The 72,089-nt window shown below is 34.6% G+C and overlaps 2 protein-coding genes across 4 annotated transcripts; both read left to right on the top strand.

Moving 5' to 3' along the window:
• The first annotated feature begins 51,076 nt into the window (after positions 1-51,076).
• On the top strand, positions 51,077-53,814 carry LOC141667042 (uncharacterized). 3 transcript variants are annotated; one of them, XM_074473358.1, is made up of 7 exons: positions 51,077-51,233; positions 51,825-52,245; positions 52,344-52,510; positions 52,629-52,709; positions 52,973-53,048; positions 53,136-53,254; positions 53,383-53,528. In XM_074473358.1, exons 2-7 carry the CDS (start codon positions 51,843-51,845, stop codon positions 53,392-53,394), a joined length of 858 nt encoding a protein of 285 aa, XP_074329459.1. In that variant the 5' UTR covers positions 51,077-51,233; positions 51,825-51,842; the 3' UTR covers positions 53,395-53,528. The 3 variants fall into 3 exon arrangements, with proteins under 3 accessions (XP_074329459.1, XP_074329458.1, XP_074329457.1); XM_074473357.1 differs by having other exon boundaries at positions 53,348-53,392; XM_074473356.1 differs by having other exon boundaries at positions 51,078-51,233; positions 53,136-53,222; positions 53,383-53,814.
• Positions 53,815-59,085: 5,271 nt separating this feature from the next.
• LOC141668863 (uncharacterized) lies at positions 59,086-62,671 on the top strand. Its single transcript, XM_074475895.1, has 8 exons — positions 59,086-59,502; positions 60,637-60,696; positions 60,819-60,901; positions 61,428-61,492; positions 61,572-61,605; positions 62,059-62,129; positions 62,303-62,438; positions 62,533-62,671. Exons 1-7 carry the CDS (start codon positions 59,202-59,204, stop codon positions 62,391-62,393), a joined length of 705 nt encoding a protein of 234 aa, XP_074331996.1. The 5' UTR covers positions 59,086-59,201; the 3' UTR covers positions 62,394-62,438; positions 62,533-62,671.
• The last annotated feature ends 9,418 nt before the right edge of the window (positions 62,672-72,089 follow it).

Below are 72,089 nucleotides of genomic sequence, written 5' to 3'. Positions count from 1 at the left end.
TCAAGTAGCTTTATAAATGATATAAGTGTAGTGAAGTATTTGGTAACTTCATCCCTTGTTTTTACTTATATCTAGTAAGTAATTATCTTACACATGATAAAAAATTCTAGTAAGTATCCATTTAGATACTTATATTATTGTTATCACTATATATTATCTTGCGAGCTGTAAGGCTCACTCTTGCTTTATTTCTTCATCACACAACAAGAGTTAGGAAAGATGGCCAGACTCCAGCAGACCCAGCGCAAGCGCGTGGGAAGCGTCCCGCGTCTTCCCGATGATGTTGTGGCTGCTATAGCTGCAGAGGTAGATCTATTGGTAGATCAGGCATTCTATTTTTTTTGAGAATCAAATTATGTATAATTATAACTTGTGACAGATAATGGCAATTAACTGTAAATTTATCAAGTAATCATTTTGGGTTGTAATAACTTTTAAATTGTGGATTCAAAGACTTGTACTTATTTCAAATTCATCTCTGAGACTATAACGGGTTGTGGTGTGTGTTAGTGTGGGGTCACAGCATAAGGTTATTTATTATTAATTAAGTGAAGTGATATTGTGGAAAGAAAGACCGTGACGACCCGGATCCCCGACCCCGGATCTGGGGGTGTTACAACAGGTGCCGTGATTAGCCTCTTCTTCAATTCTTGAAAACTTTCTTCACACTTCTCATTCCATATAAACTTCTCATTTTTCCTAGTAAGCTTCGTCAAAGGCGTCGCAATCTTCGAGAAATCTTGAACAAATCGTCGATAATACCCCGCCAGTCCTAAGAAACTTCTCACCTTTGTTGGTATTTTTGGCCTTTCCCAATTCCTAATAGCTTCGATCTTTGTTGGGTCCACTTTGATCCCTTCATGACTTATCACGTGTCCTAAGAATTGAACTTCTTGTAACCAAAATTCACATTTCGAAAACTTTGCATATAACTTCTTCCTTCTCAAAATTTCCAAAGCTATCCTTAGATGCTCCGCGTGATCTTCCGTTGACTTTGAGTAAATCAAAATATCATCAATAAACATGATGACAAACTTGTCCAGATATTCATTGAAAATTCTGTTCATCAAGTCCATAAATGCTGCGGGGGCATTGGTCAATCCGAAAGACATCACTAAGAATTCATAATGACCGTACCTTGTTCTAAAAGCTATCTTCGGTATATCTTCAGGTTTGATCTTTAATTGGTGATATCCGGATCTCAAATCAATCTTAGAGAAGTACTTAGCTCCTTTCAGCTGATCAAACAAATCATCAATTCGAGATAATGGATACTTTTTCTTGATCGTAAGCTTATTAAGTTCCCGATAATCGATGCATAATCTCATGCTTCCATCTTTCTTCTTAACAAATAGTATCGGTGCTCCCCATGGGATATACTGGGTCTAATCACTCCTTTCTCCAATAATTCTTGTAATTATTTTGCCAATTCCTTCATTTCCACTGGCGCCATTCTGTATGGGGCTTTGGATACTGGTTCCGTTCCAGGTGCCAAGTCGATTGCAAATTCGGTTTCTCTATCTGGAGGAAGTCCTGGTAATTTATCTGGAAATACGTCTGGAAATTCATTTACCACTGGAATGTCTTCTAGATTTGCTGGCTCCTGACTTTTATCTATCACATACGCAATGAAGTGCTCGTATCTTTGTCGTAGTAACTTCTTAGCTTGAATTATCGTCAAGAACTTCTTTGCTTGTCTCTAGCCTCTAAACGTTACCACTTTCTCGTCTAGCGTCTTCAGTATTACTTTCTTATTACGACAGTCTATCTGAGCATCGTGCTTAGATAGCCAATCCATTCCTAAAATAACATCAAACTCTCCTAACTTAAAGGGAATCAAGTCAATATCAAACTTATGGCCAGTAATTTCAATCTCACAGCTCCTACACACTTGGTTAACATATACACGCTCCTGATTTGCTAACTCTACCGTCATAATCTCACTTAACAATTCAACTGGACAATTCAACTTATCAATAAAACCTTGAGAAATAAATGATCGAGTTGCTCCCTGTTGTGAATATGTTGAGCACTTGATGATTACCTAAACAAAACATCTAAGTAGATTTTACTTAGTGAAATAATGTAGCACTCGACAGGTAAGAATTATAGTCCCGACGGATAACTCATTATAGTCCCGACGGATGATTAACTTATTATCCATCGAGTGAGTAGCTTATGTAATAATAAGTTTGTAGCACAGTGTTGTATGCACCTTTGTATAGAATCTGGAGTAGCATATAGGTCATGTTGACTTTAACTAGATATGCAGAATAGGTTGATTAACTGTACATAAGCCATGTCTTGTAATTCTGTATAAGTGAAATGAAGTCAAGTGCCAAAATAGCTACCAACGGATGATTAACAAAGCTTCGACGGATGACCAAAATAACTACCAACAGATGCTTAACAAAGCTTCGGCGGATGATCAAATGACTATCAACGGATGTTTAACATAGCAGTCGACGGATGATCAATTAAGTCATCGACGGATGATCTGAAAGTCGACAGATGACCATATCAAGATTCAAACATCAGTTGAACAGTGAAAGCTGACACACAGCCTTTGAGTTGGATACAAGTACACTGTGGAAGCCCATTAACTGGGTAATAGAGGACGAAAAGCAGCAAAGATCAAGACTGTTAGATTTTATATTTGTTCAGTTCTTTTGACTTTGTAATCTTGGTAATATATGAACCAAGAGAGTAGCAAATAGAAAAATAACTGAGATAGCTAAGAAACAACAACAGAGAAATCTTTGTAAGTACTATCTTTAGCATTTCCTGTGTTCTTAGCAGTTCTATTTGTGTAAGCAGCTGTGAGCATTTCTGCACACAGAGTCCTCTCGATATATTAAATATATCTCTGGTGGAATTGTTTAAATCCACCAGAAAGTTTTTAAAGACTCTTGTTTTTAATTACTTATGTTTTGATTCATTCAAGTTTATATTCCGCATTGTGCTAATCAAAACAAATATATCCATAATCGAGTTGAACATTTTTATTTCAAGAAGAAGGTTCAAGAATTCCATTCAACCCCCCTTCTGTAATTCTTGCTATATTGTTAAGGGAATAACAATTGGTATCAGAGCAAGCTCTTAATCTACAAAGAGTTTAAAGATCAAAATAATTCAGCAAGATGAACAAGAAAGATGTTGGAGTCAAGATTCCTTTTCTTGATAAAGATAATTACCATCATTGGAAGGTAAAGATGCATCTTCATATACTTTCTCAAGATGAGGCCTATGTGGACTGCATAGAAAGAGGCCCTCATGTTCCAATGAGAGCTGCAACAGGAAATGAACCATCTGTTCCAAAGCCAAGGCATGAATGGTCTGATCCTGATATTAAACAAGTCAGGAAAGATAAAAAGGCCGTGAACATTCTGTTCAATGGTGTTGATGCAGACATGTTTGATAACATCATCAACTGCAAGACTGCCAAGGAAGTTTGGGACACAATACAGATAATCTGTGATGGTACTGAGCAAGTAAGAGAAAATAAAATGCAGCTCCTGATCCAGCAATATGAGCATTTTCACAATGAAGAAAGTGAGTCACTCACTGACATTTTTAGTAGATTCCAAAAGCTACTAAATGCTCTTAAATTGCATGGAAGAGTCTATCAGACTAAAGACTCCAATCTGAAATTTCTCAGATCTCTTCCAAAGGAATGGAAACCAATGACAGTCTCATTGAGAAACTCACAAGATTATAAGGAGTTTACTTTGGAGAGACTGTATGGCATTCTGAAGACCTATGAGCTTGAGATAGAGCAGGATGAAAGAATGGAGAGAGGAAAGAAGAAAGGAGGATCCATTGCACTAGTGGCTGAACTGGAAAAGGAGAAGGAAGTGAAGATGGAAGCTGTGGAATCAACTTCAAAGGCCTGTGAAAGCAAGGGTAAAGGGCTAGCTGCAGAAAGTGAAGATTCATTGAGTCAAGATGACATGGAGGACATTGATGAGCACCTAGCATTCCTTTCAAGAAGATTTGCCAAGCTCAAGTTCAAGAAGAACTTTGGAGCTGCCAAGCCAAATAGAAACATGGTGGATAAATCAAAATTCAAGTGTTTCAAATGTGGCTTGGCAGGGCATTTTGCAAATGAGTGTAGAAAGTCAGATTCCAGTAAGAAAAGATTTTAGTCTGTGGATTATAAGCAAAAATACTTTGATCTACTCAAACAGATGGAAAGGGCTTTTATTACACAAGAGAATGACTGGGCAGCTGATGGTTTGGATGAAGATGAGGATGTCAGCTATGTCAATCTAGCCCTTATGGCCAAGTCTGATAAAACAGAGACAAGTTCCTCAAGCAATCAGGTAATCACTACAAATCTTGCACATTTATCTAAAGCTGAGTGTAATGATGCAATAAATGACATGTCTACAGAATTGTATCATTTGCGTATTACACTTAAGTCCCTCACTAAAGAAAATGCTAAAATCAAAGAAAACAACTTGTTTTTGAGTGAGAGGAATAATGTGCTTGAGTCTCAGTTTGTTGAGTTTGAGAAACTAAAAATTGAGTGTAGAATTGCCAAGGAGGAATTAACTGAGTCCTTGAAAAAGGAAGAAATTTTAAAGAAGCAGCTCGATCATGAACAGGAGGTGATTAAAGCATGGAAAACATCCAGAGATGTTCATGCTCAAATCACCAAGGTTCAAGGAATTGAGTCTTTCTGTGATGAAGCCTGGAAAAAGAATAAGGAGAAACTAGAACCTACTTTGGTAGATGGATTGCTGAAAGATGTAGACTCGACGGATGATGAGGACTATCCGTCGGATAACAAAAAGTGCTATCCGTCGAATGATAAAAATCCTCATCCATCGGCTGTGAGCAAACCCATTAGCAAATCCAAATTAACCAAGCTAAATGAAAAGTATGGGTCTGTTTCCAAGAACTTTGTTTCAGGAGAGTCAAGTCAAGCCAAGAAAGGGAAGAAGGCTAATGTTGGTCACATGACTGTCAAACTGTTAAGTGATAAACTTGAGAAGATAGAGGTAAAAACAGAGACTAAAAGGAAAAACAATAGGAATGGTACAGTAGGGATTACCAAACATAATAACTACACACCTGACAAATATGCTCCTAGAAAAATCTGTGTCAAGTGTGGTAGTGTAAATCATTTGTCTGTTAATTGCAAATCTGCCATGCCTACTCCCATGTCTGTTCAGCCTCAATTCTCTAACATGAATGCCATGCCTCCCATGCCTGTTAATGCTATTCCTACACAGAACATGAATGCACAGTTTGCTAACATGCCATTTGCACCTAATCCATATTATGCTGCATACAATATGCCTCAAATGTCATTTAGCATGCCTTACTGGAATAACATGTTTGCACCAAGCATGCCATTTCCTGTTAGCCATAACATGCATGATAATTCTGGTGCATCTAGTGGTTTCAAAGGCCCAACCCAAATGACTAAGAAAGAATCTAAAATTCCTAAGTCAAATGAGTTGAGACCCAAGAAACAGAAGAAGAAAGCTAACAAGGCAGGACCCAAGGAAACTTGGGTACCAAAATCAACTTGATTTGATTTTGATGTGTGCAGGGAAACAGAAGGAATCATTGGTACTTGGATAGTGGTTGTTCAAGACACATGACTGGTGATTCTACCCTGCTCACAGAGTTTGAAGAGAGAGCTGGACCAAGTATCACTTTTGGAGATGACAACAAAGGTTATACTGTGGGATATGGCTTGATTTCAAAGGACAATGTCATCATTGAAGAGGTTTCCTTAGTGGATGGTCTCAAACACAATCTGTTGAGTATCAGCCAGCTTTGTGATAAAGGCAACTCAGTAACCTTCAACAAAGAAACCTGTGTTGTGATTATTAATCAAAACAACAAAGTGGTTCTCACTGGTATGAGAAGAGGAAATGTGTATCTAGCTGACTTCAACTCAACTAAAGCAGAATCTGTAACTTGTCTTCTCAGTAAAGCAAGTCAAGATGAAAGTTGGCTATGGCACAAGAAACTATCTCATTTGAACTTCAAGACCATGAATGAGCTGGTAAAGAAAGAGCTAGTTAGAGGCATTCCTATGGTGGAGTTTACAAAGGATGGACTGTGTGATGCCTGCCAAAAAGGGAAGCAGATTAAAGCATCATTCAGGAAGAAACTTGATTCAACAATTGAAGAGCCTCTACAACTACTTCACATGGATTTATTTGGACCAGTCAATATATTGTCAATCTCAAAGAAAAGATTTTGCCTAGTAATTGTAGATGATTTCTCAAAGTTCTCTTGGACCTATTTCCTAAAGTCCAAAGATGAGGCTAGTGAAATCATCATCAATCACATAAGGCAAGTTAACAATCATCCTGATTTCAAAGTTAGAAGAATCAGGAGTGATAATGGAACTGAGTTCAAGAACTATGTCATGAGAGCATTTTGTGAGGAAAATGGAATCTTGCATGAGTTTTCAGCAGCAAGGACTCCACAACAGAATGAAGTAGTGGAAAGAAAGAAAAATGCTTGAAGAATCAAAACTACCAACATACTTCTGGGATGAAGCTGGAAACACTGCATGCTACACTCAGAACATCTCTCTGATTAATGAAGCAAGATGCATGACACCTTATCAATTGTTCAAGAACAAGAAGCCAACTCTGAACTTTCTTCATGTCTTTGGCTGTAAATGCTATATTCTGAGAAATCAAACTGATCAAAATGGGAAGTTTGATGCTAAAGCAGATGAAGGAATTTTTGTTGGATATGCTGTTGGTAAAGCATATAGAGTCTACAATCTAAGAACCAACATTGTTGTTGAATCTATACATGTTGTGTTTGATGATAAAAAGATTGAAGGACTAAAAGATGGAGATTACCATGAGAGCCTCAAATTCGACAATGTTGAGATGGTCAGTGATGAAAGTGATGATGAGAGTGATCAAGAAACAGTGTCTAAGGATAATGCAGACAAATCTACTACAAATGAAGCACAAAACTCAACATCCGTCGAGTTACATAACGCTTCATCCGTCGGAAGGCAATCTGTATTATCCGTCGGAAGGCAACCTGCCTCATCCGTCGATACTCAAAATTCACCATCCGTCGGGTTATCAAAAGGAGCAGGAAGTCAAGGCAGATCACCCATAGAAAGCACCCCAATCTCAAATCAAAGATCCACAAACTCAGGGGGAGTTTCTAGCAATCAAAACTCAATCACACATCAAGACAACATTGAGGTCTTTTCATCTAGGGCTAATCTACCTCAACCAAGAAAATGGACAAAAGATCACCCCTTTGAACTGATTATTGGTGATGTGTCTTCCAGAGTTTTGATCTCTTTCTACGTAAAAATGTACTAGAGCTCCTATGGTTTGTGAATCTCACACTTCTCTCCATACAAGTAGTGCCTCAAATCTTTAGGGCAAAACTATTGCCATGAGCCCAAGCTCATGGGTGGGGATATCGAATTTTAAATTCCCTTATTTGTCTTGACGCGTACGCGATTACCTTGTTGTGCTGTATAAGAAGCACCCTAGTTCCTTATGCGAAGCGTCAATACAAATCACAAAATCTCCTTTTTCCATCCGACAATGCCAACATAGGGGTCGTCACCAACCTTTGCTTTAGTTGTTAAAAACTTTTCTCGTATTTCTCTGTCCATTCAAACTTCTCAGTATTACGAGTAAGCCGCGTTAAAGGGGCTACTATCTTTACAAACTTGAACGAACCTTCGGTAGTGACCGGCCAATCCTACCTCTGGTAGTTTCCCTAACCATGGTCATCAATTACTCAATGGTCCTTTATTTATTCTTGTTAGGATCTTCCACGAGATCCTCCTCAGCAACAATCCCATCTAGGACAACATCCTCAACCATTACATCCTCAATATGAACATCATCCGGTCCTGCGTTAGGACGCTCTATCGGATCCACAATCCGATCTCCAATTAGTGATAAAACATCATCGCGCTGTCACTTCTCAACCTCAGGGTTCGGAGTCTCGCTACCATATACGATAACGAACTACGCTACTATCACGATATTTATAAGGGTTCCCATAAGGGTTTTAACTGTCAGTACTACGTTAGGTAGTCCGACTATGAACTTGGCAAGAGTTCTTATTATCTTAGTGAACTTATTATCTTAACATCACATCATCTCTGAGGTTTATAACGCTTAGCTCTGATACCATTTCTGTAACACCCCCAGATCCGGGGTCGGGGATCCGGGTCGTCACGGTCTTTCTTTCCACAATATCACTTCACTTAATTAATAATAAATAACCTTATGTTGTGACCCCACACTAACACACACCACAACCCGTTATAGTCTCAGAGATGAATTTGAAATAAGTACAAGTCTTTGAATCCACAATTTAAAAGTTATTACAACCCAAAATGATTACTTGATAAATTTACAGTTAATTGCCATTATCTGTCACAAGTTATAATTATACATAATTTGATTCTCAAAAAAAATAGAATGCCTGATCTACCAATAGATCTACCTCTGCAGCTATAGCAGCCACAACATCATCGGGAAGACGCGGGACGCTTCCCACGCGCTTGCGCTGGGTCTGCTGGAGTCTGGCCATCTTTCCTAACTGTTGTTGTATGATGAAGAAATAAAGCAAGAGTGAGCCTTACAGCTCGCAAGATAATATATAGTGATAACAATAATATAAGTATCTAAATGGATACTTACTAGAATCTTTTATCATGTGTAAGATAATTACTTACTAGATATAAGTAAAAACAAGGGATGAAGTTACCAAATACTTCACTACACTTATATCATTTATAAAGCTACTTGAACTACCATTGTTCAAAGTATAATGAGCTTTCAACAGTTCATCACATAGATGAGACTACAAGACAAGATTTGAATAGATTAAATCTTTGAAATATTACTAAAGGAAATGAAGTTATGATATACTTCATTAAGTTCTGATATATGTATATATATATCCACATATACATCTTCTTTATACATTTCCTGAAAACCTCTGTCATGTAAAGTATGAACAGAGTTTGGAACATCCAATGAATTTTGGAAAGGAAAAGAATTTCGGCATAAACCAGATATCTCGCTGATCAGGCAAAGATACCAATAAGTAACCTTTTCTACTAGTAGATGGACGAATTCCCCAATGGTCATCACCCTGGTCGCAATAGGACCTTATGCTGGACTGCCACTCAGCCACTTATGCATTTGATGGACTCCCACTGAGCCACTTACACTATCATGGACGCCCACTGAGCCCATGTTGCTTATGCCGACTCAATAGATGGACTTACTTCCCGAACGTTGGGTAAGTAATCAATTCATTTACCAAAACTGCAACCTTGTTGCGAATATAAAATACACCATAGAGCCGGATCCCCTAGATTTTTGAGCGAGTATTCAAGTCCCCTTAAAATGGAAGATCTTGAATTTGAAAACAAGTTTTGGGATCCGCTCTACCCTTTTTAAATTCATTTTGATGACTCGAAAACATTTTTAAGAATGTTTGGAGTAATACTGATTTATTAAAATAAATCAGTCCCGATATGAAAGAAATATCTGAATATTATTATTTAAATAATATTCCCATAAAGAATAATTGAGGTAGAAGTTGGAAAACTTATACTTGAAATGAATAGCAAATAATCAAAGATATACTTATACGAAAGTAATATCTTTATTTGAATATCAAATGTAAGTTTGATTATCGAACATTATTCTTAAATAAAATAAAAAATATTATTAAATAATAAGCAGAGTCATAATACCTCGAATGAATATTATAAATAATATTCATTAAATAAAATAAAGGAGTGAATACATCCTCAAATGACTATCCAATTAATAATCATTAAATAATATAAACTGAGTCATAAGCCCTCGAATGAATATTCGAAATAATATTCAATAATAAAATAAAGGAGTCATAAGTCCTCGGATGAATATTCGAAATAATATTCAATAATAAAATAAAGGAGTCATAAGTCCTCGGATGAATATTCGAAATAATATTCAATAATAAAATAAAGGAGTCATAAGTCCTCGGATGAATATTCGAAATAATATTCAATGAATAATATAAAGTTATCGAATAACCCTTATTCGATTAATAGTTTTGAAAACTATAACCATATATATATATAATTATATATATATATACATATATACAAAATCTACTCGGGATCCTCGACTCCCGGTTTTAGAAAATGTTTTCACCTTTTTGGGTCCTTATAATAAGGGTATATGCAAAATACTGCTATCCTCTAGCATATGTATTATCAACTGAACCAACAGATATATATGGCAAGAATACGAAACAGGCATGCATATGTACCATATAACATGCTACAATATATCGCAACATTTGCTAATTAACCAACATGCATCTACCGCAAGATAATGCATATACATATATACATCACAACAACAGTATAACGGGTAGAAAACTTGTCTGAGCGACTTGGGGTGATAAAAGGCTCGGGACGAGTCTGGTAACCTATAAACAACAAGTAAGTTGGAATTAAACCAAAGTCACTTGTAAATCTATACTTTAACTAACTTAGACTCTAACGCTTGTTTTGCGCTTATTGATTCTCTTAAGTCACTCGAGTACCCTCGGCTCCACCATTTTTAATAATTTAATCTTTACGAGTTTTAAGGCGATTCCTTCGCGAGTGTCTTACCAACTGCCTAACACACTTACCATAAATGTTTCTTACCCCAATTAGTCATTTAAGGTCCTTAACCAAGGTTTCAAAGTAAGGCGAGGGGAAATGTTTCGTTCGCGAAATGCCGTTACTTGAAACGGTCGTTTCTCCTAAACCGTGCATCAGAATCGAACGAACTACATATCAAAACGAAGCTCGTAACACGAACTATCTAGACATGGCAATGGTCATAATCTAGAAGGGGGTTCTCGGGTCCTAATGTTATGCACAAAAACAGTCTAAAGAAAATCGGACGTTACGACGGCTATGTTTACGCGATTTCCCAAATTTAAACCAATTCTAACAACCACAATTTCAACTCCAATTCACAACCCAATCAACCTCCATCTAAACTACATTACAACGGCCCTAAATCAACTCAATTTTAACATTCATACTTATGCCTAAGCTTGAATTTAACTATACTACATTCTTTTAACCAAAACAACAAGATTTACCATTCCATTTCAATACCACTTAAACCCAAACTCTAAACCACAAACATTAAGCTACAATATCACCATAATAATCAAAATCATCTTATTAAACATAGGAATCTAGGGTTTGGGGATGATATACCTTCCTTGAAGTGGTGGGAGTAGCTAGGAAGCCTTAAGAAGCTTTGAGAAGTCTTAGGAATGCTTGGATCTTAAAGGAAAACAAGAAAAATTCAAGTTAAAAACCTTGAAAACACTATTCATTATCTTCTTCATTGATTTAATGAAGAAGATTGAGAAAGAATTGATGGCTTAAACTCATGATATAGCCCTAACTATGCATAAGGATGATTAGGGAATTAACTCACCAATTTAGGAAGCTTGGATCTTTGATTTTGAAAAATTTTCCCTTTGGAATAGTAAAAAGCCGAGAGCAATGAAGAATAATGCCTTGGTTTCTTTTTGTTTTTGATGAAGAATGAATTATTTGGCTTGGTTGATTTGGTTTTGTTTTGTTTTTGGTTAATTACCAATTTAACCTTGATTTTGTGTGGTTAATAATCCACCACATCTCCTTCCTTCCCATGTCATGCCTATGTCATGTTGTGATGTCATCTTTCCCTCCTTGTCCTCTTCTCATTGGTTGGGTGACATCACTCTCTCTAATCCCTTTGATTAACTTCCTAATTGTTTGCCTAATGACCGCTGATCTGTTATACGGTTCGCTTAACTTTCATTTTCATTTATCGTTTGAAGGATCATACCCGGGATCTTATTACTTAGGTTCCCTTAACCTTTCTCAATACATTATATTCCTTTTTATGATCCTCTATTATAATCCTTTTTATCCTGTTACCTTATACTCAATTCTCTCCGTATCTAGTGTATTTCCGGGAAAAATCAAAGTGTTTAGAATTGGATTCTGACGATCTTTACATACACTTATATACCATATAGAGTACTAATAAAATCTCAGAATATCCATAACAGAACCCCTACATAGTGTGGCATGAAAAGTTTTCTCATTCAGCAAAAATACTATTCATAAGGGTTTCAAAATTTTCCAAAAATTGGGGATATTACACCTGTTTTGTCACTTCCAGATGATCAAGGGAATTTTGTAATTTATAATGATGCTTCTCATAAGGGATTAGGTTGTGTTTTGATGCAGCATGATAAAGTCATTGTGTATACGTCGAGACAACTAAAACCTCATGAGCAGAAGTATCCTACTCATGACTTGGAACTAGCAGCGATAGTATTCGCCTTAAAGATTTTGAGACACTATTTATATGGAGAAAGATGCGAGATTTATACGGATCATAAGAGCTTGAAGTATATATTCACGCAAAAGGAGCTTTACATGAGACAGAGGATATGGTTGGAGTTGATCAAAGATTATGATTGCACGATTAACTACCATCCAGGAAAAGCGAACGTGGTGGCAGATGCATTAAGCAGAAAAGAAAGACTGAACATGTTGACGATACCTGAGGAATTATATAAGGAATTTCAGAAGTTCGACTTGGAAGTCAGAATTTGCAAACCTGATGAAGCAAAGATGTACAGTATGACTTTTCAACCAGAATTGTTAGAGAAGATAAGAAAGTGCCAAGAGGAAATAATGGATCAGGATATCAATCGGTTGGTTGGAGAAGAGTTATGCACCCAGAAGGACGATCAGGATATTCTCAGATTTTCATCCAGAATTTGGATACCACCAGTGGCAGAATTAAAGAATGAAATTCTATAAGAAGCTCACAACTCAAGGTATTCCATTCATCCGGGAAGTACCAAGATGTACAGAGATTTAAAAGAAAATTATTGGTGGCCAGACATGAAGAGAGAAATTGCGGAATGGGTTAACAAATGTTACACGTGTCAGAGAGTTAAGGCGGAGCACCAGAGACCGAGTGGATTATTACAGCCACTAGAAATCCCAGAGTGGAAGTGGGAGTACATCGCTATGGATTTTATAGTTGGCTTACCGTGGACGAAAGCGAACCACAATGCTATTTGGGTTATAGTGGACAGGCTAACCAAATCAGCGCATTTCTTGCCTATCAATGAAAGATTTTCACTAGATAAGTTGGTTCACATGTATTTGAAGGAAATAGTAATGCGTCATGGAGTCCCAGTGTCTATCGTGTCTGATCGTGATCCACGATTCAATTCAAGATTTTGGAAAAGTTTTCAAGAATGTTTAGGAACTAAATTAAATATGAGCACGGCTTATCATCCGCAGACGGACGGCCAAAGCGAGAGAACAATCCAAACAATCGAGGATATGTTACGTGTATGTGCCATTGATTTCAAAGAAAATTGGGATGAACATTTGCCCTTAGTGGAGTTTGCTTACAACAACTATTATCATGCTAGTATTGGAATGCCTCCATATGAAGCTCTTTACGGACGCAAATGTCGATCACCAGTATATTAGAACGAAGTTGGAGAACATAAGATACTTGGACCCGAGTTGGTACAGCAGACCAAGGAAGTTGTTGAGGTTATTCAGAGAAGGCTAATTGCAGCACAACATCGTCAAAGGAAATATGCAGACCAATCCAGAAAGGATATGGAATTCGAAGAAGGAAATTTAGTGTTACTCAAAGTGTCACCGTAGAAAGGATTATCGAGATTCGGAAAGAAAGGGAAGTTGAGTCCTAGATACGTTGGACCTTTTGAAGTTTTGAAACGAGTCGGCAAGGTAGCATACGAATTGGCGTTACCCCCGCACATGGAGCATATTCATAATATTTTTCACGTATCGATGCTTAAGAAGTATAATCCAGACTCTAGGCATGTAATTGAGTATGAGCCGATAGAACTTTAGACAGATTTATCGTATATAGAGAATCCAATAGAGATTCTAGAAAAGAGAGAGAATGTATTGAGATATAAAGTTGTGAATTTAGTAAGAGTATTGTGGAGACACCCAAAGGTTGAAGAATCAAACTGGGAGTTAGAAAGTGATATGCGAGAAAAATACCCTCACTTGTTTACTTAGGAGATTCTGAGGACAGAATCCTTTTAAGGGGGGGAGGAAGTAATATCCGGGACATGACGTGTAATTATTTTTATTAATAAATAATTTTTATGTGATTATTATGTGATTTTTGATGAATTATTTGATGATTGATGTTGTTATATGAATGTTCATATGTGGTAAAGTCTAGGTATGTTGATTTTATTATGTCCAGAATAAAATATAGATAATTACGGTATTTTTTTGGTAATTTTTGGAGTATTATATGTTTTTATATGGATTTATGAATTTATTAACTATTTTCTGAATATTTATAAAATTATTTTATAAAGCCGGGAATCGTCCCACCTCAACCTTTTTTAAGTTTTTACAACCCGAAACTCTTCCGAAAACTCCTTCCTAATCTAATCTGGTAATTCCGGACATTTTTCATGTTTTGACTTTTTCGATCCGGATTACGGTTTGACCCGTGCGCGGTCCAGCGCGATATTTTCGATACGCTAACCCTTTTCGATAACATTATCTTTGCATAAATCATTTTATAAAAGCCCGGTTCTGATAATTATCCAAAATAGGATAATGTTTATCCAAAACAGGATAGTGCTTATCCAGAACAGGATAATGTTTATCCAAAACCGGATAATGTTTATCCAAAACTATCGTATTTATAGTTACTTAGCGGCAAAGAAACATATTTATCGATCCAACACAATCCAGAACGTACTAATATTTTGTAAATATAAATAGCCCTTTCTTATTTCATTTTCACGCTTAAAATCATAATCAAACAGTGAAAACCCCTGAAAACCAGAGAAAACCCTATTACAATACCGTATTCTTGAAAATCAATCGCACAAACGAAGGCGTTATCGAACTCCGATTCGGGCGTGCAATATATCAAAATGAAGCTCTCAAAATCTTCTTTTTGATTCAATCAGTTGTTTTTGCCCAGAAATTAAGGTATTTTTTTGATGTAATTATTTAAATTCGAATTAATTATGGACTAAAATATGAATTTTTGTTCTTGATGTTTTTGATATGATTTGATGGCATAATCGTGTAGATCTTTTCTTCCTAGTCAATTTGGTATATTATATGTCAAAAACTGAGTTCAATAACATATAGAAAATTGAGTTTGATTCTCGAATTGAAGAACTAGGGTTTATTGGCTTTGAATATTTTCAATTCGATTTGGGAATTTCTTGTTTAGGGGTTATCTGTTAATTTCATTGATATGGTTGTGATCCTTGTTGAAATTGCAATCGAATGGTATGCAGTAGAGTAACTGACGATTCCTGGAAATCGATTAATTGAACTCACCGGATTCTCACCGGTTTTGTTCGAGTTTTTTTCCAGAATCGTGCTGAACTGATTTTTGTGGTTAAATCCTGTTGATTTCTGTTTCTGGGACAAAACAGGATCGATTAGCATCAAAACCCCTGAAGAACAATGGCCATTGAGGCCGAAATTGAACTGGTCAGAGTTTGAACCGGTGGCCGGATTCTGGGATTCATCCCGACCCCGTTTATCATGATTCTGGCTTATCATGTTATTACTATGGAATTGGATTATTTTTAAATATGGACCAGATTCGTGGTCGTATTAGGCCAATGTGTGCCTTGGATCCAGTATATAGAGCAAAGCTGGGAGCCTTGCTCGGGGTTAGTGCTTGACTGGTCAGCAGCCTAACCTTGGTTTTTAAAATAAAAGTGAATATCCAATTCTAATCATTGTTTATCAGGAAACTTGATTCCCTATATCATTTCAATTGATCATTATTAAATCTCAGTATTGTCATTGTGACTTGATGAGCTAGTTAGCTCACTCTTGCGAATATGTTTATGTTCTTTTCCAGTTAAAAAGGAATTTGGTGATGGCGAGGATCCCCAGTCGAGTGTGCCCGCTAGGTTTACAGGTTGAAGTGGAATGAGCTAGCGGAAGTTCTGTGGTTTAATGTGAGCTAAAAGTTTGTAATAAAGTTTGACTTCAAATGTAAGATAAATAAATTTGGGATTTGGTACGTTTGTAATAAATAAGTTTGTGGCTTGTGGACATACTTTAAACTGTTGCGATCCTTGATTATGGTAAGTAGGGTCATTGCATATAGTATTATACTCATAAACAAGTTTAAATATGGTGTGTGTGTGTTTGTATGTGTGGTGGGCCCCAAAATTCTGACCCGAGTTTGGAGGGCGTCACACTTTTCACTCTCACACATCCAAGTTACCAACTCTTTACATAAATCCTTATAATCATACCCAATCTTTGTCACTAGATATATGCCATATATAACCCTCAAAATTTGAGATCTATATCTTGTTGAATAATGTTATGATTTTTTTCAATACTTTCTTCCCTGGTTGTCAAACCTTTGCTGTCCATCTTTGGAAACACTGCTAGTGAGAAGTCAAAACATTCTGATAAGAGTTTCATAACGAATCCTTGATTGATGATTTAAACCCCTTTGTTTAGATCTTTGTAAAGTTTTCCTTGGCATCAGTTTTATAAACATTATTTCTCTTTAAATAAAGGAATGTTTTCTTGAGATTGATGAATTGGACTAAGATGCAAGTCCCTTTCACACTTATTATATTAGTCTTAAAAGATGCCTAGGGATGCCATTAAATTGTTTAGAACCCTGCGATGTTCGGGATTACTTCGTGGCTGATCACCGGCTGTAATCCGTAGCATCATAAAATGATTTTGAGCAATGATTTGGTTACAAATGTTTTGACTTGAATAATGATGCCATACATCTCAATTTCCAGTTATAAATTGCTATGATGTTAAATTTTGTCTTATGATATACCTTGCTGAGCGTTTGGCTCACTTCTTACTTTTCATTCATAATATTTCAGCTAGCAAGTATGGTTAGATTCAAGCAGACTGCTCGTAAGTTTACCGATGGAGATGCTGAGGCTTATGTGAGAGCTCAGGTAGTATAGTTGGCGTTGGTGTGAGGACCGGTAGCTTTATATAAGTTGTAATAGTTATAGTGTTGGACTGTTCAAACACTGAACCTTTGCGATCTTGGATTATATTGTTAACAGCCATTTGTAATAACTTTATATTTGTTAGTTATATTCTGTTAGTTTATTTTGGGGCTGTGACAGATGTTGGTATCAGAGCTAAGGTTTAGAGTCCCTAAACAGTCCATATAGGTTATAGGGTATATATATATATAGGAAATACGAGAGTGTAAATAGATATTATTCGAATAAGTCGCTAATATTTTCCTTCGTATATATTGTTTCTCAGCAAAGGATGCATTCTTCTTCGTCCTCGGCGCCATCTGACACTATAACATTCTCCGTGTACGCTGACTTGAGGCTCCAATTTGATAGGCTCCAAGGGAAGTACGACCGACTTATGGAGCGATTGGATGTAGCTTTTTAGGATGATACTCGGCTTATGGAGGAACCTAAGGCACAGTTGATTGCAAGACTCGAGTCCTTGACGTAGTTCGTTAACAATAAGCGCGGGGAGATGCCAGCGCACCGTGACCGCAGCAGCCAGTACACCATCCAGATGGTAGCGGATGAACTTCAGGGCATTGTGAAGGTGCTTCAGGGAGAGCAGTAGGAAGAGATCCCGATAGCTCGAGATGTTAACGAGGAGACCTACGTAGATGACTGTTAGGCCAAATTAGGAGCCAGACTTCCTATTCCCTTTCCAGTTGGCTATCCTTTATATTGATTGTATTTCTCAAACTATGTATTTTCTTTATTTCCTTTAAGAACTATGATATCGTAGACCTTTAAAATTTGAACCTTACTCTGGTTGCGTTGTAAGATAACTTTGTATTAATGATTAATGCACTATCGTTTCGTTTCACTATCATTTCATTTCAATTACCATTTCATTTCAGTTTAACCTTCCTTTTTAGAATTGTTTATCACCTTTATTGCTAATAACTGGAATCTGAATGCATGTGACCCCCTTAATTTTATAACACCTTGGATTTGAAAGGATTGTTATACTCCTAATTATTTTGTTAAACCTGTTATTTCATAATCATGCCTATGATTATCGCAATTGATCCAAGCTTACTTATGCACTTTCATTGTCCTAATTTTACCTATCTTTTTCTATTTTCCTTCTTATAATCATGTATAACTTTGTTAAAATCTAAAATCATGTGATCAAATTAACCTTGTGATAACCTAGCTTTGAAATATATGTCATAATCATACCTGCTTGTTACCAATTTTCTTTTCAGAAATATGTCTCCTAAAAAGACAAAGCAAACCAGTACTGCTTTTGTAACCGACCCCAATATCCTTCGAATATTGGAAACTCTGCAACAACAGACTAATGCAATTGCTCAACAACAACAAACTCTTCAACAACAATTCCAACAAAAATAATTTTGAAACCAAGAAAATCATGATCAACACCAACATCAACCAGATCCACCAGAGCCACCTCAACAAATTGTGACTTTCAAAAGTTCCCAGAATGTGAACCCTCCAGCTTTTCATGATACCATTGATCCAGTAGTAGCCAACACTTGGATAAGAGAAATGGAGAGATCTTTCAAATTAGTTCGACTAGGGGAAGAATAGAAGACCGTATATGCCACGTATTTCTTAAAAGGGGAAGCGATTTATTGGTGGGATTCAGTCAAAGCTTTGGAAGAAGTTCAGCCAGTTACTTGGACTAGGTTTAAGGAGTTATTTTTGGAAAAATATTATCCCCGATATATGCATGTTAGATATATTTGTGATGTCAAGTGTAATATGATTTGTGTTTAGTTTTCAGATCTTACTTAACAGGACAAATCAGTACTTAACTGGAAATCAGCACTTATACTGAAGACAGAACTTAAGATATCAGAACTTAAGTTATCAGAAGATATTTATCAGGAGAAAATAGCAGGACTTAAGATGACTTTCAGATAAGGTAGGCGGCTGATTGAAAGGAAAGAAGATCGAGACTAAGACAGAAAGAAATATGCATGAAGAAAGAATTATATGAAAAATAGAATACTTGGAAGAAAAGATAACTAGTTGATATATTTTAGGAAGTAGAATTATATTCCATATCAATTAGAAGATTATCTTATAACTGTGTAGTATATAAACACAGGCATAGGGTTTACACTATAAGTGTTATCATTATCGAAGTTATTATTCATTATAACCCTAGCAGCTCTCGTGAAAATTTGTTCATCACTCGAGAGGACAGTTCCATATTATAATAGAGTTTATTGTGTTGAATAAAATATGTTTTCTGTTACTTGAGTTCTTATATTTGATTTGATTGTAGTAAACACTGTATTTAACCCCCTTTTACAATGTGTGTGACCTAACAAGTGGTATCAGAGCAGATCTGTTAACACACATACAGTTTAAGATCTAAAAACAATCATGTCTGAAACAGAAACTCCAACAAAGCCCACCAAAACTGAAGAACCTCCAAAAACCATAGCCCATAGTCAATATGAGACGATAAGAGTTCCCATGTTGAAACCTTCTGAGTATTCCATATGGAAAGTGAAGATGGCTATATTTCTGGAAGCTACAGATCCAGAATATCTCGACAGGATTAATGAAGGACCACATATGCCAACCAAACTCTCTGTGGAAGTTGCAGGTCAGCCAGCAAAGTCTGTACCAAAGGTGAAAAGTGATTACACTGCTGAAGATATCTCATCGATTACAAAGGATGCAAAGGTAAGACACTTGCTGCATAGTGCCATTGATAATGTCATGTCAAACAGGGTAATTCAATGCAAGAATGCAAAAGAGATATGGGATGCTTTAGAAACAAGGTGTCAGGGAACCGATTCAATCAAGAAGAACAGGAAGACTATACTCACTCAAGAGTACGAGCACTTTGACTCAAAGCCTGATGTGTCATTAACTGATTTATATGACAGATTTGTCAAACTCTTGAATGATTTGTCACTAGTTGACAAAGAGTATGATATTGAAGATTCAAATCTTAAATTCCTGTTAGCTCTTCCTGAAAGATGGGATTTGAAGGCCACAATAATAAGAGACAACTATAATATTGATGAAACAACTCTTGATGAAATTTATGGGATGCTCAAGACTCATAAACTTGAGATAGAACAAAGAAGCAAGAGGAATGGAAGAAAGTCAAGGATATTTGCCTTTGTGGTTGAGGAGGAAAGTCCCAAAGTTGCTGCCTCAAAGAAAGGCAAGGGAAAGGCTCTCATCACAAAGTCTGATACTGAGTCATCAAGTTCTGATAGTGATGATGACTCGGAAATGGAAAGTATACCTGAGATGGACCCTGATGAAGAGATGATGAAGTTGTGTGCTCTTATTGTGAAAGGAATCACAAAGATTGCATACAGGAAATTCAGGAGAGGAAAGATGTCTTCTAGGAAAGGTGCAAGTTCTGATAAGAAAGGTTTCAGAAAATCTGAAGGCAAAGGAGGAAAGTCTGACAGAGGAGATTACTCAAATGTTAAATGCTACAACTGTGGTGAGAAAGGCCACATACCTCATGATTGCAGAAAAGGGAAAAGTGAAAAAGGCAAGGCTCTTGTCACACAGAAGAAAAGCTGGTCAGATGCTTCAGATTCTGAGGATGAGGGAAACTATGCCTTGATGGTAAATACTGATAGCAGTTCTGATACTGCTGACATAAAGGTACCTCAAACTACTTATGCCTTTCATACTGATGATATTACTGAGTTGAGAAGATATCTTAAAACCATGTTCATTAGTTATAAAGATCAAAATTTAACATATTAAAGATTAACTTCTGAAAATCTTTCTTATAAAAAGAGGAATGATTATTTAGAAAAAGAGTTAGTCATGTTCCATCAAACTCGGAAAGATATAAATGATGCCTTTAATGTTAGGGATGAAGTGCTAAAATGAATGAATCTCTAAAAACTGAGTTAGAAAAGGAAAGAGAGATCATCAGGACTTGGACTAACTCTGGTAGAGCAACTCAGGATATTCTTAGTAGTGGAAACTGGAAAGAGGGCTTAGGTTATGGAGATGATAAGAACAGAAAGGGAACTGTAGAAACTGAGCCTATAGTTGTTAAACAAAAACCAAAGGTAAATCCTGTTAAGTTTGTAACTACAAAGTCTGATATTGAGAAATCAGAACTTAAGGAGAAATTAACTTCTGACAAACCTAAACAGGATAAGCCAACTGAAGTTAACATAGGCTTAATGACAAAGAAGCAGCTTAAGCATAAGCTGAAAGAAGTTAAAAATGTAAACAAGGTAAAGCTGCCTAGGAAAAATAGGAATGGAAAGGAAGGTGTGAACAAAAGTAACAATTATAAGCCTGTTCCTAATGCTCCTAGAAAAACATGTCATAAATGTGGAAATTCTAATCATCTGGCTTCTTTTTGCAGGAAGAATAAGAACATAAACTCCTTACCCTCAAAGTCAGGAGTTAAGAGTCAGTCTGTTAGATGTAAGCCACAAAATACTTGTTTTCATTGTGGTAGTTTATGGCATTCCATTTATACTTGTAAGGAATATCATAGTTTGTACTATGATTATTATCAAATAAAACCTTCTTTAAAGAAAGTTAGCATTATTCCTTCTAGTGTAAGTTCTGATGCAAAGTCTGATATTGCAAATTCTGATAAGAAAACTGTTAACATAAACTCTGATGCTAAATCCGCTGCAAATATTAACAAACTTAATAAGGCCAAAGGATCCAAGCAAGTCTGGGTCCTTAAAACTAATCATTAGTGGTCTTTGTTATTGCAGGGCAACAGGAAAAACATCCTAGTTCTGGACAATGGATGTCCAGGACATATGACTGGAAATAAAGCCCTGCTATCAGACTTTGTGGAGAAAGCTGGCCCATGTGTTTCTTATTGAGATGGCAATATGGGAAAAAACTCTGGGATATGGCAATATCAATCTTGGGAATGTCATCATTGAAAAAGTAGCTCTGGTCTCAGGACTTAAACACAATCTACTGAGCGTTAGTCAAATCTGTGATAGAGGTTATCATGTGGATTTCTTTGAAGAACACTGAGAAGTTGTAAGCAAATCTACAGGAAAAGTTGTTCTGAAAGGATACAGGCATGGTAACATTTATGAAGCCAAGCTTTCAACAAGTACTGATGGTTCTGCAATCTATCTGTTAAGTAGAACATCAATTGAAGAAAGCTGGGATTGGCACAAGAAAGTCTCTCATTTAAATTTTAACAATATAAATGAACTAGTCAAGAAAGATCTTGTGAGAGGTCTGCCAAAATCAGTATTTGCTCCTGATGGCCTTTGTGATTCTTGTCAGAAGGCAAAACAAAGAAAATCTTCATTCAAGAGCAAGACTGAATCATCAATTCTTGAGCCTTATCACCTACTACATGTTGATCTATTTGGTCCAGTGATGTCATGTCTATTGCAAAGAAGAAATATGTTATGGTCATAGTGGATGAGTTCACCAGATACACATGGGTGTATTTCTTGTAAACAAAAAGTGAAACTGCATCTATCTTGATTGATCATGTCAAACAACTGGATAAATTGGTCAAAGAATCTATGAAAATCATAAGGAGTGATAATGGCACTGAGTTCAAGAATTTGATTATGAAAGAGTTCTACAAAAACCATAATAAAGCAGGAATTTTCTGCTCCTGGAACTCCACAGCAAAATGGAGTTATTGAAAGAAAGAATAGAACTCTTATTGAAGCTGCACGAACTATGCTTGATGAAGCAAAGTTATCAACCTATTTTTGGGCTGAAGCTGTGCAGACTGCTTGTTTTACTCAGAATGCAACACTTATCAACAAGCATGGAAAAACACCATATGAGATGGTGAATAAAAAGAAGCCAAATCTGAAGTATTTTCATGTATTTGGATGCAAGTTTTTTGTTCTTAAGACTCATCCCGAACAGCTATCTAAATGTGATCTAAAAGCTGATGAAGGAATTTTTGTTGGATATCCACTTTCCACAAAAGCCTTCAGAGTCTACAATTTAAGAACAAGGGTTGTCATGGAATCTATCAATGTCTCTTTTGATGATAAGAAAATTACTTGACTTGAATATTTCAATGATCATGATCAGCTGAGATTCGAAAATGAAGTTTTAAATTCTGATTCTGTAAATCCTGACAGTCTAAATCCTGACAGTCTAAATCCTGATACTGCAAACTCTGATGGATTAAACTCTGATGTTATTGAAACTATGGTGACTACGCCTAAGGAAAATGCACCTGTGCAGGGGGGGCATACTGAAGATTCAACCACATCTCAAGAAGCATCAGAACCTACAACAGGCTCTTCAAGTTCTGATGGGCCAAGTTCTGATAATTCTGGAAACTCAGATTCTGATATTTCTGGAAACTCAAATTCTGAAGATCCAACTCAGAGAGCATAATTTCAGGGGGAGCATCAAAAAATATTGATGGAGACAGCATGGATCATGGGGGAGCATCCAGTTCTAGAGATAACCTTCCATCTGCAAGGAAGTGGACTAAAGCACAAGTGGAAGCTGCCAATTTCTTGGAGGCAGATTGGTTTCTTGGTTTAGCAAGAAACAGAAGTCAATTTCCACATCAACTGCAAAAGCAGAATACATTGTTGCAGGAAGCTGTTGTGCACAGATTCTTTGGATAAGAATCAGTTACTGGATTATGGGTTAGAATTTTCTAAAATCCCTATTTACTGTGATAATCAAAGTGCTATTGCTATGACAGATAATCCAGTTCAACACTCAATGACAAAGCACATCAGCATTAGGTACCACTTCATAAGGGAACATGTTGATGAAGGTACAGTGGAATTACATTTTATTCCAACAGATCAACAACTAGAATATATCTTCACAAAACCATTGTGTGAAGCTACTTTTACAAGATTGGTAAATGAACTTGGAATGGTTTCAGGTTCTTTCTCTAAATCTGCTTAGTTTATGTTCCAATACATCAGACATTATGATCAGTATTTACAGATATTACTATCTTTGTGTATTATGTGCTTAAATTGAAATTTGCTTAAGTACTGATTGTTGTCTTATGTGATTTTCTAAACTCTGATAGTGATATGAATATTTCTGTGACTATTCAATCCAATGAGGATAACTGTGCTAGATGCTGACCTAGTAGTCTTTAATATACTAAAGATCCCATGTATGAAGTAATTGTTTATGTGGAAATCTTTTAACACAAGCAAATTCTGATATTGAGCTTAGTTAAAGTTTACTTTGTGTATCTTATTACTAAGTCAAAAACTAGAATAGTGCTTCTTATCTGTTAAGTTTTGATGTTAGTAAATCTGATGGATGTACTAAGTGCTGATAAGCCTCACTTATCAAAAGAAAAAGAAAAAGAATAGAAAAGAAATAAATATCAGGTACTCCTTTGAGATCTAGAGTAAAAATGTGGAAGGGAAGATCCAAGTGCATTGCTGGTATTAAATAATATGCATTAGAAAAGCAAAATAAAATTTTCTTGGTGACTTTTCACACTCTATGATTACTGGAGAAATACTCTGATAGCAGCATAAATTCTGATAAGCAGTCGTGACTCACTTACACTGAGAAGCCACTATAAAAAGGAATTTCAAAAGATGCATAAAATGAGCACAAAACAGTTGAGGTGGACTCATGCATGAACTCATTCAATAGTAGGTTTCAGAATAATGACAGATTTTGAACAAAGTTCTTAGTTATGCCTTATTTCTAAGATGTACTGAAGTGAATCAGACTTTACTCTTTGTCTGATATTTAGCTTAATGCACACACTCACACTCCATATGAATGATGAAAATTACTGTGGTGATAAATGTTGTTTTAGATGAACAGTTTATGTGTCAGATTGCATAAATTATGAGGACAAGTTTTGATGGAAGTTCTGATGATTAACTTCTGATGAAACCATATCAGTATTTGTGTGAAGAATTACAGGAATAAACATTCACTTTTTGAGTTAAGGAGCCATATTCTAATGACTTTTAAATTCTGATAATAATCAAGTTCTGATGCTGACGTGGCAGTATTATTTACTTGGTTTATTTTTGGTCATTACTTGAACGATAATATTTTTACAGAATATAGGTTTATGTGAGAGAAATTTTCTTTAATTGCAAGATTTGTTCTTTGTTTCTCAAATTATGTGACTGTGCATGTTTAATTGCAATTTATTAATCTTTACTTCATCGATTTTTAATTTTATTTTGTGATGAATGTTTTGATTGAATTCTGTTGATTTGAGGAAACAACTGAGGAACAGGTTCCAATATCAGAACATGTTGTTGTAGAAGCTGAGAAGGTTTCTTCTCAGAAAGATACTATAACTGGGAGATTTAGGCCCCTCAAAAGGCTTAGAAAGTTAAATTCTGATGATAAAGCTCATACAGTGTCTCCACCTTTGAAGAAATTAAAAAAACAGAGAGCTCACAGGGACATAGTTGAGTCAGATTCAGAGGATGTAGTGGAAGCAGCTAAGGAAAGGGATCAGGAATCTCTGATCTCAATAGAACCAATTATTATTGAATCACTTCCTTCTGCACAACCAGAAACTGCTCAAGACAGAATCCCTACACCTCCTATGTCACCTATAGTTGATCCAGTACATACTGAAAAACCAGGTACAAGTGCTGAAATTGATATTCATAACTTGATTGTGCCTAAGGTTTTGTACTTGGAAGCTCCACCAATTCAACTCACTCCACCAACAACATCAATTTTGGATGTTGATCAGAACCTGGCTGCAGATCAGAAATTAGAGGATGATGTTGAAGCCTCTATAGCCTCACATACTGCTATTTTATCAGAGGATGATGATACTGCAGGATCTGCAAGTTCTGATGCTGCCAATGAGGAAACTACTGGTGAAGTCGCTACCAATCTAAATGCTGATGTAGCTGGTCCATCAGAACATGCACCTCAACAAACAGTTACTAAAGCTGATCTAATCAAGAAGTTTGTTAAGGAAGCACCAGTACCTTGGAGTGAAACTCCTAGAGGAAAGGAGGGGACTAAGGAATGGAACACAGTTAGTTTTGTTCCTTCTGAAAAGATTCTTGCTGAGCATCTGGCAAAAGCTGATGAAATGCTGATAAATGATGATTTTAAGGCACAGCTGAGAGTTACTGCATTGAGTACTAGGCACCTTCAAGGTCAACACTCAACAACTCATGCCAAGGTGAATAAAATTCAAGAAACCTTGATCCAGCAAGATATGAATGTGAAACTTGAAAAGAACAGATTTTTCAAGCCAGCCTTTGACAGAATTGCCTACATTGAGAAAACTCAGGAGAAGCAACAAACTCAGATTGATGAAATTCTAAATAATCAAGCTTCTCAGCAAACTAAACTCAATGAGATCCAATCCTCAGTGGAATTGCTTGTCTCTCTTCTTTTACTTGTTGATGCCAAAAAGGGGGAGAAAGTGATTAAGTCCAAATGCAAATCTATTCAGACACTGAAGGGAAAGGATGATGGAAATGATGACCAGGGAAACTCTGATAAGGGTAAAGGTCAAAGTCAAGGCAAAGGATTTTCATCAAGTAAAGCTAGAATTACAAGTCAAGGAACAAGTTCTGATACTGGGGGAAGAATAAGTTCTGATACTGGTAAAAGGATAAGTTCTGGTGAACATCTGGAACTTGATGAAGAAATTTCAATGGAGTTATTTCTTAAAGAAAATCCAGGAATGGACTTTGAGAGTCTAAAGGAAGAAGAATCTAGACTCAAAGCAGAAGGTATCAAGACAAAATCTAAAGCTTCTGTTGTTGAAAAGAAATTTCCAAAGCCTAAGGGTATTGTGATAAAGGAAAGAATAAATTCTGAGGCAACCAAAGCCAAATCACAAGTGGAAATTGATCCAAGGTCCAAGGGAAAAGAAAAAGTTGATGAACCTGTAAAGGTTTATATGCCAGTCATGGATGAAGAAATAACTGATGATGAAGAAGATGCTAGTCTTACTCTGATGCAAAAGAAGATTTTTTAAACAACCTCTGACATGGTTCATCTTGTTCAGAGTCAAGATGTAGTAAGTTCTGATATGACAGTGAAGCAAGCAACCTCTGACATAGCTCAAGTTGGCTTGATATCAGAAGATAAGGAAAAGGAAATCTCTGACATTGCTCATGTTAAACCTTCAAAGATACTCCTACCAGGATTCACCAAAGCTAAACAGACTCAACCTTTGAAGACTGCAATAAGTGGTTTTGAAGCAAGAGTTGTTATAGGAAAGGAAGCAAGAGATAAATCTGGATTGGGTAGTTCTGATGAAAGAAGAGTACATAACACTACCAACGATCCAACTTCCTTAAGTGAACCAGGTGTTGGAGCAACTCCTGAAAGATTGAATCGACTTGAATCTGTACAAATGGTTTACCATACCTTTTTGAAAGAACATATCTTATTATATTTTATGATAGATGGAAGGGTATACCATATCAGGCAGAATGCTATACCACTGAAGTATTTTGAAAAACTGGAACATGTTTTATTCCTACTTCAAGTGAAAGACAAATTAACAGATAGTGCTGCAGGTTATTTAAAGTCACAAATTCAAAGATAGAAGAAGCTTTATTCTGTAAAGTCTGACAGCACACACTGTCCCAAGTACAGAGATCACAAAGGTGATATTGTCGAAATGAAGCCTAACACTGCTAAGATCATAACTACTTTTCTGGGTTATAAGGCTGTGGAATTCAATCTAGAGTCTGACAAGACATATCTGATCAGACTAGATCAGGAGATAAAAAAAGCTAAGATAAATGATCTTAGAGTAGCTATTTTTCAAACTGGTAAAGATACAGCTGAATTGATAAATGCTAAAAGGAGGATGGTCAATGAACTTGAATATGCTGAGAGATGTTTATTGAAGAACTATCTCAGAACAACTTTTGATATCAAAGAGATCAGAAATTGAAGCCAATTAGAAGATCTACAACTGCTTAAATTCTGAAGTGTATACAAACTGAAGCGGTTATCAGACCTTAAGATGGTAAAGCTAAAAGACTGTAAGTTGTAGTTATCTAGTCAAATTCTCATGCATTTGTACTTAATGTTTTTGACATCATCAAATATATGTTGAACTTGTATATTATGCTAATTTACAAATTGGGGGAGATTGTTAGATATATTTGTGATGTCATGTGTAATATGATTTGTGTTTAGTTTTCAGATCTTACTTAATAGGACAAATCAGTACTTAACTGGAAATCAGCACTTGTACTGAAGACAGAACTTAAGATATCAGAACTTAAGTTATCAGAACTTAAGTTATCAGAAGATATTTATCAGGAGATAATATCAGGACTTAAGATGACTTTTAGATAAGGCAGGCGGCTGATTGAAAGGAAAGAAGATCGAGACTAAGACAGAAAGAAATATGCATGAAGAAAGAATTCTATGAAGAATAGAATACTTGGAAGAAAAGATAACTAGTTAATATATTTTAGGAAGCAGAATTATATTCCATATCAATTAGAAGATTATCTTATAACTGTGTAGTATATAAACACATGCATAGGGTTTACACTATAAGTGTTATCATTATCAAAGTTATTATTCATTATAACCCTAGCAGCTCTCGTGATAATTTGTTCATCACTGAGAGAGGACAGTTCCATATTGTAACAAAGTTTATTGTGTTGAATAAAATTTGTTTTCTGTTACTTGAGTTCTTATATTCGATTTGATTGTAGTAAACACTGTATTCAACCCCCTTCTACAGTGTGTATGACTTAACAATGCAGAAACAGATGGGGATGAAATTCCTGGAATTAAAACAAGGAAGTATGACAGTCTTGGAATATGAGAAGAAGTTTATAGAATTTTCAAGATTTGTGACCAAGTATATGGATCTTGATGAGGAGAAGGCTCAGAGATTTCAACAAGGGCTCGAATATTAGATTCGAGATAGAGTGTCGATGTTTGAGATTGGCACCTACGTCGGGGTAGATTAGAATGCGGCATTGATTGAAAGTAATGGAGCACAATCCAGAAAGGAAATAGATAATAAGAAGATGAAAATGTTTTATCAGAAGGAGAGGTCAGAATCAGGGTACCAGCAAGATAGAAATGTGAACAGAATTGGATTCCAGAAAGGATGGAATGCACAGAAGAAAGGGGACATGAGCAAGAGACAAGATAATTAAGGAAACCATCAGCATAATCAGGGTCAAGCGAATGATGATAAACAGCCCAGGGTCGAATGTAGGCATTGTGGGAAGAAGCATTCGAGAATTTGCAACAAGCTCAACATGACATGTTATCAATGTAATCAGAAGGGACATTTTTCCAATGAGTGTAAGGTACAGAAACCAGGAGTAACGTGCTACAAGTGTGGAAAAGTTGGACATATCGTCAAGGAGTACAGGTCAACCAGATTAATCAAAAGCATGATGAATATAGCAAGCACTAGCACCACATCACCACCGGAAATGTTGGTGTTACCTCCACCACCTACAGTGACTCCACAAGCATTAGCAAGGACTTTTAACTTGAAAATAAAGGATGTTGTTCAGAATTCCGAGGTGATAGCAGGTAAGCTTTCGATAAACAATGTTGAAGGTGAAGTATTGATTGATTCAAGAGCTACAAGGTCTTTTATATCAGAAACTTTTGCTAATAGATTAAACTATGATAAGAAGAATATTAGTGAAGCGATGAACATAGTAATTGCCAATGAAGAAAAGATACATGTGAGTCAATTTTGCCCCAATATGAGATTGACATCTCCGGGCATAAGTTTTCAGTCGACTTGATACTTTTCAAGTTAAGGAAGTTCGATATAATATTAGGAATGGAATGGTTATGAAAGAATAATGCTCATATAGATTTTAGATCTAAGAAGGTCTATCTTCGAGCAAAGAATGGGAGTAAGGTGATATTTAAGGGCCAGAAGCAAGTGTAATTATTTCTCCCTGCTATTCAAGCCAGCAAGCTACTTAGGAAAGGATGTGAAGCATATTTAGCCTATATAGTAGATTTAGAGAAAGAAGTTCCTAGCATAGAGGAGATTTCAGTAGTGAAAGAGTTCCCAGATGTGTTTCCAGAGGAATTACCAGGATTACCGTTAGATCGACAGATTGAGTTTGAGATTAGACTTGCCCCAGGCACTGAACCCGTTTTGAAGGCACCTTATAGAATAGCTCCTGCAGAGATGAAAGAATTAGCGATTCAGATACAAGAACTTTTTGATAAAGGAGACATGGCCAAGTACGTCGCCATGGGGAGTGCCAGTTCTTTTCGTAAAGAAGAAAGACGAAAGTATGAGACTCTATATCGATTACCAGGAGTTGAACAAAATGATGATTAAGAATCGGTATCCGTTGGCGAGAATAGACGATTTATTTGATCAACTGAAAGGAGCAAAGTGTTTTTCGAAGATTGACTTGAAGTCGGGATACCACAATTAAAGATTAAACCAGAAGACATCCCAAAGACGACACTTAGGATGAGATACAGACATTATGAGTTTTTAGTAATGCCTTTCGGATTAACAAATACTCCTGCAGCTTTTATGGACTTCATGAATCGAGTTTTCAAGAATTACTTGGACCAGTTTGTTGTGGTATTCATTGATGATATTCTAATATATTCGAAGACGAAAGAAGAACACAAGCAACACTTGTGGATAGTTTTGGAAATTCTTAGATAAGAGAGGTTGTTTGTAAAGTTCTCAAAGTGTGAGCTTTGGTTAAAAGAAGTTCAATTTTCAGGGCATATATTTGGAAGAGAAGGAATTATGGTGGACCCCACAAAGATCAAAGTGATTATAAATATGGAGAGACCAAAGACTCCTACGGAAGTAATAAGCTTTCAAGGATTGGCTGGATACTACAAAAGGTTCGTAAAGGATTTCTTAAAGATCGCTACGCCGCTGACCAAGTTGCAAGGAAGAATCACAAGTTTGAATGGAATGCGAAATGTGAAGAATGCTTTCAAGAGTTAAAACAGAAATTGGTTATCGCGCCAGTATTGGTTCTACCCAACGACAAAGGAGATTTTGTGATATACAGTGACGCTTCGCATAAATGACTGGGTTGTGTGCTAATGGAATACAATAAGGTGATTGCATATGCATCACGATAGTTTAAACCTCATGAATTAAAATACCCAAACCACAATCTGGAATTGGTAGCCATAGTTTTCACACTCAAGATATGGAGATATTACCTGTGCGGGGAAAAGTGTAAAATCTACACGGATCATAAAAGCCCGGTCAAGCCCGGCCCGGTCAAAGCCCGGCCCGGTCAAAGCCCGGCCCGGGCTTAGGGCCTCGACGGGCCCTATATTTTTAGGCAAAGCCCGGCCCGGCCCGGCCCGGCCCGGCCCGGCCCGGCCGGGTTAAAAGCCCGGGCTTCGGCCCGGCCCGACCCAATTAAAAGCCCGAAAAAGCCCGGTTAAAATCTGATTATTCTAATATATTTTCTTATATATTTATGAATTCATATTTACTATAAATATAAATAATACTTCAAACACATATATGTTTATATCTTTGTGATTAATAATATTATTTATATACTTCATTGCATAAATAATGAAAGAAGATATAGTAAATGCACTATATATATTTGGATAACATTGATAAAACATATTATTCTATAAACATGTTTATTTTTTGCCGAACTTAAATGTTTTCAACGAAGAAATGTTTTCATAAAATAATCCATGTAAACTAATACATTTTTACGATGATCTAGTTGCTAACATATGTAGTCTTTGGAATCTCTAATAGAACTTGATCCGATTTAAATTAGAAAAAAGCCCGGCCTGATCCGATCCGGCCTGAAAAAAAGCTCGGTTAGGCCCGCCTCGAGGGCCCAAACGGGTTTTGACATTTTCAGAAAGTCCGGCCGGGCCCAGCCCGGTCAAAGTCAAATCCCGAAAAGCCCGACCCGGTCAAAGCCCGGGCTTTTTAAGGCCCGGTCAAAACCCGGCCCGGTGGGCCTTTTATGCATCTCTAGATCAAACCGAAGACAAATATCAGTCTCACAATATGAGGGTTTTATGGCTAAATCAAAGGAAGGCATTACTGAAGTGATTAGGAAATTTAACAAGCTGATAAATGACTTGCAGTTATATGGAAAATTATATGAGACTAATAAGATAAACTTGAAGTTTTTACTCACTCTTCTTGATCACTTAGAACATAAAATTTCTCCAATAAGGAAAGGAAGGGATTTAGGCAGAATGACATTAGAGGTTTTGTATGGGTTCTAAAAACCTATGAACTTGAGATGTTGCAGAGAAAGTCATTCAAGCTAAACCAAGGACACGTAGTTGACATGTCTAGTGCCTTGATAACAGATGACCAAAAGATGATTGAAGATGAAATTGAATCTCAAGTTCAAGTTGTACAGCCTATTGAGCAAAAATGCAGGGAACCTCAAAAATAAGTTATCCTGGAAATAGGAGATGAAGAGTTTTATACTCCCGATAAGTTGGATGAGATGGATCAATCCATGGTCTACCTGGCAAGAAAATTTTCTAACATAAAGTTAATCCAAACCATCTAATCTGAGATAAATTGTATTGATAATGACCTCTTAACCAATTTTTCCATTGATTCATTTCAGAACTAACCAGGTACTTAAAAAGTAAAGGTTAATCCTTCTACAACAATAATTGGAAAAGAAAATCTCAAATGAATACCTCAAACACAACTGACAAAAGTGATTATAAATCAGGATATGTGGACAGGGCTAAAATTAGATGCTATAATTGTGATGAACCTGTCCATTTTGCCAAAGAATGCGGGAAGCGAAAGAAGGTGAAGAAAGACAAGATATACTTGGATCTTGAAGCTAAGTATGAGGATCTTCTAAAAAAGCAACAGGAAAAGGCTTATATTGTAAAGGGAAAAAGCTGGGATGACCAAATGATGAATATGAAGATGGAGAATATGTAAATTATGCTCTTATGTCCAAAGAAGAAGGAGAGTTAAATGCATCGAAATGTGAGGTACCCATCTTAACCACTATTGATTTGAATGCCTCTCAATAAAAAAACTGTTGAAAAGATGAGCATGAAAATGTTTTACATTTACACAAGTATGGTGGCTGCCACTGAAGAAATGAATAGATTATCTAAATTGAATGGGGAACTGGAAAAGGAGAAATTAGAGCTAGAACTACAGCTTGTGAACCTAGATTCTGTTAGGCAAGAAAATGAATATCTAAAACAAAAGCTGAAATGTGTAGAGGAGATAGAGGTTGTTCTATGAAAAAGATTGAGAAAAATGAAATTTAAAATCATGGTATTTAAGAATGCATCTAAATTAGATGGCCTCTATCATAAAAAGAACAAACATTGTGCCAATGTGGCAATTGGGCTAGACTATGAGGCTAATATACCTGTAAATAGAAGTCAAACTGATAAAGGCAAAGAAAGATTGAACAATGGAGTTTCTAATGTGCTACAAAAAGTGGATGCACCCTTATTCAAACTCTCTGAGGTGGACTTTAGTGAAGAAGAGCTCATCATTAAGCAAGAAATTGCAGATGAACATGTAAGCAAAGAATGTGTAAATTCAACTACAAACACTAAAAGTGAAAAGAAGCCTGTGACTAGTCCTGTCTCCAAGATTCCTAAAAATGAAGTAAAACATGAAAGCACAAGGAAGAAAAAGAAAAATAAGAATGGAAAGATTGGAGTAAACAAAAGCAACAATTATGCTTATGTTGTAAATGCCCCTAGAAAACAATGTCAAAAATGTGGCTCAACAAATCATCTAATTCATATTTATAAACAGATTGTTAGTGAGCCTAATCATATGACTTGTTGTTAGGAATATGTTGTGTACTTGATGATAAGTTGGATTAAAACACCTTAGTAGATTTAATTTAGTGTATTTGTAGATTTCAATGGATGATCAGTTTTAACATCCGTTGAAAGAGTAGCTTATGTATTAATAAGTTTAGTAGCACATTTCTGCAATTATAATGCCTTAGAGATTTAGATATTGTAGGATATTCTAAGTCAGGTTGACTACTAGATTGATATTTAAGATAATTTGGTTAATTTTAAATATTAGATGCCTTATAATCTTGTATAAGTAAAATAGAGTTAACTGCTATGAAGATACCCTCAACGGATGTTCCACAAGGTTTCAACGGATGATCAACCAGACTCTCAACGGATGATCCAACAAAGTCTTAACGGATGTTCCACAGAGTTTCAATGGATGATCAAATTTAAAAGCAGTTTATAGTGACTTGACAGTCACATGCGTTGATTGTATGAAAATGGAATGTGGCAGCCTGTAACACCCCCAAATCTGGGGTCGGGGATCCGGGTTGTCACGAGTTCCATTTCACTTAATAATACTTAATCTTAATAATAAACCAACTACTGCGTACTGTGATCCCACAATATATACACACCACAAGTTATAGTCTCAGAGATGAATATCCAAAAATAACACAAGTCATTTTATTCCACAATTATAAACCATTACACCTTAAAAGGGTTTCCGAATAATTTACATATTCCTTGCCATTATTACAATTCATATAGATACATAAGTCTGGTACATCAAAAGTTGGAAGCCTAGCCTATTGGTAACTCCTACCTCAGCTACAGCGGCATCAACGCTTCCAGAAAACTGCGGAACATTTACTAACCGCTTGCGAATTGGAAGCTTGGTCTTGTTCATCTTTTCTATCTGTTGTTGTGTGATGAAAGAAGAAAGCAAGGGTGAGCAACAAGCCCACCAAAATAATATATATTATAATTAACAATATATGAGCATCCTCATAGTACTCATGAAAGTTTTGGTCAAGAAGAAATGAACCAAGTTTGATCTCTTAATGCGACCAAGTCGCAAAATATTTAGTATATATGTATATATACTTTTCAAAATCCTAGAATCCTTTTTCATGCATAATATACATAGAGTTCCAGTTTATAACTGTATAAAAATATCGTTGCAAGGAGATCTCATATATCTAACCTTGTCTCAACGTTTTTCTGAAAATCTTTGTCATGCATAAGATAATCATTAACCAGATATAAGTTGAAAAGGTGAAGTTACAAGATACTCCAATATACTTATATCTTTTCTAAATACTACTTGAACTACCACCGTTCAAGGTATAATCAGTTTTAAAAGTTCATAACATAGATGACACTACAAGATAAGATTTGAATAGATTCAATTTTTGAAATATCATTCAGAAGAAATGAAGTTACGAGATACTTCATTAAGTCCCGATATATATACACACCTATATATATCTCATACTTTCCTTGGAAACCTCTATTATGAAAAGTATAAACAGAGTTATAATATCCAATGAATTTGGAAAGAAGAAAACCTTGGCATAAACCTGATATCTTGCTGATCAGGCAAAGATACCAATAAGTAACCTTTTCTACTAGTAGATGGACGAATTCCCCACTGGTCATCACCCTGGCCACATGAGGACCTATGCTGGACTGCCACTAAACCACTTATGCATTGATGGACTCTCATTGAGCCACTTACAATTTCATGGACGCCCACTGAGCCCATGTTGCTTATGCCGACTCAAATAGATGGACTTACTTCCCGAACGTTGGGCAAGTAATCAAAATGTTTTCTCAAAACAGTAACCTCGTTGTGAATATAAAATACACCACAGAGCCGGATCCCTCAGGTTTTGAGCGAGTATTCAAATCTCCTTCGAAAGGAAGATCTTAAATCTAAAAATGAGTTTTGGGATCCGCTCTAACTTTTAAAAATCATTTTCAAGACTCGAAAACATTTTAAAGAATGTTTAGAGTAACGCTGATTTAATAAAATAAATCAGTCCCGATATGTTAGAGAAAATATCTGAATATTATTACTTAAATAATATTACCATAAAGGATAATCTTTATAAAAATAATTGAAATAGGAGTTTTACAACTCATACTTGAAATGAATAATAAATAACCAAAGATATACTTATACGAAAGCACGATCTTTATTTGAATAATCGAAAATAAGTTTGATTATCGAAACATTATTCTTTAATAAAAAAAGAATATTATTTAATAAAATAAGCGGAGTCATAAGTCCTCGAATGAATATTCAAAATAATATTCATTAAATAAAGTAAGCGGTGTCATAAGTCCTCGAATGAATATTCAAAATAATATTCATTAAATAAAATAAAGTTATCGAATAAACCTTATTCGATTAATAGTTTTGAAAACTATATCAATATATATATATATATATATAAATATATATATATATTATACTCGGGAATATCGACTCGCGGTTTAGAAAATGTTCACCTTTGGGTTCTCTATACTAAGGGTATACGCAACTACTGCTTATCTCTAGCATAGGTATTATGCAACTTATAAGCATTTGAATCAACAATTAGATATCAAGATTACGAAACAGACATGCATCTATACCATATCAGCATGCCCCAATATATCGCAAAATTTGCTAATAACAATCATGCACTTATCACAAGATAATGCAAATACATATATTTACATCACAACAACAGTATAACGGGTAGAAAACTTGCCTGAGTGTTCCCGGATAGACTTAAGCTTAGAGTGGGTCCAATAACCTATGAACAACAATATAAGTCGGAATTAAACCCCGGTCGCTTAAGAAACTAGACTTTAATCAATTGAACCCTAACGTTCGCTTATGGTAACTTCTACGCTTAACGAATCACATAAGTCGTTCGAGTACCCTCGACTCCACCATTTATAATAAATTAACCATTAAGAATTTTAAGGCGATTCTTTCGCGAGTACCCTACAACCAAGGTTTCAAAGTAAGGAGAGGGGTAATGGTTCATTCGCGAAACGCCGTTACTTAAAACGGTCGTTTCTCCTAAACAGTAAATCGGATTCAAGCGAACCACATATCAAAACGAAGCTCGTAACATGAACTATCTAAACATGGTAATGGTCAGAATCTTACAGTGAGTTCACGGGTCCTGAAGTTAAGAACTAAAATAGTCTAAGGTAAATCGGGCATTACGATGGCTATGTTTACGCGATTACCAAAGTATTAAACCATTCCAAACAACCAAAATCCAACTCACAATCAACAATACAACCAACCCTCATCCAAACCTTACCACATCAGTCCCAACATCTCAATATTTTCCAATTCATTCCACCCTATACATGAACTACTAACTATACTTAAGTTTCATTAACTATAAACAAGATTCAATCATCCAAATCACTACAAACCCAACCAAACTTGAAACACACAAGCATCATGCTTCTCATATACTATAACAATCAAAACCACTCCTAAACATTCAAAGTAAAGCTTAGGGTTTAAAGTTTTTTTATACCTTCTTGAAGCTTTTAATCAATGAAAGATCCTTGGAATGTCCATGGAAGCCTTAATCTATGCTTAAGCTACCTTGACCTTACAAATAAAATCAAGAATCAAAAGTTTGTTCTTGAAAGTTACTATTTACCCTAAACTAAAATGATTTATTTGAGCTAGCAAACCTTGGATTCAAGCACTCAAACTACTTGCTCTTTTTAGTTATAAAATATAGGAGCTATAGAGACTAACCTCTTGATTTATGATGGAGTGAAGCTTGAGTTTTGAAATTTTCCTTCTTGTTTAAAGAAGAAAAGCCGAGGCAATGAAGGAGAAGAAGAAGAAATAGCTTCTTGATTTGTGTTTTGATGATTTGTGTGGTGTTTAGCTTGGTTACATGAAATTTACCATGGTGAAAAATGTGTGGCTCAGAATCAACCAACCAATCCTTCCCACTTGTCATGCTTATGTCATCAAGCTTAAGTCATCTTGTTACACTTGTCTTCTTCTTGTTGGTATGATGACATCATCATCCACTAACCTCTTTGATTAACCCTTAATTACTTGGCTAATGACCGCTTATCAGTTATACGGTTCGCTTAACTTTCGTTCGCGTTTATCGTTCGAGGGATCATATCCGGGATCTTATTACTTGGGTTCCCCTAAACCTTTCTCAATATTTTATATTCCTTTTATGATCCTCTCTTATAATCCTTGAATTTAAATCCTTTTAATCATTTGACCTTATACTCAATTCTTTCGGTATCTGGTGGATTTTCGGGAAAAATCAAAGTGTTCGAATTTGGATTCTGACGATCTTTACATACACTTATTTAATTTATGGAATACTAATACGATCTTAGAATTTCCAGAACAGTACTCCTATATAGTGTGGTCTGATAATTTTTCTTAATCAGCATCATCAGCAAAAGTTACTATTCATCAGGGTTTCAAAAATTCCAAAAATTGGGGTTATTACAGTCTCCCCTCCTTAAAAGGATTTCGTCCCGGAATCAGATAGAAAATGAATAGGGATACTCTCTTAGCATTGCACTTTCTAACTCTCAAGTAAATTTTCCCACATTGTGGTTCTACCATCAAACTCTGACTAGTTTGATAACCCTTCTCCTAAGCACTTGTTCCTTTTCGATCTATAATCCTTTATGGTTGCTCCATATAGGTTACGTCTGGTTGCATGTCTATGTGCTCATATGCCCCTATATGTCTGGCATCCGAATTACACTTCCTTAACATTGATACGTGGAACACGTTATGAACTTGCTACAGGTTCGGGGGTAGGGCTAGCTCATATGCTAACTTCCCAATATGTCTTAATATATCCAAGGGTCCAACAATTTGTGGGCTTAGCTTTCCTTTCTTTCCAAACCTCATACATCATTTCCAAGGGAATACCTATAACAGCACTAGGTCCCCTACTTCCTATTCTTTGTCCTTTCGTGTCAAATCAACATACTTTTTATGTCCATCTTGGGCTACTACCAGTCGTCCTCTGATTAGATCTATTATATCCTTGGTCCTTTGGACTACTGCGGGTTTGAGCATCTTGCGCTCTACAACTTCATCCTAACATAAGGGAGATCGACATTGTCTTCCCTCAAGGATCTCATAAGGCGATACCTCGATATTGACATACGATCTATTATTGTAAGAAAACTCAATCCGCGTTAAGTGATCATTCCAAATTATTTCAAGTCTATTGCACAGACTCTCCTCATAGCTTCTAGCATTATAGCTTTTGCTTCGCAATACCCATTCTTTTCCAGTTCGTAATCGTTACTATCTTCCGTACAGAATATTATTCTAGATATACCTTTACTCGCTAGAGTTTTATAACCTTTTAATAATCGCTTCAACCTTAGTATCATGAATGCGTTTCCATTTCGAATACCACCATACTTGGTACCACTTCATCTCTAGCTGCCTCCATCTTCGAAAGCTTGGTCCTTCGTGTAGAAGTAAAAGAATTTATTAAAAGATCACTATGATCATGAACACTTGTTATATTGCATAGTTAGTACAGAAGGTGGCCAGCCTTTAGTACTTGACAAGCAATTAAACAACATGTGGTATCCTACTAGGCTTCTATCACACAGATAGATAGTCATTCGGCAATACCTCCCCTTCTGGAAGGGTTGTTCTTCTCAGCTTACATGAAATGAAAAGAAGAGAAAAGAACGAATTGAAGAGAATTGTATATATGAAAAAAATATATTGCCACAAAATATCTGGCTTGGAATCTACCTCTGAACTATAGAGGTTTGTCATAGGAGAACAAAACATATATGTATATATATCAATATCAAGTATTATAGCATCGTATTTCACGTGCTTAAAGATTTTTTTGCTATTCTGTCCATCATTCTACGGACCCATGCTCTTGCTCGAGCTCATAAACACTCACCTTTGAAACTCCCTCAACATCGAAACTCGAATAAGGGATTTCATTCTAGACATCATTGTCAGTAGAGTTTTATGCTTGCACTACAACCTTCCTCGTATAGTAATACGACTCTCTATTAACAAGAAGGAATAAGTATTCAATAGGTAGATAATCGACTTAATTAGCCTATCAATGATAACTTATACACCACCACGACCCGATTAGTGGTACTCACTCTCAACATCCATTCAAATACAACTTTCACGGTTGTAAGTAATTGGCTCATAACTCGCAGAATCATTCCTGCATTACTATGGCCCACCGTTGACCTACTGTAGTCATTCGTTTTCCATGAAGTCTTAATAGCTAACCATATAGAGTCCATACATATCGTATCGAATCCTTCTAAGGAGGTAACATAATCACCATTCATGATTCATGAAGAACACTCCTGATCCTGACGTACATACATGACATGAAGCAGATAAAATTACAGAAGAGTTTCAGTGAAAGCAACGATAGCAGGCTAATACCATTATTAACCATATTTCTTTATTAGGAGATATGAAGCTCAAAGGTTCATTTAGTCCATTCATAACATGGTCCTGGTTTAGAAAAAAAAATCACCACTTTTCCATAAGTCATTGCCTTAGTCTTTAGATGTGAACATTGTCACGACTGACTCTCGATCATACATAAGACGTTTCTTATCTAGGGTCCTTCTTGTTTTCACCAATCTCGACCCTCATTGGGTCGATCTATATTTTCTTATGGTTCAACACGTGCCCCACCTGGCATTATTATAATTATGTCATATTTCCTTTATCAAAATTTCTATTCTTCAGAACTTTGAATATTACATTTCTTCTTGTAAAACCTCTAAGGTTATCTTTGAATCGTTCCTCCTGTATTCCCTAGAAACAGGGCATATCAAAATACCATTTATTAATACTAGAACCATTGTCTATATACTTCTGAAAAATTTCTCCACTGATCCTTAAAGGTTGTTGTTACCTTAATCCTTCATTACGTATTACCCAAACTCATAATGTCCCTATTAAGGGTGAAATGTCAACCTTTATGCATTCCCCCATGGTTCATCTCAAGTTATCGAGGTTTTATCCTTAATTCTACCCATAAAAGGTACTTGCATCCTTCCATGGATACATCAAGTCATATATCCCTGATAAGGGTATCTTATTCAATCATTTCCACCTCGATAGTCTTTACCAAATTTCACAATAGCATCCTTATTCAAGTTGAGGTCAATCCATATGGCCTCTAAAAGATAACAACGGTTATCCTCTTTTCCTTCCTGCTTTGGTAATGATAACAGGGATGTTCTGGAAAATATTGGTCGTGTTCAACGTGAACTTCTTCTTACTAAATCCTCATTTACCTTTGTTGTTTATCTCAACAGTCATCTCAATGTTGGGATATCTTCTATACTTGGTGTCTCCCTTTTGGGTATCAAGTCACAGGTGTTACATACACTTCACATTCTTGAAGGTCACTTCCTTCATCCCATTTCCTAATTTCTTGCTTTCATGTCTCCTCAGTCCATCCGTGTTTCCTTATTAATCCATCGATCTATCTCAAAGTTTCATCGAATACTCTCAACTTAAAGGGGATTAATTATATGTATCGCTTATGCCTTCAAACCTTGACTTTATCTCATGATCAGTCACCATCATGCTGATGATGACACATTTCTCTATATTTATTGCAAGGGTTTCTTAGGGTTTCCCATACCTAACTCCCTTATCGCTTCTCAACTCTCTTTCCTTTATATCCCTTTATACTCCTTCCACTTTCAGTCTTTTATTTTCATTTCTATTATAACCATTTTATGAACCAACACAACATAAACATTAATCATTGAGATGTGATCATCAGTCAACAAACACCAGTCTTAATGCATTATTATTATCCTTTAATATTAATACTCGACTAGGGACCTTTAGGAATATTGATACTATTCTCATAATCTCATTTATAAGTCACGTACTTAGAGATATAGAATTCATATCATATTTCAAGGACAATTATTGGTCTAACATTTATATTACGGTAAATTAAGACAGAATAAATTATAAAGGAAATAGTGATAAAACATAAATATTAATAATTCAAATGTCTTAAACTAAAATATTGTAGTGTTGTCTCTAGGGCAGAAACACTAACAATCTCCCACTTTCACTAGATTCAGTCACTCATACTCACGGAACTAGTATGACCATCGTGCTTCTGCTGCGACAAAACCTTAGTCAATGGGTCTGTAACATTATCATTACTATGCATTTTACATATAAATCTTATTTATTATTAATCTCATTAATAAGGTGATACCTCCTAAGCACATGCCCAAACAGTCTCATTGGTTCTAAAGCATCAATATATTCGGCTTCCATTATGGAATCATCAATCTTCTTGTTGTGAACTATTTCATCTAACATCATTTATATTGAGACAAAACACAAACCTGAAATAGACACATGATCATCCTTGTCTGTCAAAAAATTAGGTTCGGAAACTAGGATTAGTGTAACCCTTGACAACTAGTTCTTAATCTTCTTCATACACAATAAATAAATCTTTAGCCTTGTGTAAGTCATATGTCATAGCCTATTTGTATATTCGAGGATTCAACTCAACTCAAATAAGAATGTAATAAGTAAATAGTGGATCTACCGTCAAAAGAGATCTCACAGAGTAATATCTGTCAAAGGATTCAGAAACAAGGTTCATCTACAGACTTGAGGAATTAATTCACTGGAAGAAGTTCAAGAAATTGATCATGCCTCAGTGATATAAATCAAGAGTGTGGATTTAATCAAGTGACAGAGATCTCGTCAGAGTATCATTAATTACAAGGATTTAATCTGAAGAAAATCAAAGTATCAAAGTCAAGACATGAAGAAACGTCACGGAAGTTAGTCACTCATGAACCAGACAGTACATCGAGTGTCAACATTGAAGTGGTGGAATTGATTCATAATTGACTGTGATTATCAGAAGATTTTCAGAAGAATGGTTGCTGCTCAAGATTAGTATTAATTCTCTATTAATTAATTAAGTCATATAATTTAATTAAGAAAAATAAATTATATCTGCAAAGATTAATTTATTTATTAATTGAATTAATTGATTAATTAATTCTGAATTAATATTAAGATTTTTCAAAATTGTTTTTTGAATTAAAATCAGTTTAAATCAGCAAGACAATTGAAAATGAACTAGCATGACAATCTGGATTGTCATACCGATTGTCATGCCAAGTCATTTCAATTGTCATACCGAAAGTTACACTGGGAGGAGAATTGTCTTGCCAGTTCATTCTGATTGTCTTGCTAGTTCAATCAATAGTCTCACCGAAAGTCTTGCTAGCTCAATGGATTGTCTTGCTAGCTCAATGGATTGTCTTGCTGAGCTAAAAGGATTGTCTTGCCAACAAATCAGGTGGTTGTTTTATTATTTAAACAACAGAAGCAACAGAAGTCAATCATCCATCCAAAAACAGTTCAAGAACAAAGAAAAGCAGAAGCTGAAAAATATATCATCTCTTCTCTGCTAAAATCAAGATCACAATTTCTAGCTAGTAAAGTTAAATCCAAACCACTAGAAATCATTATCTTGTTCTTGTGTAACAATCTAGCGGATCAAAATCCCTAGAACTTATCGCGTTTAGCATTTGATTCTAATTATTGCAAAAATAGAAAAAGTTCATGTCGAATTTATTCTAAATTTGTGATAATTAATTTGAGATTAATTCCTTGTAATCGATACAGTTGTTGTAAAACCTTTCAAGTTTAATAATATTTTTATTTAACTTGAATTTTGTTTCACATTTTTTATTCCGCATTTAATTCGATTATTCGGTACTGTTTGTATTCAACCCCCCTTCTACAAACACATTGGGACCTAACAATTGGTATCAGAGCCTTCTGATTAACGAACAAATCAAGATCCTAGACTTTTGTGATTTTTCAACTCCTTGAATTTTTTATTCATTCAAAAATTCATAATGACTTCACAAAAAGTTGGAACCGTTAAAATTCCACAATTTGATAAAAAGAATTATATTATGTGGAAGAAGAAGATGCTCTTGTTTTTACAAGTGGCAAATCCCAAATATACAAACTTGTTAAAGAAGGGGATAAGAACTCCGATGGTTATTGAACCGGAGGTGATAGTAGATGATGTTGTGATCACCAAAGCCAGAACCTATCCTAAAGATCCTGAGGATTTTTCTCCTGCTGAAAAAGATGAAGCCTCCTTGGATGCCAGCCTTCAGTTAATTTTAATTGATTCCCTTGATCCCTTGATGAACAGACATGTGATGAACTGTAAAAATTCCAAACACATGTGGGAAACTATTGAGGTGATCAATGAAGGCACAGAGGAAGTTAGGGAGAACAAGTTGGAGATCCTAACTTCTGAGTATGAATATTTTAAATCAAATCCAGGAGAAGGAATTACTGAAGTGTTTGAGAGGTACAATGCGTTGATCAACAACCTGAACATAAATGGGAAATATTATTCAATCAGGGAGGTCAACAAAAAGTTCCTTTTAACACTGCCAACTCATCTTGAACATAGAATCACTGCCATTAGAGAAGCTAGAGATCTGAGTGAGATTTCTTTGGACAGGCTCTATGGAGTGTTAAAAACCTATGAGTTGGAGCAGATTCAACAGAAGGAAGTCTACGGGAAGGATAGAATGGTCAGCACATCTACTGCACTTGTAGCTGAAGGTCAACAACAACAGCAATCTCAACAATTGGAGAGAATGGTACAGTGTTCCAAGGCTGAGGAAAATATGTTAGTAGCAGAATATGATCCTCCTACTACAAATCAATCAAGTGATGATTTTTATTCCTTGGAAGAGCTGGAGCAATTGGAAGACGAGTCAATGGCCCAAATTGTCAAGAGATTCTCCCATGTCAGATTCAAGAGGAATCCCAAGCTTAAGTACAAGTCCAACTACAACAAATTCCAGAAAGGTGGATCTTCATCCTCTAACACCAGCAGTGGTGGATACAAAACAGGGATGGTTGATCGGAGCACCATTAGATGCTATAACTGCAATGAGTTGGGACACTTTGCCACAGAATGTAGGAAGCCAAAGCAAGTAAGAAAGAACTCTGAAAGGGCTTATCTGGCAAAGGGAAGAAGCTGGGATGATACTGATAGTGAAGATGAAGATGAAGGAAATCTTGCTCTTATGGCTATTGATGGAAAAGCTTCATCGTCAAGAATAGAGGTAAAACTTTCTGATGCTGAAATGGTTTATCATCTAAGAGGTAACTTAGATTGTGCACGTCGTGATAATGAACTGTTAAGTTTACAGATCACAGACCTTGAGAAAGAGGTCAATGAATTAAGACTTGTGCACATTAATCAAGACAAATTAAAAGAACAAGTATCTTTTCTAGAGAATAGAGTTGACTGTTATAGAAAACTCGAAACTATTCTCAAAGACAAGATCACCGGTCTTGAGACTAAGGTTAGAGCCTACTTCAATTCTTGTTCGAAGGCTAAAGAGTTCTACAGTAAGCAATCTGTTAATCAAACATCTGGAATAGGTTATGATTACAATGTTGCTATTGGAGAATTAGGCATAAACTCCCCTCCTCGTGTCTGTGCTAAAGGGAGGGAAGTACCACATGTGCTTAAGGGTGTTGATGAACCCCTCTATAAACCATCAATTGCTGAACCATTTGATGCGACCTCTTCTGTTATTCAGGAAGAAATACGTGCTGAAGATCATGCTAATGAGAAGGTTGTTTCCAAGTCAAGTGTGTCGAAAGTTCCAGTCAAAGTTGTGAAAGCAACTGAGACTAACTCAGACACACATGAGTTGGATAACAAAAATGCCATGTCTGCCATGCATAAATTGTCTACTATTAATCACTCTCATAAAGCATGTGGTGTTTCTAATTATATGTCTTGTGCTTTTAATATGATGTATGCTTATTTTAATGGTAAGCATGTTTCTAATGATAAGACTACTCCTCGTCAGCATGTGAATAACAAGAAGCATGATAGGTCTAAGACTGCTAGTCCTTCTAAGGCTAGAAAGGAGACATTTGTGCCTAAGCTTAAACAGAATTTTGTTAAGGCTGTTTACAAGGTCAAATGTTCAGTCATTGAGAAAGTTGAGGTAATTAAAATTAAAAATGTTGTTTTGCCTGACAAAGGACAGTTCTACAAGTATGCCGGGCCCAACCAAGTTTGGGTTCCGAAGAAGGTCTAATCCATTTGCAGTGCAGGGCATTAAACAGGTGTAACCGGTAGTGTGGATTCTTGACAGTGGATCATCAAGACATATGACCGGAGATAGAGCCCTGCTATCAAATGTGGATTGAAAAAGCTGGGCCCCTGGTTACCTTTGGAGATAACAGCAAAGGTTTATCTGAGGGATATGGCTGTTTGCAAGCTGGGAATGTTATCATTATAATTTTGTATATTGTGCTAGGTTATTATCAGGAAGCAGTATCTAACATATAGCACCAGTGACGAGACTTGAGAATATTACGATATATCAGGCACCTGCTGCACATTACACTTGGAATTGGACTCTAGTAAGATGTGTACAAGTGTACTCCTGGTTGGTGAGTCAAAAGAGGAAGTCAATGCACCTCAGTTCATGGACTTTGCACTTGCAGATCTATTGGACTATGCAATCTCTTCTTCACAATCTCACTTCAGGTTGGTATGAACTAGTGTACTGCTCAAGCAATCGTCATATTTATAACTCTCTAATCACTAGGCACAATCATATTGTTTAATATGTGCAGTGAATTTTAGGAGTAAATCAAACTTCTTTCTACATTAGTGATTTCTTATTTCTTGTAAAATCCTTTGAAATCACTATTGTACATCATCTCTCTCAAAAGATTAAATGTATAATTTTCATTCATTATAGATCTTAAGTACATTTTATCTCTCTATATTGCCCTATGTTCTGTGACACATGTTCAGTCTCCAATGGCTTTCTTTCATTGACAGTCATGAGGTTGAAAACCCACAACGTCTATCCCAGACTGTAAAGACAAACACAGAAACAGAACCAGCCAACACTCTCTTACCACTAAATGTAGTATGAATGAGCGTGAGGGAGATAGTGCCTTAGTGCATCACATAAGGAAGGTTCTGTAGTCAACCCAGTAGCTCTGTCTCCTACATAGATGAGTAGTATTTAAACCGAGATAACTGCTAGCCCCCATACATCTTCTCAAAAAGATGTAATGGCTGAAAAGGCACATAAACAGTTACTAGATTCAGTCTCTCAACAGGGTGCGTCTATTGAATTTTGCTTGTCGGCCAAGGCATCCGATGTAGTGTCACCACTTCAAACATAAACAATTCTTGATGTACAAGGAGAGATTACACACACAAAGGATGAGTTGACGGAAACAAGAGTTTCGACCATTTTAAGGTCAGATTCGATTGTTCAAGGTTCGTTAATGGACCAATTGCCTTTACAGGTGTTAGGAGAGGATACTGATCCAAAAGCCATATGTCAGTGGTCAGTGTCTACCTCCCCAGGCTTAAATCCCCTGGATGCATCTGCGGATAGTGGATCTGACATAGATGCAGATCGGCAACTTGTTGACAATGATTCAGATATTACCTGATGAGTCACAAGGAAATGTCTTCACAGATATGAGAAGGGAACTTTGATCTTTATGCTAAATTCGTTGGATCATTGTTTACCTTCCCAGAATTCAAATCTGGAACCCTAAAAGGGAAACTAGCAACTTGTAAATTATGACTCAGATTCATCTGACGAGTTTAACAAGGATGGGGATTTGTGAACTCCCATTGCACCACCTGTGACCTCCTTAAGGATGGCTAAGGTGATTTTCCTTGCAGGTACAGCTGAATGTTGGAGCTATGAGAGAAGAGTGATACACTTGTGAGAATAAGTGTAAAAACGAGTGGAGAGAAGAGTGAAACACATGTGAGGTACACTAAACAGAATCACACACTCACAGTGAGGAAGAAAGAGAAACTACTTGTTATTTCTTTTCCAACCAAGTGAAATATGAGAACTCCTTCAGATGACGGCATACATTCCTTCTTTAAGGGGGAGATAAAAGCTTAAGAAATAGTTTAGAGGATTCCTCAACTAAGGGGGAGAAATAGCAGTGAGGAAGAAAAAGATCCTATATGTACACTACACCATACCATTGTTGTTTGTAACTATGGATCCTATTGTACGGGAGAGGTGGTAAACACAAGGTGATTTTCTAGTAAGGGAAGAAGCTGTTTTCAAAAGGGGAGTACCATTGGTTTTTATCTGCGGATCCTATTGTACGGGAGAGGTAGTAAACGAAGGTGATCTTCTTTAATCAGTTGATTCTCATAGGGGGAGAAGCAAGAGAGATATGGGCTTCTCAACAGGAAATGTGGTTGTACAAATGAAGATGGAACTACTTGAAGATATGTTCAGTCTAGAGGAACATCTACTTGGAATCTGGAAAATGTTAAATCTAGTCCAGAACTTTTCTACTATTTACTTTGCATTTCTTTTTATATCTTTTTCTTATTTGTTAGTTGAGTTATCCTCTAGGTATTTGTGTGTTATTGTGTAACAAACAAATATGGGGAGATTGTAAGTCATATGTCATAGCCTATTTGTATATTCGAGGATTCAACTCAACTCAAATAAGAATGTAATAAGTAAATAGTGGATCTACCGTCAAAAGAGATCTCACAGAGTAATATCTGTCAAAGGATTCAGAAACAAGGTTCATCTACAGACTTGAGGAATTAATTCACTGGAAGAAGTTCAAGAAATTGATCATGCCTCAGTGATATAAATCAAGAGTGTGGATTTAATCAAGTGACAGAGATCTCGTCAGAGTATCATTAATTACAAGGATTTAATCTGAAGAAAATCAAAGTATCAAAGTCAAGACATGAAGAAACGTCACGGAAGTTAGTCACTCATGAACCAGACAGTACATCGAGTGTCAACATTGAAGTGGTGGAATTGATTCATAATTGACTGTGATTATCAGAAGATTTTCAGAAGAATGGTTGCTGCTCAAGATTAGTATTAATTCTCTATTAATTAATTAAGTCATATAATTTAATTAAGAAAAATAAATTATATCTGCAAAGATTAATTTATTTATTAATTGAATTAATTGATTAATTAATTCTGAATTAATATTAAGATTTTTCAGAATTGTTTTTGAATTAAAATCAGTTTAAATCAGCAAGACAATTGAAAATGAACTAGCATGACAATCTGGATTGTCATACCGATTGTCATGCCAAGTCATTTCAATTGTCATATCGAAAGTTACACTGGGAGGAGAATTGTCTTGCCAGTTCATTCTGATTGTCTTGCTAGTTCAATCAATAGTCTCACCGAAAGTCTTGCTAGCCCAATGGATTGTCTTGCTAGCTCAATGGATTGTCTTGCTGAGCTAAAAGGATTGTCTTGCCAACAAATAAGGTGGTTGTTTTATTATTTAAACAACAGAAGCAACAGAAGTCAATCATCCATCCAAAAACAGTTCAAGAACAAAGAAAAGCAGAAGCTGAAAAATATATCATCTCTTCTCTGCTAAAATCAAGATCACAATTTCTAGCTAGTAAAGTTAAATCCAAACCACTAGAAATCATTATCTTGTTCTTGTGTAACAATCTAGCGGATCAAAATCCCTAGAACTTAATCTCAAATCGCGTTTAGCATTTGATTCTAATTATTGCAAAAATAGAAAAAGTTCATGTCGAATTTATTCTAAATTTGTGATAATTAATTTGAGATTAATTCCTTGTAATCGATACAGTTGTTGTAACACCTTTCAAGTTTAATAATATTTTTATTTAACTTGAATTTTGTTTCATATTTTTTATTCCGCATTTAATTCGATTATTCGATACTGTTTGTATTCAACCCCCCTTCTACAAACACATTGGGACCTAACACCTTGTTTAAGTACTTAAGAGTATTCTTGACAACTATTCAGTGACCCTCACTTAAATTAGATTGGTATATGTCTGTCATGCTGAATGCACACGAAACATCAGGACAAGTACATATAATTGCACACATTATACAACCAATTGCAGAAGCATATGGAACTTTCTCAAACGTCACATATCATCTAATGATTTAGGGGGCAATTATCATTTGAGATCACTATCCTTTGAGATCACTATCCCATGAGACATTGAAACATATCATTTATTTACCTCCTGTATCCTAAAATAATTCAATACTTTATCAATGTATGTACTAAAATTAGGTCGATTAATCTCCTCAATCTATCTCTATAGGTCTTGATCTCTAATATATAGATAGCATCGCCTAAGTCTTTCATCGAAAAATAATTTCTCAATCAAGTCTTAACATCCTCTAGAGAATGTATGGCATTCCCTATTTATTATATGCCATCTACTTATAATACTATTAATGTCAGATCACTCCCACAACCTTCTTATAAACAAATGGTTCATATTCGTTTTGAATAGAGCTAAACTTTTTGACTATTTCACCAAATAAATATTCCATCTTCTTGAGGCTTGCTTTAATTTAGAAATCAATAGAAAAAACTGTGTATAACCTTGCTTTGACAAACCGCAATCGCATAGCCAAGGCAATATACATAAGTTGGGAGTGTGTATCGGGTATCGCGCGTGTGTAAAACATGTATTGAGAGGGTACTTTGGATGCTCTCAATGTCAATGCTATTTTGGACTAACTCCTTCTCCTTCTGAAAAAAGAAATTTAGATGTTTTATCCTGTAAATATCTAATAAATTTTATATAAAATAAAATAATATAATAAAACATAGGGTCGAAAATAACTTAATTTAAAAAATATAGTAAAAATTATAATATACATAAGTTGGGAGTGTGTATCGGGTATCGCGCGTGTGTAAAACATGTATTGAGAGGGTACTTTGGATGCTCTCAATGTCAATGCTATTTTGGACTAACTCCTTCTCCTTCTGAAAAAAGAAATTTAGATGTTTTATCCTGTAAATATCTAATAAATTTTATATAAAATAAAATAATATAATAAAACATAGGGTCGAAAATAACTTAATTTAAAAAATATAGTAAAAATTATAAATGAGATTCCAGAGGAGTTTGTTCAAAGTTATATTTGAGATTGCAAATATTGTATTTTATATTACATATATTTGAAAATATTTATTATAACCCGGTATTTATGAAAAAATCCAAAAAAATATAACGGAATATGAAAATTAATATTGACAAATAGCGGCCTATTATTTTACTAGAATGTTCGAGAGGTGTCCATCCAAAGTCCGGCGACCCTCCACGCGTCCCTAATCAACGTAACGCTGATATATATATATATATATATATATATATATATATATATATATATATATATATATACTTAATAATTTCGTATCTATAACCATCTTCATCAGCATCGCCTATAATCAAATTGCAATAAAAAAAAACATTTGTGCGAATTGGAGCCTCGTTTCCCTCGATCGATTCGAAAGGATCTTCAATTTCTTCGTTCTCCCTCTCTATCAGGTACTATCATTTATCTTCAATTCGTTGTCTTTTACATTTAATTCGTCTGCATATTGTTGTATATTCGATTGTTAATGTTAATACAATTTGGGTGGATTGAGATTATAGACGTTTACGTTATCTAAACTATATCTAATTTTTCTGTTGTGTTTGCTTCAAATTAGATACAGATGATTGTGAGTATCTATTGGATAATTATTCTAGGACATTTCTGCAATTAAATGAATCTTATAATTAGGGTTAGCTTTGTGTTAGTGGTGAAGTGTTTGTTAATTGACATTTTTGATTGTGAAATTGTGTACAATCAGATTAATTGACCCGATGTATTATATTGCGTAGAAATGTATTTGTGATTATGTTTGTGTAACGTAGACACTTGAATGCTTAGACTTCGTATCTTTAGTTTTTCTCTCACTGTTGAATCTGTTATAATAATGGACGGTTTTGATTACTGGCATATTTTCCGTTAATTGGCCAAGTGTGTGATGATTTAGAAATGAATGATGCTTATCTGTTTGTAAGTTCTGTTGTTACGTTTTGACTCTTTCAACTTGCACGATTACTGAAATTATAATTATTTGTGATTTCCAGTGATACATTTGAGAAAATATGAGTGGACGAAGGGGAAATGGTGATCCTTTTTCTCAATTTGGTGGTGATCTGTTTGCTGGCTTTGGCGGCTTCGGTGGTCACCAGAGTTTGGCTTCGAGCTTTTTTGGAGGACGGGACCCATTTGACGATCCTTTCTTCAACCGCCCGTTTGGTGGAATGCTAGGTCCTATGATGAACGCAGATCCGTTCAACATGGGGTTCCCTATGATAAATAACCATCATTTTGGTTTTCCTACACATGGACCTTTAATGAATGCTAGTCAATCTCCTGTAGCTTATAGATCCAAGGGGCCAATTATTGAAGAATTAAATTCTGATGATGAAGTAGTAGAAGATGAAGAGAAGAAACACGCTCTCAAGAAGCATTGTAGGTCAAATGAAGGGCCTTCTGAAATTGAAGGTAAACTGCATTCCTTGAGTCTTGTCAAATATGCATCACCTAAAGAAAAGTTGATATTGTATTGAATTTTGTTTGAAGTTTTTGTTCTGGTATTGTAGAGAGGCGTAAGCAACTGCAGGGCGGGAATAACTTCAACACTCTGAATAATTCACGACCGAATTCCCGATCGCAAAGCTTCACATTTCAGAGCTCAAGTGTTACATATGGTGGTTCTGATGGACAATATTATACAAAATCCAGAAGTATGAGGACAGGAAGTGATGGAGTAAGTGTCATTTTTCTTTATGCTATAGGTTACTAGCTTTTACCTGCTTTGCATTCACTTGTTGCATATTTAGTCACAACTCACAACTGATTTTTTGTCATTGTATGGTGGTTTCCAGTTGACAATAGATGAAACTAAGGAAGCTGATTCCGCTACTGGCCGAGCATCTCATAAGCTCTCAAGAGGAATTTATGATAAGGTAGATGACATATCATTTCTTCTTAATAATTTATGACAAAGTTGATATGTGAAACCAATTAAGGTGCTTTGCATTGTCATCATATGTCTGGATTCCAGTTTTAAATTATCTTTAGGTTTTTTAAGAGTGTTACGTTTAGAGACATTAATAGTACCTGGGTACTGAACTCGACTAGGAGAGCGTCAGTGATTTAAATATTCGTCCTTGTGATATGTACAAGTATCTATTTTGCATTCAATATTATATGTTTGGGTAATCTGCAGGGTCATACTGTTTCAAGGAACTTGCAGTCAGATGGAAGAGTGGACACAAAGCAGATCTTGCACAATATTAATGAAGGTATCTGTCATATTCTAGTTAGTGACTCAGAGTGTACCAAGATAATTTATCAATTTTTTAAAGTACTGATTTTTTATTGTGTCTTAGATGAACTTGTCGGTTTTGAAGAAGCGTGGAAATATAATGCGGGGAAACATTTGCCAGGTTGGAGTGAAGGCTTGAGAGTGCAGAATGGTACTGTGTCGTGTCTTTGCATTCCCATCTCAGTTGCGTATTATGAATTTTTTTTGCATTTTCATTCTAGTTTATCATGATATGTCCTCTGTTTTATATCAGAATTCAATTGTTGTGGTTTTTAGTTGACTGCTGATTTAATTGGCGAATGGTAATTTAGGGCCTGGGGTAAGTGCACAAAATGACCAGCATAGCAGGGGAGGCTGGGCTCTTCCTTCTACCGAGGGAGATGGTGTGGGTTCTTCTCATATAAAAAATACTGCAAGTGGGAGGGCAAGGAAAAAAGTTGGAGACGCAAAACGTTCTGCTCGACGTAGGTCCGGAGAGAACTAGAGCTGATACATTGGCACGCACATCTTGGAGGCAGTGCGAGATGATGAAATGTTGCTACATAACTGTTGGTTTTATGCAATGTATTAGGAAGTAGGTACCTGCTGTTGGATCTAGGCTAACTTGTGTGGATTCTATTTTATTACTGTATCCTAGCTATTATGCTTTGTGCCACCATTCTTTAGTTGAGATCATGGAGAGGACTTGACGAGACAGGATGTTGGTGCAATGTGTAATGTAATGTAGTCTTATTATTCGTTTCTACGGGAGTACCTTGCCATAATCTTGTCCGAATTTAACTTGGCATGTGTATGTCACAGAAAAAATTCAGATCGTCTGTTCTTTTTTTTCTTGGAGGGCCGTGTGTTTATATTCTTGACAAGGTTTAGAGCAAATATTCTGTATGCAACTATGAGTTTTTAATTTTCAGAATTATATGTTTACATGAAATTTCCGGTACATTCTCTAAGGTGCCTCGTCCGAGGGATCTATTACTCTGAAAATGTTTTTTTAGGAATGCGCATGATGTATTTAACATGTAGCAGGTAAATTTTTTTGAGGGTGTTTGGTATTTTTCTTTAAACAATTTTTTAAATGTCCTTGTTGCTTTGCATATGACGCATAATAAGCAAGAACATGTTGGTCGATTTACTGGATTTTATATTTATTTTTTAGCTATTTTGAATTTTATATTTCATGAACTGGACAGTGCTATAAAGTTCTTCATTCCCGAAAATTCTCGATTTATTTTTACAAGATACTTTTACTACATCCCAGTCTTAAAATTTGATTAATCACACTAAATTATTTTTAAATGCTAGTAAATTTATTATATGTTAGTTACGAACGCCATGTGGTACATTTCCTTCGGGGGGAAGATGGGTAAATAACCATTTTTTATCAAATAACGATTATTGGTAGAGATGATTGAAAATAACAAATTAATTACGTATTTTCTGATTTGGGTAATCACTAATACATTATTCTCCAAATGGCTAATCACCTAATACCCATTTACAATCACGGTAATAAATGTTAACTTTATTTTTCAAAACTGAATGCGGCAAGTTTTAGTGGGGAAACATGCATATTTCTAAATACAGGGATGTTTGGTTCGTGATTGATAAAACTGGTTAACGAAAATCGGAATTTCGATCTTATATTATAATATTTGGATCGTGGATTTCATGGAAGGGAATGAGAAACTAATTCTCATTGGTTGGTTAAATCTTACCCTCTTTATTCTTGAGTTACCATTTCAAACCTATTTTATTAACCCTCGTTTATATATCACTTATTTTTATTTCTGAATCTCATCCTTCTCTAGGGGTGTGCATGGTGCGGTTTTAGTATTAATCGTAGCCAAACCAATATATGCGTCTCGGTTCGATTAATTGCTATTAACCGCTACCAAATTGCTTAAAACGGTTTTTTGGTTTCAGTTTTTATTCGATTTTTTTATACTTTTTTGTTTGTATGATTTTTTGTTCTTAATGTGTTGGATAAATAAATAACATCAAGTTAAATGATAATATTACATTAATCACCAAAGATTTGTCACTTTAGAATTCGTTAAATAAAATTGATGTATTTCATAAAGTTATTTTTTGAATGTATAATTTATATTATCTTAAATAATAGATACGAAATATGATAAAAATATATGTTGAAAACAATGAAAAAAAGAGTATATATCAAAACATATGATAAAATTGATTATATAAGTATTAAAAAATTTTATTTTAAGAGTATTTACATATTAATCTTAATTAATTTATGATATTATTTTATACAATTTACATTACTAATGTTAAATAAATATTTAATTAACAAAATATTTGAACCGGATTATGATAATATATACACGTATATATACATAATATTATATATATATATATAATATAGCGGTGCAGTTAATTTCGGTTCGGTTTTGATTGAAAACTGGAACCAAAACCGCACCGTTAATTCTGTTTTTGTCGGTTCGGTTTTCTTCGATTTTTTTAGCGGTTTGGTTTTTTTCGGTTTGATTTATCGGTTTTTTCAGTTATTTTTTCAATTTCAGTTTTTTCTGCTCACCCGTATCCTTTCACTGATCATACGCCGCCATAATATGCCCAAATAAAGGATGCGTAATAGATTTTTTTTATATTACGCGTGTCTATGAATTATGTCATAGAAATGGGTTTAACCAATTTATAATTCTAATTCATGATTGCTAAATGCAGTAATCTTTTACTCCGTGCCATAATATGCCCAAATAAAGGATGCGTAATAGATTTTTTTTATATTACGCGTGTCTATGAATTATGTCATAGAAATGGGTTTACCCAATTTATAATTCTAATTCATTATTGCTAAATGCAGTAATTTTTACTCCATACAGTATTAAGCAAATACAGTTTTACCCCTTACGTTTTTTCGTTGTGCGTGTTCTTGCTTTAATGGATAACTTTTATGTATTTACTTAGCAGAGAAACTATTTAATATAGTCAATGCACGTAGTAAAAAGCTTTAAGGAATTTTAATGTTGTAGACTTGTAGTACATCTCACTTTTTTTTAAAATCATTTTTTAATTTGTTTCCTTTATATCTTATTTTCGTACTTTCTATCCATTCTCATCTCTTCGGTTCTCGATAAAAAAATTGGTAAAGAAAGTAACTTTTAAAATTAAAAATAGATCAAAAAATTATTTCAGTTTTAATATGAATTAAAATTAAACTATTTTAATAGACTAAGTTCAGTAAATTTTTACTAAATAATCATAATTTACTTAACATATTAAATAATCATAATTTTACTAAATTGCGAAGACATATAATATTTTTTAAAATTTTATTAATTGTGCTTTTAATTAAAATAAATAAATATATTTCTTATTTCTTAATTTTAAGGCATTAAGTTAAGTTCTTAAAAACAAATCTTTGCTTAGCCATCAGGGTTTCCATCTCCTTTCACTAATTTAAAACTTAAAGTATGTTATTTTTCTTTCTTTTACTCTTATTTTCCATAATTTACCGCCATAAAATTATTGTTTTTAGATAGTTTTTTGTTGGTGCGAGTTATTTCCAATTTATTTAGATTTATTTTGCCTTTTCTTGGAAAAATGCGATATATTTTATGTGATTTAATATTCTAAATGTTTAAATTTTCAAAATTTTCATTTAGCGATATTTTTTTAATGAAATTGTTATGGCCTATAAGGACGATAACTCACACTAAATGTGACGAAATGGATAAATGATGAAATTGTATTTACGGTGGATAACTCAAATTAGATATGATCAAGTGGGTAAATATATATACCATATATATCGATTTTAACAAATTGTTTGATTTATCTATTTTATATCTGTTTGACTCGATTTTTTTAAAATATATATAATCGATTGACTTGATTTAGCAACTAAATTATTTTTTATATAAAATTTTCAATTAAAATTTAAAAATAAAGAATATATAGGCAAAAGTTCAGTGGAGTCCGTTTTTATTTGGAGACCTCGAATCCGCCGTTAGATGGTAGAATTCGAGGTCTCAAATTACATTATATGTGTATAAAATAAAATCTAAAATTAAGGGCACGTAGTACTTTACATACATCTAAGTAGTTTTTTCTTCATTATTCCACATAAATTTAGGCTAAATTATGTATTGGAATTTTATTTTTTAATATAATTTTTATATATTATTTGTTTATTTTAGATAATACATTTTAATTTAAATTTTAAAGTACTACACTATATTACGTTATGCACTCTTTTTTAAATATATTTTTCACATAATATTTTATTTTACAAGTTGCATTATATTTATTTATTTAGGTTTAAAAGTAATACATTTTATAATTTTAAATACACTCTATTCTATTTATAAAGTTCTACGATATGTTTTGCACTCTATTTTTTTTATATATTTTTTTCACATAATATTTTATTCAGCAAGTTGTATTATATTTTTTTATTTAGATTTAAAAGTACTACATTTTTATTTATGCACAAATACTTGTTTTCCATTTAATCCACATCAAGCATATTACACTATAATTTATATTAGACTAAGTTATGCTCTACAAATCTGTTTTTGAATATATTTTTCACATAATATATGTTTTGCATTTAAATCATATTTTTTTTAGATTTTAAATTACTACACTTTATTTATTAAAAAAATCTACAATATGTTCTTCACTCTATTTTTTCTAATATATTTTTCAGATAATATTTGATTTGAAAGTTGCATTATATTTTTTATTTTGGTTTGAAAGTACTACACTTTGTAATTTTAAGTACTTCACTCTATTTATAAAATTCTACAATATGTTCTGACTTTTTTTTTAATTTATTTTTTCACATAATATTTTATTCTGCAAGTTAAATTATAATTTTTATTTAGGTATAAAAGTATTATATTTTAAAATATTAAGTACTACATTCTATTTATCAAGTTTTACAATATGTTATGCACTCTTTTTAATATATTTTTTTACGTAATATTTTATTCTACATGTTGCATTATATTTTTTTTAGATTTAAAAGTAATACATTTTATAATTTGAAGTACGCACTCTGTGCATAAATAAATATTTAGTATTTCTAAACCTAAATAAAAAATATAATGTAACTTGTAGAATAAAATATTTTGTAAAAAAAATATTAAAATAATAGAGTGCAGAACTTTATAAATAGAGTGTAGTATTTCAAATATAAAATGTAATACTTTTAAACCTAAATAAAAAAATATAATGCAACATACAAAATAAAATATTATATAAAAAATATATTAAAAAAATGCAGAACATATTGTAGAATTTTATGAATAGAATGTAGTACTTAAAATTTTAAAATATAATACTTTTAAACCTAAATAAAAAATATAATACAATTTACAGAATAAAATATTATTTCAAAAATAAAATTTTATAAATCAAGTGTAGTACTTAAAATTATTATGAAGTGTACTACTTTTAAACCTAAATAAAAAGATATAATACAACTTGCAAATCAAATATTCATATATTTTTTCACATAATATTTTATTCTAAATATTGCATTATATTTTTTATTTATATTTAAAAGTAATCAATTTTTTAATTTGAAGAAACTCTATTTATAAAGTTGTACGATATGTTCTGCACTGTATTTTGACTTAAATTTATAAGTATTAATATCTCTCTCACTTTGTATTCATCTCTAACTGCACAATCATACAAAATTTAACGTTCCCGGTCTCCAAATAATATGGCTCTCTACTGAACCCAACTCTATATATATAATGTAGAAATACAATAGATAACATGTTTTTGGTTTCCTAAAAAAGCCCTTGTTTATCATTTTAAAGTAAATTAGTCAAAGAAATAAAATTATAAAGAGGCTTAATAATAATCCGTGTAAGTTGGCCGAGTGTATTAAATAAGTTCAATCACATTTAATATATAAAATGGTGTTTAAGTAAATTCAGATAACTGCATGGAGCAAAAATTTAGTACCCTGTTGCGTTGTTAGAATGAAAAAAAATGTTAATCTTGTTAAAAAAAGACTGTAATATTTTACAATTTTTTCCATTTCCAACCCCTTTCCTCTTTCCACATAAACATCGTCTGCCCAATTTTCCCCAAATTTAAAAAACTAGGGTTCCGACACAACTCAACAAAAATGGCGGCAATTAGAGCAACAAGTAACATAATCATGAAAGACATCTTCTCATCTTCATCTCTACTTTCCTTCAAATCACTTTCCATGTTCCGTACCATAATGTTCCCAAAATTTAACATCGCCTTTAGCCGAGTGCCACGTGTCAGGCCTATCAGTTACACTCCAGCTGTTCGGTGCGCCGCTGGAGAAGCTGACCGGAAAAAGACGTCGTCGAGATTGTCTCAGGTTCAGCAAGTGTTGCACGAAGCCCAAGAGAGAGCTAAGTCTGCTGGCAATGAGCCTATCCCTAAAATCACTATTGGTACATTTACTTATATTATGTGTGTAGATGTTTTTTTTACTGTACTATTTGATTGGTTAAAAGGGGTTTTGTATATTTGGTTTTCTTGAAATGGGTTTGAAAAATATTGCAATTTTATTGATGGAAGATTGAAATGTACGAAAATGTGGCACTTGTTTAGTTTTAAGTGAATTACAGATACTGAAATGTTTTTATCTTTAATTATTTATTGATGGTACATGTTTAGGATTTCAGAAAATTTGTGATTGTTTGTGATTAAACTTTGGGGCTTGATACTTCGGGCATGTTTGTGTGCAACTTATAAGTCAGCTTATGACTTATAAGCCCGTAACAGCTTATCGACGACTGTTTGTCGACCCAACTTATAAGTTGAATTTATAACTTATAAGCTGATAAGTTGAATGTTAGCAACGACGTACTTTTTCTCAACTTGTTATGATTTTTTGCTTTTATATTTATTTTAGTTTTAAAATATATATTTGTAAATGTTAATCTAATATTAAATTCACGAATTAAGATAATTATATTTAAAAGTTATTTATTTTAGTTCATTTAAGTAAAAAAAATTCTGACTTATAAATAAAATTATCCAAACACTTATGTAACTTATAAGTATTTATCTACTTATCACTTATGAGTCACTTATTTATTTAAGTCATAAGTTACTTATTTTAAGATTTCTCAAAACTTTATTGTGGCTTTTGAATCATTTCTACTAGTTAGTTGTGATTAGCCCGGTCTGTGTAAGGATGTTGTTATCGATTTTGTTATCTGTATTCTTTATAAACATACTTTGAGTGTTGTTGTTTTCTGCTAGTGGGCAGTGAGAAAAGAAGGGTAATGTTATCCGTGCTGCTACAGAAAGACCAGAAAAAAGTAGCAAATCTGTAATTTTTATCCATACTAATAATACTAACAAATAATTATTGATTAATTTCACTTTGATTATATAAACATTAGAAGTTGTTTGTCCCTTGCACATATGTGCATGACATGATGTGTAGTTTTGATGTTAATGTATATGGCTATAAAATTCTTCAAATTAGTAAGCAGTGCTTTACTTTTAGATCTGGTGACATGCACATAATATTTTGTATACTTCTAATCACTGCAACTATTGTGTTTTGCACTTAGATCATGTCTCTCTGAGCTTTGCCAGAAGTGGTGGCCCTGGAGGTCAAAATGTCAATAAAGGTTTGTAATCACCTGTCTTCTAAATGCATTGAAGAGCATTTCTATACATTCAGTGGCATTTGAGTTTTTTCAATTTCCTCTTTTCCTTCCTTTTATTGTTTATCATTATACATGTTTTACAGTGAACACCAAGGTGGATATGCGGTTTAATGTCAAAGATGCACATTGGTTAAGTGACAGAGTCAAGGAGCGGATAATGCAAGTGGTTAGTTTTGGTTCTTATATACATTTTTCCTAAATAAAGAATCAGTCTATGTTAGAATTTTTTTTAGAATGTGAGACTGCAGAATAGTTAATCTAGACTAGATTGAGTTTTTGGAATCTTGTTAAAATCGATTGACACGCTCTAGAAGGTTCGGGTTTCTCTCTTCTCTAAAATGATATGCATTTGCCTATTTCTTGTGTCTGTCTCATGTCTACACAAATTCTACCATCTTTACTTGCATTTTCTAAGTTTTAAATCTTTTAGTCCTTACCATGTGTTAATTGTGATCATCATATATTTTTTGCTTCTCATGTTAGATATTGCTCTGATATGTATGCACATCTGTTTGAATCAGGTGTTCATCCAATGTAAGGATTATCTTCTTTAGTGTGTTTCTGTTTATTTCTCTTTGTACCCTAGGAGGCTAGGACATATGTATTGAGCCAGTGATCCAAACCTTTAGTACCTTGGTGCCATTACGTTAAATGTAATCTCATTATGCAAGTTTTTGGGATCTCATTAACAGGAAAAGAATCGGATCAACAAAGATGGAGAGATTGTGATTTCTTCAACAAAAACTAGAACACAGAAGTAAGTCTGCCAATGCTGGATAATTCTTTACATGCGTTGAAATGATTTTAATTACATGCCTGTTCTATTTTTTTTTCAGGGGTAACATTGAAGATGCGTTGGGGAAACTACAGGTAATGTAATTGAAACAGTTGAGTGTTTAAAGGATTCATGCATCCATCTTTGTATAATTACTGTAGGAAACCATATCACTATATAACTCTTAATGGCAAAACTGTGAAAGGTATATTAATAAATTCAGTATAGAATTTTGCTATGTTACCCCGGACTCGGGTATGGGTGTCGGACACGGGTTCGTATCCAAGTGTCGGACTCAGCAATATTCTGAAAAATTTACATGTTTTTGGCCTAAAATAAGTGTCCAAATGTCCATACCCATGTCCGAGTGTCAAGCTAAGCAAAATGAAGAGTCCGGGTAACTAAGGAATTTTGACTTTTTAGCTAAAAGAAACTGCATCGTGTTCTATTGATGTTGTGCTGCATTTGTTTTGTTTATTAATTTTTTGATGTGCATATTTCTAATTTCTTTTATGATTTGCTAATTGTATCACATTATGATAAATCAGGCAATTATAGATGCTGCTTCTTATGTCCCACCACCACCTTCTGAAGAGCAAATGAAGAAAATTGCGAAAATGTAAGAAGTCAAATCAACCATGAACCTTGTTAATGTTCTTTATTTGCTCTATTTCTACCGCTAGTGAATATTACTTTTGGTTTTGTTTAATGTTCTCAACTTCATCTTATATGCTTATAGTGTTACGGAAAGAGCCAACTAATAGATACTTATGTTTTGTCTTTTGTTTAAAGAGCTGCCACTGGGGAGAGGAAAAGGCTGCAGAGCAAGAAGATTCTTTCTGATAAGAAAGCTTTCCGAAGAAGTCGAGACTGTTATGACTAAGCTGTTCCTACCTCTAAACTTCATCGTGAATTTTCTACTGAGAAGGTCAAAATTAATATATAAAATCAGACCATCTACTAGTGTCTTGAAATTCATAAAATATCTTTTAAAGGCTGACAGATAAGCTAAAATTCTGCAGGATGTATATCAAAATGTTAATACATTGGAAGGGCCCAAAGTTATGGTAGACATCAAGACTAATGAGCAATGATGTTGGACAGTTTGTATATAAAATGCAGTTATGCTAACAATTATAATGAGAATGACTTTCTGCTTTATTCTTGCATGCCTTGATAGTTTACATGTTAAATTTATGCAACTAGTTATAAACTTACAGTATATATTCGCGGGGGAGATGTTTGATGCTTTTGCGTGATATTTCGCACACTCGAACCCCATGAGTTTTTTTCCCTGTTGAAGGATGTATAATTTGATTTGTAATGTCAGAGTGCATGAAGAAGCTTTCGGTTGATTACTTGATTATATGCAAAATGGATGGATCCGTCTTATTCGGTAGCAACTAGCAACTCATGATTAGCATGATCTGCTACAGCTAATGAATTTATTTAATAACACTGTTCTGCACAATATATTAATTATATAGATCAAACGTCACATGATAAGAACACATTCTTATTATATCAGGACAGGGTCTTATAATAAGAATGTACAATCATAGTGTCACCGTTAAATAGAATTGACCTTTTATCAGGATGTGACAACTAGTACATAATTTATACATGTAATAGATCAAGTTGAACTATTTTAATGTTACACATGGTATAAAGTTATAAAAGATGCTTTATCTTCGCAATTGAGTAATTGACATAACCAATTTGAACTGCAAGATATTTACTGTAGCATGCGTACTTAGTTTTGACTAATTGATGGTGATTATTATCATATTATATTAGAGTAAGCATGTTTAGTAGTAAACATATGCGCACTACATATTTGAAAGTTATTTATTTTTTGTAACTAAACAAGATGAGGTAAGACAAGATATATGAATAGAATTGCTAGGCAGAGGAAAATGTATCTTCAGAAGTTTGCTACTTACGATTCCTAAAACAGTTGGTGTGTACTATGTACCAACGGAAAATAACTAACCTTAATATTACATTGTTTAATACTAGTTGATAAAATTTAAATGCTTAGACACATCTCTGACGAAACTCGGAAGTAGTTAGCCTCTAACAGCAAAGAACAAAATTAATGAAGATTATTAAGGTAAGAACTTGATTCAAAGGGTTTATTTGTAAACCAGAACATTATATATATATATATATATATGATAATTATTTTATTGGCATGAGATAAAGATGATGATTGTATGTTGTCAGAGCATGAATGAAGTCTCACTTTAAAATGAAAAGAAAATGTGTGTTTAAAAAACGAAAAAAAAGGACCCATCAAGAAGCCCATATATAGACGTTAGCAATAATGTCTACTTTGCAACCCTAATTAAAGGAAAATACTAAATGTACAAAATGAGTTACTAAAATAGTTACAAATGACACATGTCATTGTTGATTAAATATAAATGAATCCCCTACAATTATATTAATAGGACCAATTGAATTTTTTTCATCGTGTCACATCACCCATGTCATGTCATTTTGTGACAATTTTTTGTAATTTTCTTTTATACCTCTAGCATTACTCATTTTAAAAAAATACATGATATATAAAAAAAACAATACTCCAAGGAGATACCTATTATCTAAAATTTTAGATGCCGAGAAATAAGCACCCCAGATATGTTGAAGAAGTGGTCATCATGGCCACATCATTTCCCTCTTATTTTCCAACTATTGTACATCTTCTTGCCACAATATTTGGATTCATCAAATATATATAATCAAGGTTTGGATTTTTAAAATTGAATGGAGTTTTACAAAAAATGGAGAGATCTTTGCATATTTAAATTTGAATATATATAATTACTAATTTAATTTTATATTTTAATTTTAAGTAATATTAACTATAAAAATTTATTATCAAAAAGCTGTAAAAAACTCATTGTTAACCAAATTTATTAATTACTTATATAATTTTACTGTATATTTTTATATAAAAAACTATTAACAGATTACTTGGAAAAAAAGAATTACTTAAATGTTTTATAATATATAAAAGTAATATTTGTTAATTAATTTTTATCATGATTTAAATATTTTAACATCATTAAATATGTTATATATATATATTGTTTCCACTTATATCAAATAAAAAAATTAATTTTTATTAATAACTTCTTACCAACTCTTTTTGCTAAAAGATGATTGTGTAATTGTTGAAATTTAAAAATAATAATAGAAATTATTTTTTAAATATAACTAATCATTATACCTAATACCAGAAGTACAATTCCTTACTGGTTCAACAAATTTTACATAATATCTATTTTTACTTATATAGCTAATATAGTTACTCCCGAGATGCTCTTAGCCAGATTGACTGAAACATAGACGCAAGATGCTATTGTTACCTGTAGGGGCGGATGTTTTATATTTCAATTTTTACGAGATAGTTCTTCATTTTTTTGATAAATTTAATGATGAAAAAATATTAAAAAAGGAAAATATTTGATGTACATTGTATACAAAATTTTGTACATAATAATATGTGATGTGTTTTAATTAGACCTAATCTACAACCTTTTTATATAAAATTATGTATATTTAGCACTACTCTTACAAAAAATATTTACGTTCCCTTACCCTATCATCCCTAATCAGGGACGATTGAGTACCGATTACAGCAAGTTAAGTTCAAGGAGTTGCTTACTTGACTAGCCGCGTCCCTCATTTTTCAAAAAAAAAAAAAACTTTCTATGTCATTTTCATAAGGGTTTTAAACACTAAATTTTATAAATTTGTAGTGTTTTTATTGGTAAAATTGATGTTAATGTAGCGATCCATCAACATTTATGATGTAAAGACCGATTAAAATTTGACACATCATTTTTTATTGTGTACCATGAGTACATCACAAAAAATCCGTTTTCATTATCATAAAAAATACTTATCAGTCCTCAATCGGTCTTTCTAAATTATTTTCAATTCTAAATTCTGATAATCAATAATAACATGTGCCTGTCTGTTGATAAGAGAACACCCATTTTTTGTACTAATATGGATTGAAATGACGAGAAGAAGAGGAGAACAACAGAAGCATGGGAAAAGGTGATGAATAATTTTGCGGATGATTTGTGGATTGAGATTTTCCTACGCTTTCCGTTCAAGTCATTGCTTCGATCTAAATCGGTGTCCAAATCATGGTTTTCCATCATTTCCAGCCGTCGTTTCGCCAAATCTTACCTGGAGAAGCCTGCTGTACATGATGATGAAATTACCATTGCACACAATGCATTTACTAATGATTATGAAGAAAAGGACGGTTCTTTTTCCCTCTTCCACCTTGATTCGGCTAGCATTTTGAAGAATATCAAATTCCCCTACTCGCAAGGTGAGTATGTTAGGTCACACACTGTAGAGGGGGTGAATACAGTGTAAAAATACAATCAAATCGAACTTTTAATATTTCAAGTAACAGAAAACAAACTTTATTGAAACAATAAACTCTGTTACAGTATTGAACTGTTACCTCTCAGTGATGAACAAATATCACGAGATCTGCTAGGGTTACAATGAATAATCTTCTCGAATATGATAATACTTATAGTGTAAACCCTATGTCTGTGTTTATATACTACACAGTTACAAGATAATCGCTAATTGATATGGAATATAATTCTGCTTCCTAAAATATATCAATTAGATATCTTTTCTTCCAAGTATTCTATTCTTCATAGAATTCCTTCTTCATGCATATCTCTTCTTATGTTTATCTCGATCTTCTTTCCTTTAATCAGCTACTGTCCTTATCTGAACGTCCTTCAGCACTTAAGTTCTGATATCCATCTTCTGATGATTATCTCCTGATAATATAAGTACTGATATCCTTAAGTCCTGACTTCCAGTAAGTACTGATTTATCTTGTTTAAGTAAGATCTGAAAACTAAACATAAATCATATTAGCCATGACATTATCAAATATATCTAACAATCTCCCCCAATTTGTAAATTAGAATAATATACAAGTTTAAAAGATATTTGATGATGTCAAAAATATTAAGTACAAATGCATGAGAATTAGACTAGATAACTACAACTTACAGTCCTTAAAGCTTTACCAATATTTAACTTCTGATAACAGCTTCAGTCTGTACAAATATCAGAATTTAATCAGTTATAGATCTTAACTTGGCTTCATCTTCTGATCTCTCTGATGTCAGGAGTAGATCTGAGATAGTTCTTCAACAAACATCTCTCAGCATATCTAAGTTCATCAATCATCCTCCTTTTAGCATCTTTAAGCTCTGCATTATCTTCACCAATTTGAAAGATTGCAGTCCTGAGATCATTAATCTTTGCTTTTCTTATATCCTGATCTAGTCTGATCAAATAAGCTTTATCAGACTCAAGATTGAATTCCACAGCCCTGTAACCCAGAAAGGTAGTTATAATTTGAGCAGTGTTGGGTTTCATTTCAACTATATCACCCTTGTGATCTCTGTACTTTGGAACATATGTGATGTCAGACTTAACAGAATAAAGCCTTTTCTGTCTCTGAATCTGATCCTTCAAATAGTTTGCAGCACTTTCTATCAATCTGTCATTCACTTGAAGTAAAAATAATACATGCTCCAGTTCTTCAAAATACTTCAATGGAATGGCATTTTGCCTTATATGATAAACCCTACCATATGTCATGAAGTACAACAAGATGTGTTCTTTCAAGTAGGTATGGTAAACCATTTGTACAGATTCCAGTTGATTCAATCTCTCAGGAGTTGCTCCAAACCCTGGTTCACTCAAGGAAGTTGGATCATTGGTAGTGTTCTGTATTCTTCTTTCATCAGCACTTCCCAATCCAGTTTTATCTCTTGCTTCCTTTCCAGTAACTACTCTTGCTTCAAAACCACTTGCAGCAGTCTTCAAAGGTTGAGTCTGTTTTGCTTTAGTGAATCCTGGTAGGAGTGTCTTTGATCTATCTTCTGATATCAAGTTAACTTGAGCTATGTCAGAGGTTACTTGCTTCTTTGGAATATCAGAACTTACTGTCTCTTGAATCTGAACAACTTGAGCCATGTCAGAGGTTGTTTTAAGAACTTTTCTTAAAGTCAGAGCAAGATCATCCTTTTCATCAGTGATTTCTTCATTCTCAGGAGGCACATAAACCTTGATAGGTTCACCAACCTTTTCTTTACCCTTGGATCTTGGATCTATCTGCAGTTGTGATTTAGCCAATGTTGCTTCAGTATTTGTCCTTTCTTTTATCACAATGCCTTTGAGTTTTGGAAGTGTCTTTTTACCAGAAGCTTCAGATTTAGATGTGACTTTCTCTGATTTAAGTCTGGCTTCTTCTTCCATTAAACTCTCCAAGTCCATTCCTGGATTTTCCCGAAGAAATAACTGTCTTGACATTTCTTCATCAAGATCTAAAAGTTCATCAGAACTTATCCTTTTACCAATAGCAGAACTAATTCTTTTCCCAGTATCAGAACTTGTCCTGTAACTTGTGATTTCAGCTTTTCTTGATGAGAAACCTCTACCTTGACTATGACCTCTACCCATTCCAGAGTTTCCTTGATCATCCTTTTCATCATCCTTCCCTTTCAGTGTCTTGGCTGTCTTGCATTTGGACTTAATTACTTTCTCCCCCTTTTTGGCATCAGCAGGTAGTTGAAGAGAGACAAGCAATTCCACTGAGGCTTGGATTTCACTAAGTTGAGATTGCTGAGAAGCTTGATTTTTCAGAATATCATCAATCTGAGCTTGTTGTTTCTCTTGAGTCTTCTCAATATAAGCAATCCTGTCAAAGGTAGGTTGAAAGAACTTTTTCTTATCAATCTTTTGAACTTGTTCCTGTTTGATGAATTCTTCCTGAATCTTGTGTAGCTCTGCATGAGTAGTTGAATGAAGACCGTGAAGATGTTTAGTACTCAATGCGGTGACTCTAAGCTGGGTTTTGAAATCATCAGTATTTAACATTTCATCAGCTTTTGTCTATTGCTCAGCCAGATTCTTTGCAGATGGAACACAAGTAATTGAGTTTCATTCCTTAGTCCACTCCTGACCAGCAGGAGTGTCAAAAGCACTGGTGCTTCTCTGGTAACAAACTTCTTAACAAGTTCAGATTTAAGAACTGTTTGTTGAGGGGCATGTCCTGAAGGATCTGCGTCATCAGTATCTGCTTGTAGAGCAGCATCACCAGTATCTCCCGCATTTGCAGCATCAGAACTTACAGAATCAGTATCTTCTGATAGAACAACAATGTGAGTAGCAATGAAGGCTTCAGCATCCTCTAATTGCTGATCTGGTTCCAAGTTCTGATCAACAGCCATATCCTGATGCTCACCTATATTCTGATCAGCATCTAGATGCAAAGAAGGTGTAGTGGATAATTCAGGAGTTTGAGCAGCATCAGTAACAGGTGTTGTTGATGGATTAGTTGCTGTTGGAGCTTCTAAGTAAAGTACTTCAGGCACAACCAAGGTCTGGATATCAATTTCAGCACTTGTGCCTGGAACAACAGGAGATACAGACTTTTGAACAGGAGACACATATGGTGTGTTGGCCTTTTCAGTAACAGCTTCCTGAGATGGAGTTGATGGAGAAGTAGGGAATGGAGCAGATTCCTTTTCTTGTGAGATCAGAGATTCCTGATCTCCTTCCTTAGCTGTTGCTTCCTCATCATCTGAAACTGGCCTTTTTGCCCTCTGTTTCTTGTATCTCTTTGAAGATATGGATTCCTTGGGAGTTTCATCAACAGTCATTCGTCTAAGCCTTTTGAGAAGCCTAGATCCCCCAATTGCAGAATCCTTCTGAGAAGGAACTTTCTCAGCTTCTTTGACAACAGGTTCTGATGTAGAAACCTGTTCCTCACTGTCAGATTCATCTCTCAAAATAATCCTCCTTCTCTTCTGAGGTGTTTGAGGAACAGTCTTTGTCCTCTTAGGCTTGGAAGATGAAGGCTTCACAGGAGGTTCTGAGGATGAGGGTTGAACTGTCTGTGAAGTTGAGAGATATGATCTAAGATATTGCCTTAGTGTAGGTTGAGTAGTATGGGTGGCAGGTGTTGATGGTTGTTGTGGTGTTTGGGAGGTTGTTGTTGGATGGACATCAGGATAAACAGATCTATAGGAATCAGGATCAGCATTTACTAAGATCTGCTTCACAGACTGAGGAATCTGTAAAGGTCTAACCACTTGTTTCTTAGTGTCAGCATTTACCAGGTCATTAAAGTATCATTTTGCAACTTTAAAAGGTGGAGTTGAGGTACTGGTTAGTTGAGCTTCATCAGTACAAAAAGTATATATAAGTTGACAGAATCTAGCAAAGTAGACAACATTCCTATCCTCTGTCATCCTATCCCCAATAAAACCAATTATAGCCGTTGCAAAATCAAAATGAGTTTGGTTTATAATGGCATACCCGATATGCTGACTCATTATGGGGATTGCATCAAAATTCGAACACTTGTTCCCAAAAGCTTTAGTGATGCAGTCGAAGAAGAAGCTCCATTCCCTTCTGATATGAGCCCGTTTCAACTGCCCAAGCTTTGCCAAACTTTGTTCATATCCCAAACTGGCCATTAACTCCTGAAGAGCCGATTCCTCTGGAATTGAAAAAATACATCCTTCTGGGAGATGTAGAGCCTTACGTATTGTACCAGGAGTGACTGCATATGAAGAATCACCCACTTCAAAAACAATACTAGGAGTACCATTTGGACCACCATTATCAAAGTTTCCAGTCCTCCAAAGTGTCAGAACTTGTTGGCTTGAGAGGACGGAAGGTTGGGTCAATGCATACCCGATTTCACTGTGTGCAAGAAGGTCTTGCACAAAATGCAATTCAGACGGAGCTTCAACATTATCAAGAATTGCAGCATAGTTGTTTGGAACAAACTTAGCTCCATCAATGATTAAATCCTTTGGTGCCACGAAATTAATCGAGATGTGTAAGTGCCTGTTAGGTGTTTGATAGAATGTCTGTATGAAAAACCAACGTTAGAAGAAGAAAGAGAGTAAAAGCAAATAGAGAGAAAAAGTGTGAAAGAAAATAAAAGATTAAAAAAAATCCTCTCTTTGTCTTACTTATACTTTTGAAAAAAAAATGTAACCATTGGACACCTGTCAGACATGCAGTAAAAACGAATAGTTAATGGGCACGAGAAAACAGTAATCATTACTTACCCACTTGCAGTTTTTCAAGAAAAAACCGTTCCACTTACCAAGTTATTCCATTAATCAAGGTAAAACAGTTTTAATTCAAAATTGAAACTGTTCCCACTTATTTAATTATTTTTCACTGCAACATCAATATTCTGAAAAAAAATCCGAGTGAAAATGACCATAATAAATCAGATGAGTAAGTACTGATAAAATAAAATCAGAACTTAAGTTAAAACAGAATTTATATGATCATCAGAATATGAATATGTATCAGGATTTATCAAAGCATTACAAAATATCTCAGAGACAAGATCTTGGAACAAAAACAAATTTCATTAATATATCAAGAGAATACATTCATGAAATTTAAATTACATCAGAACTTGTACAAGATTTCCCTAAGCTGCTAAACCTAACGTCAACAGCCTTTGTCCTAGCTCAAGAATCAGGGCAAGGCTGATGATGAAGAAAAACAGGAATAAGAAAATAAATCATTTCTTCTTCCTACTCTTGACAAACAGAATAGCGAGTCGTATGATTCGCTCTTGCTGGCGGAGAGCTTCCAGCCTTTCCTCCTCCAATCGCTCCAGATGGCGATGGTAATCCATATAGAAGAACATGAGGTGGGTAAGTACCTCCTGGGGAACAGAGTCCCATATCTCATCAGGAATGACAGTGATGTGCCATTCCTGCTGCCAATCGGCACAGCTCAGCTCCATGTTGAAGGTTTCGTAGTTCAAAAACATATTGTATCTGACCATGGTGTTTTTGATAGAAAAAGTATGAAGGTGAATTTGTGATAAAAAAAAATTGATGAGAAGGCTGATGTGAAGTGGTTGTTTATATAGGCAAGAGAATGCCAGGAGACGCAAGAAAATTTAATGCTTACAGGTAGAATTAATTCTACCTCGTCTCCCCAGACTTGGAAAAAGAAAAACATTCATTGGAAAGAGAAAACATGGTTTAATGCGCACAATAAGCAAGTAAAAGTTGACTGTTCATGTACGAGTACCACTATCCCTAACTATAGTGACTATTAATCTTCCAGTGCAACATATTCTCGTTTAAACTGAGACTGTTGTTAAATTTTATCCACAAATAAGTCAAGTAAAGAATCAGACTGTAATATCAGAACTTAGACTTATATCAGAACTTAACAGTCATCAGAACATAATTTCTTAACTCGAAAAAGAAATGCCTATCTTAGTAAGTCCTCACACAAATTCTGATTTATATTCTTCAGAATTTAATCATCAGAACATGCAATCATAACTTGTCCTCAGAATTTGTGTAATGTGACACAATGACTGTTCATCTAAAACAACATAGATCACCACAGTGATTTTCATCATTCATATGGAGTGGTTAGTGTGTGCATTAAGCTAAATATCAGACAAAGAGTAAAGTTTGATTCACTTCAGTACATCTTAGAAATAAGTATAACTAAAACT

This window comes from Apium graveolens, chromosome 6, assembly GCF_009905375.1.
Source record: "Apium graveolens cultivar Ventura chromosome 6, ASM990537v1, whole genome shotgun sequence".
Lineage (NCBI taxonomy): Eukaryota > Viridiplantae > Streptophyta > Magnoliopsida > Apiales > Apiaceae > Apium > Apium graveolens.
The sequence above is the reverse complement of the archived record's forward strand: the minus strand, read 5'-3'. Positions and strand labels throughout refer to the sequence as shown.

Excerpts from the sequence above, each read along its gene's own strand:
- LOC141667042 (XM_074473356.1), top strand. The coding sequence starts at position 51,843 with ATGAGTGGACGAAGGGGAAATGGTGATCCTTTTTCTCAATTTGGTGGT. Across the intron at positions 53,049-53,135 it reads CTTGCACAATATTAATGAAG|ATGAACTTGTCGGTTTTGAA; the intron begins GTATCTGTCATA and ends ATTGTGTCTTAG. Across the intron at positions 53,223-53,382 it reads AGGCTTGAGAGTGCAGAATG|GGCCTGGGGTAAGTGCACAA; the intron begins GTACTGTGTCGT and ends ATGGTAATTTAG.
- LOC141668863 (XM_074475895.1), top strand. The coding sequence starts at position 59,202 with ATGGCGGCAATTAGAGCAACAAGTAACATAATCATGAAAGACATCTTC. Across the intron at positions 61,493-61,571 it reads ACAAAAACTAGAACACAGAA|GGGTAACATTGAAGATGCGT; the intron begins GTAAGTCTGCCA and ends TTTTTTTTTCAG. Across the intron at positions 62,130-62,302 it reads ATGAAGAAAATTGCGAAAAT|AGCTGCCACTGGGGAGAGGA; the intron begins GTAAGAAGTCAA and ends TTTTGTTTAAAG.